Source organism: Cucumis sativus, chromosome 2 (assembly GCF_000004075.3).
Source record: "Cucumis sativus cultivar 9930 chromosome 2, Cucumber_9930_V3, whole genome shotgun sequence".
In the NCBI taxonomy this organism is placed as follows: domain Eukaryota; kingdom Viridiplantae; phylum Streptophyta; class Magnoliopsida; order Cucurbitales; family Cucurbitaceae; genus Cucumis; species Cucumis sativus.
In genome coordinates this window covers 24,752,249-24,824,337 of record NC_026656.2, presented here as the reverse complement: position 1 = coordinate 24,824,337, position 72,089 = coordinate 24,752,249, and the positions used below count along the sequence as shown (strand labels likewise).

General features: G+C 34.0%; 4 protein-coding genes and 1 long non-coding RNA gene across 7 annotated transcripts in view; 4 read left to right on the top strand and 1 right to left on the bottom strand.

Moving 5' to 3' along the window:
- Positions 1 to 12,597: 12,597 nt before the first annotated feature.
- On the bottom strand, positions 12,598 to 19,023 carry LOC101222662 (hypothetical protein). Its single transcript, XM_011651788.2, has 5 exons — positions 18,863 to 19,023; positions 18,217 to 18,340; positions 13,666 to 13,765; positions 13,172 to 13,261; positions 12,598 to 12,925 (listed from the first exon to the last, which is right to left on the bottom strand). Exons 1-5 carry the CDS (start codon positions 18,897 to 18,899, stop codon positions 12,788 to 12,790), a joined length of 489 nt encoding a protein of 162 aa, XP_011650090.1. The 5' UTR covers positions 18,900 to 19,023; the 3' UTR covers positions 12,598 to 12,787.
- A 13,212-nt stretch (positions 19,024 to 32,235) lies between these two features.
- On the top strand, positions 32,236 to 36,240 carry LOC101216747. Its single transcript, XM_004148030.3, has 4 exons — positions 32,236 to 32,432; positions 32,547 to 32,774; positions 33,663 to 33,878; positions 35,693 to 36,240. The coding sequence occupies exons 1-4, from the start codon at positions 32,430 to 32,432 to the stop codon at positions 35,927 to 35,929; spliced, it is 684 nt and encodes a 227-aa protein (XP_004148078.1). The 5' UTR covers positions 32,236 to 32,429; the 3' UTR covers positions 35,930 to 36,240.
- Positions 36,241 to 43,315: 7,075 nt separating this feature from the next.
- Positions 43,316 to 43,871, top strand: LOC116402181. The gene is made up of 3 exons (XR_004214632.1): positions 43,316 to 43,424; positions 43,600 to 43,695; positions 43,815 to 43,871. It is a non-coding gene; the product is annotated as an uncharacterized LOC116402181 (long non-coding RNA).
- Positions 43,872 to 48,475: 4,604 nt separating this feature from the next.
- Positions 48,476 to 54,784, top strand: LOC101216981. Of its 3 annotated transcripts, none has more exons than XR_004214574.1 (3): positions 48,476 to 48,710; positions 54,047 to 54,234; positions 54,457 to 54,784. XR_004214574.1 is itself a non-coding variant. In XM_004148032.3 (3 exons), exons 1-2 carry the CDS (start codon positions 48,559 to 48,561, stop codon positions 54,193 to 54,195), a joined length of 273 nt encoding a protein of 90 aa, XP_004148080.1. In that variant the 5' UTR covers positions 48,479 to 48,558; the 3' UTR covers positions 54,196 to 54,234; positions 54,357 to 54,784. The 3 variants fall into 3 exon arrangements, 2 of the variants coding, with proteins under 2 accessions (XP_004148080.1, XP_004148079.1); XM_004148032.3 differs by having other exon boundaries at positions 48,479 to 48,710; positions 54,075 to 54,234; positions 54,357 to 54,784; XM_004148031.3 differs by having other exon boundaries at positions 48,482 to 48,710; positions 54,075 to 54,234.
- Positions 54,785 to 69,527: 14,743 nt separating this feature from the next.
- The window catches only part of LOC101216508 (WEB family protein At3g02930, chloroplastic), a 4,128-nt gene continuing 1,566 nt past the window's right edge, over positions 69,528 to 72,089 (top strand). Inside the window, exons 1-3 of the mRNA XM_004148029.3 lie at positions 69,528 to 69,924; positions 70,528 to 70,729; positions 70,905 to 72,089. The exon at positions 70,905 to 72,089 is cut by the window's right edge and continues 1,566 nt beyond it. Coding sequence (XP_004148077.1) covers positions 69,908 to 69,924; positions 70,528 to 70,729; positions 70,905 to 72,089 — 1,404 coding nt within the window. The 5' untranslated portion in view covers positions 69,528 to 69,907. The remainder of the gene's footprint in view (positions 69,925 to 70,527; positions 70,730 to 70,904) is intronic.

Genomic DNA, 72,089 nt, shown 5'->3' with positions numbered 1-72,089 from the left:
AAAGTGTGGGGACGAAAATAAAAACTGAGTCTGGGCATCTCCGAGCGGTTTTTGTGGGAAAAAACTTTAATATTACTCAAAGTGAGGCCGTCTAGTAGTTATCTGTGAATTTTCGGGTCGTTTTTCTCATGGCTAAAAATCGGACGATTTTTCGTATGGTAAAGCCTTGGCCATTTTTGGACCGTTTTTGGCGCAAACCGTTGTGCACCCCGAACGAGCCCCACCCGACCCCTAGGCCCTGTGCTTTTTTTCTGTGTCATACAGGGTGCAATGTAGATGGGTTTCCACACCTATCCGCGGCCTATCATCGGTCTAAATAGGTTGCACAAGATCAAAGAAACACAACTCAACCATTGGAAGAAAAGTGTGGGGACGAAAATAAAAACTGAGTCTGGGCATCTCCGAGCGGTTTTTGTGGGAAAAAACTTTAATATTACTCAAAGTGAGGCCGTCTAGTAGTTATCTGTGAATTTTCGGGTCGTTTTTCTCATGGCTAAAAATCGGACGATTTTTCGTATGGTAAAGCCTTGGCCATTTTTGGACCGTTTTTGGCGCAACCGTTGTGCACCCCGAACGAGCCCCACCCGACCCCTAGGCCCTGTGCTTTTTTTCTGTGTCATACAGGGTGCAATGTAGATGGGTTTCCACACCTATCCGCGGCCTATCATCGGTCTAAATAGGTTGCACAAGATCAAAGAAACACAACTCAACCATTGGAAGAAAAGTGTGGGGACGAAAATAAAAACTGAGTCTGGGCATCTCCGAGCGGTTTTTGTGGGAAAAAACTTTAATATTACTCAAAGTGAGGCCGTCTAGTAGTTATCTGTGAATTTTCGGGTCGTTTTTCTCATGGCTAAAAATCGGACGATTTTTCGTATGGTAAAGCCTTGGCCATTTTTGGACCGTTTTTGGCGCAAACGTTGTGCACCCCGAACGAGCCCCACCCGACCCCTAGGCCCTGTGCTTTTTTTCTGTGTCATACAGGGTGCAATGTAGATGGGTTTCCACACCTATCCGCGGCCTATCATCGGTCTAAATAGGTTGCACAAGATCAAAGAAACACAACTCAACCATTGGAAGAAAAGTGTGGGGACGAAAATAAAAACTGAGTCTGGGCATCTCCGAGCGGTTTTTGTGGGAAAAAACTTTAATATTACTCAAAGTGAGGCCGTCTAGTAGTTATCTGTGAATTTTCGGGTCGTTTTTCTCATGGCTAAAAATCGGACGATTTTTCGTATGGTAAAGCCTTGGCCATTTTTGGACCGTTTTTGGCGCAACCGTTGTGCACCCCGAACGAGCCCCACCCGACCCCTAGGCCCTGTGCTTTTTTTCTGTGTCATACAGGGTGCAATGTAGATGGGTTTCCACACCTATCCGCGGCCTATCATCGGTCTAAATAGGTTGCACAAGATCAAAGAAACACAACTCAACCATTGGAAGAAAAGTGTGGGGACGAAAATAAAAACTGAGTCTGGGCATCTCCGAGCGGTTTTTGTGGGAAAAAACTTTAATATTACTCAAAGTGAGGCCGTCTAGTAGTTATCTGTGAATTTTCGGGTCGTTTTTCTCATGGCTAAAAATCGGACGATTTTTCGTATGGTAAAGCCTTGGCCATTTTTGGACCGTTTTTGGCGCAACCGTTGTGCACCCCGAACGAGCCCCACCCGACCCCTAGGCCCTGTGCTTTTTTTCTGTGTCATACAGGGTGCAATGTAGATGGGTTTCCACACCTATCCGCGGCCTATCATCGGTCTAAATAGGTTGCACAAGATCAAAGAAACACAACTCAACCATTGGAAGAAAAGTGTGGGGACGAAAATAAAAACTGAGTCTGGGCATCTCCGAGCGGTTTTTGTGGGAAAAAACTTTAATATTACTCAAAGTGAGGCCGTCTAGTAGTTATCTGTGAATTTTCGGGTCGTTTTTCTCATGGCTAAAAATCGGACGATTTTTCGTATGGTAAAGCCTTGGCCATTTTTGGACCGTTTTTGGCGCAAACGTTGTGCACCCCGAACGAGCCCCACCCGACCCCTAGGCCCTGTGCTTTTTTTCTGTGTCATACAGGGTGCAATGTAGATGGGTTTCCACACCTATCCGCGGCCTATCATCGGTCTAAATAGGTTGCACAAGATCAAAGAAACACAACTCAACCATTGGAAGAAAAGTGTGGGGACGAAAATAAAAACTGAGTCTGGGCATCTCCGAGCGGTTTTTGTGGGAAAAAACTTTAATATTACTCAAAGTGAGGCCGTCTAGTAGTTATCTGTGAATTTTCGGGTCGTTTTTCTCATGGCTAAAAATCGGACGATTTTTCGTATGGTAAAGCCTTGGCCATTTTTGGACCGTTTTTGGCGCAACCGTTGTGCACCCCGAACGAGCCCCACCCGACCCCTAGGCCCTGTGCTTTTTTTCTGTGTCATACAGGGTGCAATGTAGATGGGTTTCCACACCTATCCGCGGCCTATCATCGGTCTAAATAGGTTGCACAAGATCAAAGAAACACAACTCAACCATTGGAAGAAAAGTGTGGGGACGAAAATAAAAACTGAGTCTGGGCATCTCCGAGCGGTTTTTGTGGGAAAAAACTTTAATATTACTCAAAGTGAGGCCGTCTAGTAGTTATCTGTGAATTTTCGGGTCGTTTTTCTCATGGCTAAAAATCGGACGATTTTTCGTATGGTAAAGCCTTGGCCATTTTTGGACCGTTTTTGGCGCAACCGTTGTGCACCCCGAACGAGCCCCACCCGACCCCTAGGCCCTGTGCTTTTTTTCTGTGTCATACAGGGTGCAATGTAGATGGGTTTCCACACCTATCCGCGGCCTATCATCGGTCTAAATAGGTTGCACAAGATCAAAGAAACACAAACTCAACCATTGGAAGAAAAAGTGTGGGGACGAAAATAAAAACTGAGTCTGGGCATCTCCGAGCGGTTTTTGTGGGAAAAAACTTTAATATTACTCAAAGTGAGGCCGTCTAGTAGTTATCTGTGAATTTTCGGGTCGTTTTTCTCATGGCTAAAAAATCGGACGATTTTTTCGTATGGTAAAGCCTTGGCCATTTTTGGACCGTTTTTGGCGCAACGTTGTGCACCCCGAACGAGCCCCACCCGACCCCTAGGCCCTGGGCTTTTTTTCTGTGTCATACAGGGGTGCAATGTAGATGGGTTTCCACACCTATCCGCGGCCTATCATCGGTCTAAATAGGTTGCACAAGATCAAAGAAACACAACTCAACCATTGGAAGAAAAGTGTGGGGACGAAAATAAAAACTGAGTCTGGGCATCTCCGAGCGGTTTTTGTGGGAAAAAACTTTAATATTACTCAAAGTGAGGCCGTCTAGTAGTTATCTGTGAATTTTCGGGTCGTTTTTCTCATGGCTAAAAATCGGACGATTTTTCGTATGGTAAAGCCTTGGCCATTTTTGGACCGTTTTTTTGGCGCAACCGTTGTGCACCCCGAACGAGCCCCACCCGACCCCTAGGCCCTGTGCTTTTTTTCTGTGTCATACAGGGTGCAATGTAGATGGGTTTCCACACCTATCCGCGGCCTATCATCGGTCTAAATAGGTTGCACAAGATCAAAGAAACACAACTCAACCATTGGAAGAAAAGTGTGGGGACGAAAATAAAAACTGAGTCTGGGCATCTCCGAGCGGTTTTTGTGGGAAAAAACTTTAATATTACTCAAAGTGAGGCCGTCTAGTAGTTATCTGTGAATTTTCGGGTCGTTTTTCTCATGGCTAAAAATCGGACGATTTTTCGTATGGTAAAGCCTTGGCCATTTTTGGACCGTTTTTGGCGCAACCGTTGTGCCACCCCGAACGAGCCCCACCCGACCCCTAGGCCCTGTGCTTTTTTTCTGTGTCATACAGGGTGCAATGTAGATGGGTTTCCACACCTATCCGCGGCCTATCATCGGTCTAAATAGGTTGCACAAGATCAAAGAAACACAAACTCAACCATTGGAAGAAAAGTGTGGGGACGAAAATAAAAACTGAGTCTGGGCATCTCCCGAGCGGTTTTTGTGGGAAAAAACTTTAATATTACTCAAAGTGAGGCCGTCTAGTAGTTATCTGTGAATTTTCGGGTCGTTTTTCTCATGGCTAAAAATCGGACGATTTTTCGTATGGTAAAGCCTTGGCCATTTTTGGACCGTTTTTGGCGCAACCGTTGTGCACCCCGAACGAGCCCCACCCGACCCCTAGGCCCTGGGCTTTTTTTTCTGTGTCATACAGGGTGCAATGTAGATGGGTTTCCACACCTATCCGCGGCCTATCATCGGTCTAAATAGGTTGCACAAGATCAAAGAAACACAACTCAACCATTGGAAGAAAAGTTTTGGGGACGAAAATAAAAACTGAGTCTGGGCATCTCCGAGCGGTTTTTGTGGGAAAAAACTTTAATATTACTCAAAGTGAGGCCGTCTAGTAGTTATCTGTGAATTTTCGGGTCGTTTTTCTCATGGCTAAAAATCGGACGATTTTTCGTATGGTAAAGCCTTGGCCATTTTTGGACCGTTTTTGGCGCAACCGTTGTGCACCCCGAACGAGCCCCACCCGACCCCTAGGCCCTGGTGCTTTTTTTCTGTGTCATACAGGGTGCAATGTAGATGGGTTTTCCACACCTATCCGCGGCCTATCATCGGGTCTAAATAGGTTGCACAAGATCAAAGAAACACAACTCAACCATTGGAAGAAAAGTGTGGGGACGAAAATAAAAACTGAGTCTGGGCATCTCCGAGCGGTTTTTGTGGGAAAAAACTTTAATATTACTCAAAGTGAGGCCGTCTAGTAGTTATCTGTGAATTTTCGGGTCGTTTTTCTCATGGCTAAAAATCGGACGATTTTTCGTATGGTAAAGCCTTGGCCATTTTTTGGACCGTTTTTGGCGCAACCGTTGTGCACCCCGAACGAGCCCCACCCGACCCCTAGGCCCTGTGCTTTTTTTCTGTGTCATACAGGGTGCAATGTAGATGGGTTTCCACACCTATCCGCGGCCTATCATCGGGTCTAAATAGGTTGCACAAGATCAAAGAAACACAACTCAACCATTGGAAGAAAAGTGTGGGGACGAAAATAAAAACTGAGTCTGGGCATCTCCGAGCGGTTTTTGTGGGAAAAAACTTTAATATTACTCAAAGTGAGGCCGTCTAGTAGTTATCTGTGAATTTTCGGGTCGTTTTTCTCATGGCTAAAAATCGGACGATTTTTCGTATGGTAAAGCCTTGGCCATTTTTGGACCGTTTTTGGCGCAACCGTTGTGCACCCCGAACGAGCCCCACCCGACCCCTAGGCCCTGGGCTTTTTTTTCTGTGTCATACAGGGTGCAATGTAGATGGGTTTCCACACCTATCCGCGGCCTATCATCGGTCTAAATAGGTTGCACAAGATCAAAGAAACACAACTCAACCATTGGAAGAAAAGTGTGGGGACGAAAATAAAAACTGAGTCTGGGCATCTCCGAGCGGTTTTTGTGGGAAAAAAACTTTAATATTACTCAAAGTGAGGCCGTCTAGTAGTTATCTGTGAATTTTCGGGTCGTTTTTCTCATGGCTAAAAATCGGACGATTTTTCGTATGGTAAAGCCTTGGCCATTTTTGGACCGTTTTTGGCGCAACCGTTGTGCACCCCGAACGAGCCCCACCCGACCCCTAGGCCCTGGGCTTTTTTTCTGTGTCATACAGGGTGCAATGTAGATGGGTTTCCACACCTATCCGCGGCCTATCATCGGTCTAAATAGGTTGCACAAGATCAAAGAAACACAACTCAACCATTGGAAGAAAAGTGTGGGGACGAAAATAAAAACTGAGTCTGGGCATCTCCGAGCGGTTTTTGTGGGAAAAAACTTTAATATTACTCAAAGTGATGCCACCTAGTAGTTATCTGTGAATTTTCGGACGATTTTTCGTATGGTAAAGCCTTGGCCATTTTTGGACCGTTTTTGGCGCAACCGTTGTGCACCACGCACGAGCCCCACCCGACCCTTCTGGCTTTGGGATTTTTTTCTTTGTCATACCGGGTGCAATATAGACGGGTTTCCTCACCTATCCGCCGACTATCATCGGTCTAAATACCACGAGATCAAAGAAACACAACTAAAACATTGGAAGAAAAGTATTGGGAGGAAAATAAAAACTCAGTCTGGGCATCTCTGAGCGATTTTTGTGGGAAAAAACTTTAATATTACTCAAAGTGTGGTCAACTAGTAGTTATCTGTGAATTTTTGGGACATTTTTCACAAGGTTAAAAATCGGCCGATTTTTCGTAGGCTAAAGCCTTGGCCATTTTTGGACCGTTTTTGGCGCAACCGTTGTGCACCACGAACGACCCCCACCTGACCCCTAGGCCCTGTGATTTTTTTCTGTGTCATACAGGGTGCAATATAGATGGGTTTCCACACCTATCCGTCGACTACCATCGGTCTAAATACGTTCCACAAGATCAAAGAAACACAACTAAACCATTCGAAGAAAAGTATTGGGACGAAAATAAAAAGTGAGTCTGGGGCATCTCCGAGCAGTTTTTGTGGGAAGAAACTTTAATATTACTCAAACTGATGCCACCTAGTAGTTATCTGTGAATTTTCGGGACTTTTTTCACAAGGGTAAAAATCGGCCGAGTTTTCGTAGGCTAAGGACTTGGCCATTTTTGGACCGTTTTTGGCGCAACCGTTGTGCACCACGAACGAGCCCCACCCGACCCTTCTGGCTTTGGGATTTTTTTCTTTGTCATACCGGGTGCAATATAGACGGGTTTCCTCACCTATCCGCCGACTATCATCGGTCTAAATAGGTTCCACGAGATCAAAGAAACACAACTAAAACATTGGAAGAAAAGTATTGGGAGGAAAATAAATCTCAGTCTGGGCATCTCTGAGCGATTTTTGTGGGAACAAACTTTAATATTACTCAAAGTGTGGCCAACTAGTAGTTATCTGTGAATTTTTGGGACATTTTTCACAAGGTTAAAAATCGGCCGATTTTTCGTAGGCTAAAGCCTTGCACATTTTTGGACAGTTTTTGGCGCAACCGTTGTGCACCACGAACGAGCCCCACCCTACCTCTAGGCCCTGGGATTTTTTTCTGTGTCATACAGGGTGCAATGTAGACGTGTTTCCATACCTATCCGCCGACTACCATCGGTCTAAATAGGTTCCACAAGATCAAGGAAACACAACTAAACCATTGGAAGAAAAGTATTGGGACGAAAATAAAAAACTGTGTCGGGGGCATCTCCGAGCGGTTTTTGTGTGAAGAAACTTTAATAGTACTCAAACTGAGGCCACCTAGTAGTTATCTGTGAATTTTCGGGACTTTTTTCACAAGGGTAAAAATCGACCGATTTTTCGTAGGCTAAGGAGTTGGACATTTTTTGACCGTTTTTGGCGCAACCGTTGTGCACCACGAACGAGCCCCACCCGACCCTTCTGGCTTTGGGATTTTTTTCTGTGTCATACCAGGTGCAATATAGACGGGTTTCCTCACCTATCCGCCGACTATCATCGGTCTAAATAGGTTCCACGAGATCAAAGAAACACAACTAAAACATTGGAAGAAAAGTATTAGGAGGAAAATAAATCTCAGTGTGGGCATCTCCGAGCGGTTTTTGTGAGAAAAAACTTTAATATTACTCAAAGTGAGGCCACCTAGTAGGTATTTGTAAATTTTTGGGACTTTTTTCACAAGGTTAAAAATGGGCCGATTTTTCGTAGGCCAATGCCTTGACCATTTTTGGACCGTTATTGGCGCAATTGTTGTGCACCACGAACGAGCCCCACCCGACCCTTCTGGCCTTGTGATTTTTTTCTATGTCATACAGGATGCAATATAGATGGGTTTCCACACCTATCCGCCGACTACCATCGGTCTAAATAGGTTCAAGAAGATCAAAGAAACACGACTAAACCATTGGAAGAAAAGTATTGGGACGAAAATAAAAAGTGAGTCTGGGCATCTCCGAGCGGTTTTTGTGGGAAGAAACTTTAATATTACTCAATGTGAGGCCACCTAGTAGTTATCTTTGAATATTTGGGACTTTTTTCACAAGGGTAAAAATCGGCCGATTTTTCGTCGGCTAAGGACTTGGCCATTTTTGGACCGTTTTTGGCGCAACCGTTGTGCACCACGAACGAGCCCCACCCGACCCTTCTGGCCTTGGGATTTTTTTCTGTGTCATACCAGGTGCAATATAGACGGGTTTCCTCACCTATCCGCCGACTATCATCGGTCTAAATAGGTTCCACGAGATCAAAGAAACACAACTAAAACATTGGAAGAAAAGTATTGGGAGGAAAATAAATCTCAGTTTGGGCATCTCCGAGCGGTTTTTGTGGGTAGAAACTTTAATATTACTCAAAGTGAGGCCACCTAGTAGTTATCTGTGAATTTTCGGGACTTTTTTCACAAAGGTAAAAATCGGCCGATTTTTCATAGGCTAAGGACTTGGCCATTTTTGGACCGTTTTTGGCGCAACCGTTGTGCACCACGAACGAGCCCCACCCGACCCGTCTGGCCTTGGGATTTTTTTTCTGTGTCATACAGGGTGCAATATAGATGGGTTTCCACACCTATCCGTCGACTACCATCGGTCTATATAGGTTCCACAAGATCAAAGAAACACAACTAAACCATTCGAAGAAAAGTATTGGGACGAAAATAAAAAGTGAGTCTGGGGCATCTCCGAGCGGTTTTTGTGGGAAGAAACTTTAATATTACTCAAAGTGATGCCACCTAGTAGTTATCTGTGAATTTTCGGGACTTTTTTCACAACGTTAAAAATCGGCCGATTTTTCGTAGGCTAAAGCCTTGGCCATTTTTGGATAGTTTTTGGCGCAACCATTGTGCACCACGAACGAGCCCCACCCTACCCCTAGGCCCTGGGATTTTTTTCTGTGTCATACAGGGTGCAATATAGACGGGTTTCCATACCTATCCGCCGACTACCATCGGTCTAAATAGGTTCCACAAGATCAAAGAAACACAACTAAAGCATTGGAAGAAAAGTATTGGGACGAAAATAAAAACTGAGTCGGGGGCATCTCCAAGCGGTTTTTGTGTGAAGAAACTTTAATAGTACTCAAAGTGAGGCCACCTAGTAGTTATCTGTGAATTTTCGGGACTGTTTTCACAAGGTTAAAAATGGGTTGATTTTTCGTATGCTAAAGCCTTGGCCCTTTTTGGACCGTTTTTGACGCAACCGTTGTGCACCACGAACGAGCCCCACCCGACCCCTAGGCCTTGGGATTTTTTTCTGTGTCATACAGGGTGCAATATAGACGGGTTTTCACACCTATCCGCCAACTATCATCGGTCTAAATAGGTTCCACAATATCAAAGAAACACAACTAAACCATTGGAAGAAAAGTATTGGGACGAAAATAAAAAGTGAGTCGGGGGCATCTCCGAGCGGTTTTTGTGGGAAGAAACTTTAATATTACTCAAAGTGAGGCCACCTAGTAGTTATCTGTGAATTTTCGGGACTTTTTTCACAACGTTAAAAATCGGCCGATTTTTCGTAGGTAAAGCCTTGGCCATTTTTGGACCGTTTTTGGCGCAAGCGTTGTGCACCACGAACGAGCCCCACCCGACCCCTAGGCCCTGGGATTTTTTTCTGTGTCAAAGAAAAAAATCTACTAAACAAAAACTCATTACATTTGATTTTGTGATGAAGTGTAAATATTTTGTCCATTTTATCATGTTTGACAAGTTTTCGGACATTTTCATATATAGCAAAATGAACAAAAACACTTACAGAATATATCACTACTAAAAACTGATAGAATTTTATCAATGTCTATAAAATTGTTATTGATAGACACTAATAATGTTTATTAGTTTCAATCATAATGGTTAATAGAACTTGAAATTCTTGAGAATGTAAGCAATACGGCATACAAAAAAGAAAGTTGGAAAGTCAATAAAAGCAGCTGCTTATTATACTAATAAAAGAATATGCCTACCTAATTAAAATAATGTTTCATATTATTAATTAATGCTAACTTTTAATTCCAAACATATTATTGGTGTAAACATCGATGTTGTTGGAGTTACACTGTATTTACATGCTAGACGATGACAACTAGTATTATTTTCATATTAGTTTCACGATATTTAACGGAATGCATAATATATATTGTTGGTGAAATTATACTGTATTTTATACTTTTAAACAATATGACATTCTATATCATGATCACATATTTAAATATTAATATGTCTTTACTCATATATTCATATACTTTGATGGGTAATCCATATAAACATAAATTTGTTATTATGTATTTGGTTTGGTGTATACTTTTTCACTTTCAAACTGATAATAAACCTTTTGCTCTCGTCTTATTCAGTAGGTAGAGATTGATCCTTTATCCTCTTTTCTTGCTTCTTTTTGGAATCTCTAACACTCAAAAAACTCCTTCTTCGTGATTGAGAAATAGCTTCACTTTTTTGGTACAAAGTCAATGAACAAAGGAGCAAACTCATGATTTAGTTGGTGGAGGACTAGTGAGAAAGACATTATTTCATAGAATGTATGAAGAAAAAGAGGATGAAGTATCCCCACCTGAAAGTGAGTGAGAGGATACCTTCTAGCCCTAGGATTTGACTCATCCCCTCCTTCCACGGCGAAGGATCGAGACCATGAAAAGGCCATATAGGTGAGACCGGGTGCGGGTAGAACGAGAGAAAGCTAATTTGTTATATAATTAACTATAAGAACTATTTCCTAAACAATGTCATTCAATAGTAATCAAAGTTGTTGAACTAATTAAATTTTATAATAACTAAATGAGAGATATTTGAGGAGAAAGTTTATAAAGAGATTTATAAAAAGATTTATGAGCAAAATTGGAAATTACTCATTTTTCTATCAAAATCATTCAGTATTTGATCGGGAATGAGAGATTTTCTTTTTGAAAAAACGTAGAATTCAAGTCTTGGATCTTTGAATGGAATTAATTTCAAATCTATCATCATTAAAATCCTCCCAAATGTATAGGACTTTATTGCCGGTAAAATAAAGAAAAGTTTTTAATGCATACCTTGAAACTCATAGCTCTCTATGAGCCGATGTAGTCAATGACTCGTTTTCTCTTTCGTTACCTTTTATTTGTCAGCTCCATTATACTTATGGTATGCATGGTGCTGTAAAAGTGATTCATGAACTCTCTTTCTCATTATTTCCAACTGTCAATCACTTCGAGCTCAAAATCAGTGTACTACTCGAAAATGTTCTCTTTCAACTTTGAACGAACGATTGTCTGACCAATTGGTCTTCTCTACTTCTTTCATTTTTACGTATTTTAATAAAATGAGCAATGTGTTAGCTTTGAATTGTCTCTTCCATCGAACTGTTAGAACATTGGAGGTTAGTACCCAACCATCATTTTTAAGTTATTGATCTTCTTAGTAAACAACCTGGAATACATAACAGATCTCAGTACCAATCCTCCATACTAAGCCCTTATGGAGCTTTTGATCATATTCGGTAGTTGCTCGATCGACAAGGAGGCAAAAAAGGTGATGTGTTATAGTTAGCCTTTTAACACAATTTTTTATTTTATCGTTTGCTTTGATAATAGAGGTTTGACTTGACTTGGCAATTTCTCGATCCTGCCTTTAATCTCTCAAGAAGACAGATTTCATTATCTCGCTTTTTGACACTTCTATTAGGAGATTTATTTTTCTCTCCATTTTCGTTATGATTGCCTAAGCTGTTACATTTGTCATCAAAGTGTGATTTTCTTCGATCCATTAGAAGCAGAGTTGTCAAACAAAAGATTACGATGATTTTGTTTTTAGGAGATTCTGTTAGATGTTCCTCACTTTTCTTCTAAGGACAAAGCCTTATTCTTGTTCCTACATGATCCTCTTTGGGTGACTCTAGGTGACAGGTCCAATGCAACAATAGCTTTCTATGCGACTTTCTTTGGTGCCATTTGTTGATTAGAATAACAAGAGAGATGAGAGGTAAAGATGTCTTGACATGCCAAGTTGATGTTAATTTTGTTATGGTTCGATCTCTAAACTTGACAGAATGTTTTTGAAGTCAAAAATCTAACTTGTCAGTTTTGAAGATTGATCAAGTTCACGAATTAGAAAGTCTTCTAATTATTGAGAGTATTCTCTCTGAATCTATCTGGTCTGGAGTGTAAATTTTTCCGATCACTACAAATGAAGAGAACTTTATCTATAGAAATTTTGTAGATGTGAACTTGATTTGTCCATGGATCTAGCTCACATGCCCAACTACACTAGACTTGGCCCTTTTAGACTAAATTAAAGCCTATTTTTTTTAACTCAATTAGACTTTAACCCAAATTTAACATTTAACTTGACCAAATTAATACAATGGTTAATACGAGGACACATGGCATTATCGAGATTTTTCAATTTGGGCACATTGTCATTAATTTAGTAAATGAAATCACAATTGTGATCGAACCAAAATCTCTCATTCACACCTGTTCATTAATCCCGACGATAAGAAGCAAATTTGTAATTTGACCCTACTTGAAAAATCGTGATCGTCTTCTTTGAAATCTTTATACCATTTTTTCAATTATTTAAACTTCTGAATGCACTACTAATTTCCAAAAAAAAAAAATTGAATTCAAATATATATAACAAATTCTAATTTATCTGTAAGTAACAATCGATTTGAACCTTGATGAATCCAGAAAAGAAGTTGCAATTAAGAGTTGTGGCATATTGCGACATGAATTCAACATATATGGTCTTTAAGGTGGAGTTTTAAAACAAGGCTTTGTGGAACAATGTTGAAATTGAATTTTTACACACCTTGAGCCCACCGATCAGGTTCTTCAACTGGGAGAGGTGGTTTCTTTTTTCCACCTTTCAAACGTGATGATACATTATCAATCGCTGAACCCAATTGTTTTATTTTTGCATTCAATGTCTCTCTCGTTGCCTGCATTTCACAACAAATCATCAACTTTTACTCTCTTTACAGATATCATTTTCAATTCTTTTTCTATTTGACAAACATGGGATGATTGGTCGCCCTTTAACAAACAATCCATTCAACAAAATAAAATATCACTCCATACTACTCATATCCACTCAGCGATGTATACATGCAACCGAATCCCTTGGATAGTTAAGAGACTAAATAAACACCTCTATCAGAGTTCGAGGACTTATAATTTATAGTTACCTCAAGACCATCTTGACCTTCGTCGTAGTATACTGGACGCTTAGCCCTCCTAAAACCATGCTCGTTTTCATTTAGTAAAAATCTCCTCATCTGCATTATGTCCATACAAACAGAAACGAGAAAGCTTATATATAAAATTTGAACCTATGAGAAACCATAGAACTCAGTCTAAAACGATTAAGAAAAAAACAGAGTATAGCACATCGAGGAGTTGTAATTTTCCTATAACTAACAAACAGCAGCTAATGACGCATGCCATTTCTGAAATTCATATAAAGTTATGCAACCAAATGCTACAACAAAACATATGATGGGCAAAGAAATAATTAGCCTTCTGATTTTGCATATAAAGTTGAAAATGACTCTTCACAGGAAATTGTTGACTTCATCAAATCATCTAAACAGACATGTTCCAGCGAACATTTAAATATACCCTAGCTTAATCAGAATGGTCACATTCCCGGAGAAAGAACTTTAGACAAACATTTAATCACCTGGGGAGCAAAAACAAAAGCTAAGGTTCCAAATACAGCACCCCCAAGAAAAAAACCGGCAACAAAATCACCACCTCCACTTCCACTTCTACCACCATCACTGTAACAGAAAAAACAAACCCGTAACTATTAGTCCAACTATCCTTTAGGAAGAAAATAAAGGAACAATTTCTTCACAGGGAACAAATCTCTGGAGTAAATAGAATTGGGCTGCTTTCAAAACTTAGAAGAGGTTACATAACTTTCCAAACAGGTCACTACAAGGCTAAGCTGAACTTACCTTTCTAATAATCTAGAACCGTAGGAAGAAACAAGAAGATTTACAAAGAAGTTTGTTACTATTAAAATGACTAAGTGAAATCAAGAAATTAGGGGGTGTTTGGTGACCCATAATGGGATGGGTTTGTAATATAATGTAATCTAAAACTCATGTTTAGATCAAATGTTTTGGACCTGATTTGTAATACAAAACTCATTTCGTTTTGACGATTCTCAATCCAACCCTCTTAATGTTTTTGGCCTTGCGTTGTCAAAGTCAAAATATACAAAACTAACCCATGGGCACCACTTGATCCTGAAATGTTTGGATTTGACATCTATTCTCATTTCTCCTTTTATCACAATATACAGTCCTTGCTTCTTGCAATTAATTTCTGTCTTGAGGATGCCTTGTTGGGTTCTTGTTTTAATGAATCCTCATCAATGAAATTTTGTTATCCATATTGAAGTTTGAACAGTAAGGAATTAGTAGCAAACGCATCCAAAAAACATCCAATACTTTCTTTCAAGTACCCAGATGGAAGAGCTACTTCAGGAGTAAACAAATGTATATAATGAACTATCATTTTATGAGTAGTAGACAATCATAATTACTAAAATTCATTTGTAAAATTGAAAACCTACAATATATACACAATATATACATGTATAAAGAGCTATAAGAAAATCTTGGAATTTAATACTACTTGTGTATAAATATTTATTGTCAAATATTTTCATTATTGCCTATCAGTCTTTCCCATATTTGTAAAAGATTTTTCTCTCATATAAGAAGACCTAAATTGCAAATACTCAATAAGAAAAATAGTTTTATTAAACTTAACATGGTAACTGAGCCGATAACCCAAAAAATCCTGTGTTCAAACCCCACATGCTATTTCCTTCCCAACTAATATTGATTTTCACTTATTGGGTCATCTACGTATTTCAATCCTACAAGTGAATGGAGAAATAGATGATAAAATATTAAATTTACCTCGGTCCACTAACTTAATTTTTTGGGTCAATCGGTATTTTAACACTATCTCTTAATTATATGGTCTCTTCCCTTGTACAAAATAAAAAAGAAATAAATACGAGCTTGCTTCTATTCTATTTTATTTTTTCCATTTAAAGCCATGCACGCTTGAAAGGAAATGTTATTATGTAGGGTTAAAAAAGAATATTATTCCAATTTACTCCTTGTTCTAAAACCCATGGAACCGTAGAAAATTATTTGGACTTCTAGTAGGGGAAAGGAGGATGGAATTCACCTTATCATCTGCAATAGAATTTCTTTAAATTTAAAAGTAGAACCAAAAAAAGGTTGTCTTGAGCTTGAAAATCTAAGAAAAGTATGGCTCTTGCCTCAAAAATAAATGAGGCATGCTTCACTATACCTGAATCCCTCAAGTTATATACAGCAGAATTCGTTTTGGGATTGTTTTCTCAATAAACTATTAAAAAGGAGACAACAGCCTAAAGGCAAGGGGTTGGGTAAACACACAAAAAACACTACTAGGATATTCATTACAGTAAAAAGTAAAATACCTTATCTAGGAAGGTAAAACCTATTTAAGTTTTAAGATTTGAGTACACTACTTTCCTTTTCAGTTTTCACTATCCATTCACAATCATCAGTCTTCCCTTTTAGTGAATCTACGGGATGCTCGGTTGATAGTCTTCCCTTTAAATATTTGGGCTTTTCTATTGGAGGGGGTCATAATAGAAAAGAGGTGTGGAACACTCTTGAAGAGCGATTCAGATATAAATTTGATAGGTGGAGGAATGTATCCCTCTCCAAAGGGGGTAGACTAACTCTGGTGCAATCAGTTCTCAATAGCCTCCCTTGTTATCTTTTCTCCCTTGCTCAAGCTCCAGTTGGTGTTATTAATAGATTGGAACAGATGATCAGGAAGTTTGTTTGGACAAGAGGGTCTACGAATCCAATTGCTCACCTCGTCAAATGGGACTGCACTTCCACCCCAACTTGTTATGGTGGTCTTGGGATTGGCTCTTTTAGGCAAAAGAATATTGCTCTTCTGACTAAATGGTTTTGGAGGTTTAGTAAGGAAGAAACCTCATTATGGAGGCGATTAATTGTGGCCATCTATGGTCTAGAGGAGAATGGGTGGTCTACCAAAGATCCAAACAGGGGAAAATCTTACAGATTATGGGCTGGTATGTTAAAGCACAAGGAGATATTCTTTAATTTTTCTGCTTTTGTTTTGGGAGAAGGAACAAAAATCAGATTTTGGAAGGATAACTGGTGTGTCGCGGAAACACTTGCAGAAAAATTCCCTAACTTATTCTCTTTGGCGCTGAATAAGGACGTTTATGTGGCTGAATGCTGGTGTACTGCTACTCATTCTTGGAATTTGGCCCTTAGAAGAAATATGCTCGATAACGAGATTGCCAATGCGGCCTCAGCTTTAGAAATTCTTCATTCTTGGGCCCCCACTGAAAGGAATGATAGTCTTAAATGGATTCCTAACATGAATGGCAACTTCACTACGAAGAATACTTTTCTTAACTTAACTAAGAGATCTCCCTCCATTGCTGTTCCTTTGATTCGTCATATTTGGAAGAATAAAACTCCGAATAAGGTGAAGTTTTTCTTATGGTCGCTTGCTTACAAAAGCCTCAACACCCATGAGAAGCTACAAAAAAAAGTTCAGAACACATTGCTTAGCCCCTCGATGTGTTGCCTATGTTCTAAAGATGAGGAAACCTTGGATCATTTATTTCTACATTGTCTCTTCACAAAAAAAGCTTGGAACACTCTGTTTGGTATTTTTGACTTGGAGCTTTGTCTTCCTAGCAAGATTGATAGTTGGATGATTGAAGGTCTTAACATTAGAGGTTATAGCCCTAAAGGAAACATCCTATGGAAATGCGCGACTCGCTTCCTTTTGTGGTGCATTTGGAAAGAAAGGAATAGCAGAATTTTTGAAGATAGATTTAATTCTTTTGATTCTTTTTGGATTGTGGTTCAACAAACAGCTTCTTGGTGGAGTACGAATTACACCAAACACTTTTGTAATTATAGCCTTTCTATGATTTTCAATAATTGGAAGGCTATCATTTCTTAGTTACTTAGCTTCTTCCGGGGAGGGCCCTCTTGTCCCTCGCCCTTAGGCTGTTCTGTTTTGTTATATGAATATACTTGTCTCTTATCAAAAAAAAAAGAAAGAGGCATTTTTTTTATTGCCTCATTATGTTGTATTCTTTACCTGAAGGCCTGGAAGACCTCGACCATTTCCTTTAGAGATGCGACTTCGCACCCTCTTGTGAAGTTATTTTTTTGAGACATTCAACTTTCAGTTGGTCTGCCATAAAGACCTGAACAAGATGATTAAGCAGGTCCTTATTTTTACACCTTCAAGGAAAAATGGTCTTTTCTTGTGGCTTGTCAGGATGTGTGCTTTACAATGGGACCTTTCCAGTAGGAGGAAACAATGGTGTTTAGAGGTTTGGAAAGAGACCCAAGTTACAAAGTATCCATTTCCTCAAATTCAAATTTGATCTCCTTCCATACTTCACAAGCAGCAGCTAGTTCATAATTCCATTTACTAGCCTCATGGATAATTTCATTACCCTCACGAGCAAGACCACGTCCCTCATTACAAGCTTGTACACATGCTTCTAGAGCTACTCAGTTAGCTACGGCACCAGGTGCATTACCCCAAGGGTGCCCCAAAGTTCTTCTGCCAAGTTGTTGTACAGAATCATCTCCAAAAATCTGAATTGTACTACAGAATCATGTTCCTTTTTAGACTCAAATTACGAAGGTTCTTTTTTAATTACTCGATAGGTGTTATTTTACAGAAGTGGAAGCCCTTTCTCTTGTGGTCTTTATTTTCTCTGGGCTTGCTTTTTAGCTGTCTGTGTATTCTTTCATTTTCTTCTCAGCGAAAGGTTGATTCTCATTATATACGTGTGTGTGTGTGTTACTAGAAAGGAACAAAAAGAAACGATATATTTTTTCTTAGAAAAGAACAGCAGCTTCTTTCCTCATAAGAATGTTCGATTGTATTGCAGCTGAGCAATACGATCCATCCTTCCACTAACTTGAATTTTTAGAAACTAAAATCGCTCAAAAAGCCAGCTGTCTGAAATAATTGCAGATTCATGAAACTTTAGAAGCCCAACACGAAATGATTGATCACTATATCCACCCCAGTTATCATTCATGCCAAAAATACAGCCTATGTGACTTTACTAAGAACACAATACTTCAACCATTAAAAAATTAAATTTAATAAGCTTTCTTCAATGAACTACATCACGTACTTGTACTCAGCAAGGACTGATAACTTGTGGTTGGTTTTCGAACACTTCCTCCGGATGGCGAGTTTTGGTATTTGCCCAAAGGAAATTGACTTTGAAGAGAGATCCGAGGCCTTGATCAATCCCCCTAGACACATAAGAAATGATTGAGAAAGGAAAATTGAATTACCTTGTTGAAAACAAATAAGCTACGAAAGAGAAATAGAACTAAAACTTTAAACGACCCAAGTTCCAAAAGGCAATCAAGATTACCACCTTCAATTTTCATCCAGAAATTCAATTTCTAGAGTACTTTCCAAGAAAATATTTCGTTAAAAACGAGGGACAAAGAAAAAAAAACCCAACAATCTATCATCCAACAGTAAAAAAAGAACTTCTACAATAGCTATAACTACATCGAAATCAACATTAATTAAAAATCCAAAATTCATCATCGCGGGGGCATACATAATAAACTTCCACAGAGAATTGAATACAAAACTCTTGTCCATTTAAACCCATCCGTTTCCATAGATTATCACAGAAGCCTAAGAATAGGCGATAATTACTTCCAAGCTGATCAGTGGAAAGAAACGCAGAATCAAATGAATATGCATATGAAAATGAAAACCTAAAAGTGGTATGCGAAGAGAGGAAAGATTGGATATACCAGATACGGAGAGCGACGGAGCAAGGCAGGCGGCCATGTGAAAGGAGAGGATTCAGAGAAGAGATCTGGAGAGAAAGTGGAGAAGAGACGGGAAGAACGAAGTAGAGAATGTTGTACTGAAGATAGCCGGTTTTTATTCACCTCTATTACGAATCTTTGCAATATATAAACTGCACTATTGATTCTACATTTAATTTATGAAAAATGGTAAAAACTACAACGACAAAAATATTTACCCATTGTTTTTTTTTTTTTTTTTTTGGTTTGTTTAATCAAATTTAAATGATATTTTCAATTTTTCTATTTTTGAAAAAATCTCTTCTGCTGGTTTGGGGGGTTTATGAGGTTTAGAAGTGGACTAATTTACCATAAGAGGGGGATAAGGTGGTTCCCATTTCAACCTCTCATAACCCCTCTCCATAACACGTTCCTCCACATACTAGCGTACGACATGAAGAATCGTGTGGTTCAAAGGGAGTTCCTGCGGTCCGGTGAAACTATTTCATGGTATTTCGACATAGTTTTGTTGGCAGTTTTATGCCTTCATGACGAGTTATTGAAGAAACCACAACTAATAATGACAAATAGTTGCACAGATCCCCGATGAAGGTGGTTCGAGGTATGCTTTCTATAAAACAAGTCGATAATTCAATGGCTCCCAATTATGTTCAGCTAATTCACAGTTCTTTGTACATTGTAGAAATGTCTTGGTGCATTAGATGACACATACATCAAGGTGAATAATGGGACCAAAACGCATGGTAAGTATGCCAAAGTGTGTAATTTATGTTGTAAATACATAATTATTTAGAAACATATTTTACATAAGCTTTATGTCTGCTTTTATCCCGTTTTTAGTGTCTAAACGCAGGATTATTTACAAAATAACAAGTCGGCAAATCATGGAGGAACTCACACAGAAACAAGGCAAGAAGGCCAAATAATCATCACGCTGGAAGAGGTTTGCTAGAAGACAAAAGTGGTAGTTGGAGAGATGTGACTTGACGAAAAGGATAACTTTAATTTTGGCACTAACATGGTCAGAATGATAGATTTCCCGCTGAAAGAGGCCTAAATAAGAAGCTCCATCATCATTGAGATAAAAGAGACATGTATGGATCATTAAGGCCAGACGTCTACATTGACCAACCATTATCTATCCGCTTGTTCAAAAAGTTGGACAGAACCTTAGAGAGTTGGTGGCAAGGATTAGTCTTACCACCATCTGTAAAGTCATCTTCATCTTCCCCGGTCAGTTTGTAGAATGAAAACTTTTAGATTGAGTGAAGAAGATTATATCCCCGTCTCCCCCTAACTTGTTATTCTTTTCTTCTCTTTCCATTTTATTATTTTTTTACATTGTATGTTTTTTATATTGTATAGTTGGCTTAAGGCCATCATTCTTTAATACAATGTGTATTTATACACTTGTCAATCTATTCATCTTTGTAACGTTCATCTGTCTTTATGCTATTTGTAGTTTAGGTTTGTGATGCATGTTTCATAAGAAGTTTTACTTATAATGCTTATCACATTTGTCGAGCTATATTCATCACTTGACTAGTGTTTGTCACCAACTGCTCGAGAGGGTAAGTAGAAAGGATGTGGCTAACACGAGCAAGGAAGAGTTTTCTCGATCTTGTGAGATGATTTTCCTCATTTGTATCCCGAAAGGTGAATAAGTATGAATGTTAGGCTCTGAGAGGTTGTTGTCCTTAAACGCATAGCACTCTAAGGTAGTATAAGTAATTACTTCTAGATATACCTCACACAACTAGGTTTAGTCATTTGGATCCTAAAAGAAGACCAAGTGTGGTGTTTAATGACTTTGAGAGGAGCACGTCTTAACCATAAACTAGTTTAGCAAGTTATATCGCATTGAGGTGGTCATATACCTTATTCACCCGGTAGCATTACGTTCCTTCATCCCTTTTCGCCAAACAAGTTGGTGCACACCCATTCTACACCTCTTTCATTCTTTCAACCATCTTAAGTCACCTTTATAGTATCTCTAGGATATACTTAGGTAGTTATGATTCTTTTTATATTCTTTTAATTCATTTGTCATAATATCTAGTTGATAAGTATACCCTAGAACTAAACTTTGATATCAATTCTCTGTGTTCGACTTTGGATCTCCCAGGTAAGCCTACTGTTTTGCTTACACTTGGATAAGTAATAGGAAAAATTGCACTTTGTGGACTTAGAAGTAGGTGGTGGAGACATTGGGAGCATTTTCCATGCAATGTTCATGTCAACTCGCATGATGATGAGAATATTGGAAAGCATTTTGCATGCAATGATTTGTATTCAATGACACGTCATCATACCACAAACCACACATACACATTACAATTAGTTCATATGTCTTGTCTATTGGCAAATTTTTTAGAATAATGTTCTCATTACAAAAGGCATGTGCAAAGAAAACACTTGCAAACCAACAAGCAAGGTTTTTGTGTCTCTGCTGGAGAATTGATCTTTCAAACACTAGAGTATGATTTTAATTTTGATTTTAGGAAAAACATTTGATTTTTGTGAATTGTGCGTTCACCGGAGATCTCGTAAGAAGATTCAAGCTACCAAATTAATCTACACTTGCTTGAACTCATCCTAGGATCAAGTGCATCTTTCGGCCAACTACTGCGAGGAACCTCAATGGATGCGTTTAACTGCAAATGAAGCTTAGAACCTCAAAGCGCATGAATTTACAAATGCCTAATCTGATTAAAGGTGTCAAAGAAAGTGTCTTCACGTTTAGCTTAGCAAGATATGTATTTTGACTAACTACATAACAATGACCAAAAACGATCATTTGGACATTGCAATGAATGATTGGGAGCAGATACTTATTACGAGGAACAATCAAGACGCAAAAAGTCATGTCACAAACAATCAAGAAAGTTTAGGAGAAATGATGTGGTTAGGAAAGCTATTCGAAGCAGAATGCATGTGGCCACAACTTTTCCTTACTAAGATACTTGAACAGTGTAGATGATTTTCCATCTTTATTACAACTGCATTTTTAAAGGCCAGATGTGCGATAGAGGGCGTGCGGAGACATTCGCCGATGTGAGGTCCAATGTGCCTAAAGGGTACAAGGGATTTCCTGTTGACGATGGAAACGATATGGAGATCCCTATGATGTATAGTCAGAAACTAGACATGTCGCCTAAAGACATCATGAGCACATGATCTGGTCGTTCAAGTGAGGGTAGGACTGGTTCAAGTGGGTTGAAGAGGAAGCGGGGAGGTCAAGCAGTAGAAACTGTAGAAATCAATCACAATGCAATGGATTATGTGAATGACCAGTCAAAGGCCATTGCAGAATGATTGAATGTACAACGCCAAGATGCAAGGGCAACATGTGCAGAAGTCGTTAGACAGTTGTTGGGAATCCCTAAACTTAAGTAGATTCAGCAGGGTTTGCCATATGCGGATATTGATGTGCAATGTGGACAACATGAAAGCATTCTTCGGCATACCTGATGAGCTTAAATTGGACTATTACACGGTCATTCTCCAAGAACGCTTGAGTGCTTCTCCATTTACTTCCTTTGTCCTTTTTGTATGTTGCATCATCTGCTTCATTATATTTTTCTACTTTCGATATATATTGTAATTCTATTGTATGAATGATTTTTTTAGCAATGAAGTTATGTTCTGCGAAATTCGTATTTCAAATTTTCTTTGCATTGCTTTACAGGTTTACGAGTTACGTGTGAACGTCAAAAGAAAAAAAAAACAGGATGAAGTATAACGATTTAAAAACTAATTTATGGAATAAGTGGGGTACGTAAGAGAAACAGGACAAAAGATATTTATGAAAAGTAATATAGTTTATTAAAATAAATATATTTTGTTTATTGGATATACATTGAAAAATTATCATTACACTACTATCATAATCTTTCTCCCAAACGCATACAATCAAAACACTACCTATCATAACTCTTCCCTCAAACGGATATTATCAAAACACTGCCTATAATAATCATTCCCTCAAACACATACTACTATCGTAAAACTAGTTTTATTATAATACTAAGATTATCTAATCCTCCATAAATCAACCTTTCCTCCAAACGTCCGTGTAAATATCTATTTGATAATATTTATAACAAATTCTATAATAATATAATGTAATTTTCTCAAGAAAAAAGAGAAAAAAGAATATATATATATATATATATATATATATATATAATTAATTAAAATAGAATTGATCTAGAACATCTCTCTACTAATGAGGCCACATTTACTTGATCTACTAATGAAGCCACATTTACATGATCTATCAATGGCAGTGTAAAATTGAATCCAACTTAATTACTCGTGTTGTTTACTTAGGTTCCGTAGTTAATTGTAATGAATCCATCTCAAAATTTGTAATAATTCACACCTCAAAATTTTTAATAATCAAATTTTACAAACTAATTGAGGAATAGGGGTATTCAATCTAATTGTATCTCAAAATTTTTAATAATCAAATCTTACCATCTAATTGAGGAATAGGGGTATTCAATCTAATTGTGGTTGAGAATTATACGTGTCCAATTACCTTTACCATTACTATTATCTTTACTAATATAGATATTGTTACTATAATTATATCTATGAAAATTTATGAATCTATTATATTTATTTTTACTTTTACCGTTATTATTAGATTTAAGTTGTAACAATAGAGTGCTCCAAATTCATAGTTCAGTAAGTGTGTTAAAAAAAACAATTCAATTATGTTTGCAATTCAAGGCTATCACGATTCATCCATAAACGAAGTCTTATTTCGTTTATATCGATTTTCGTAACTATTTGGTAAATGGTTGTGTTAGTGGGACCATGCTTGAATGGCAATCACAAATTGAGTGTACTAGAAGTGGGTTTTCTTTTCCTTAGAGTTTGCAACTTCCAATTGATATGCATTGCCAATAATAACAATGTTTGAAAAACGTGTCCTTCATAAGAGAATTAAGTGGGGGAAGCAATTAGTAACATCATGTTAAGTGTAATGTCCACTTCAACCTATTATTTGCTTTCTATATATCTTACATATATTGCAGTTCATTTTTAAATTTACTAGCTTCTTTTTCAAAAAGAAAAACTACAAATAAAAAAGAAAAATGTGGAGGTAAATGGATTTAAATCATATTTTGGTTAATCAACTTGGATTTAAAATTTAAAATTAAAATAATATTTTTGAAAGTTTGAAGACACAAATCAAACACTATTTGAAGATTAAGAATTAAAATAGAATTTAAATTTGGTAAATAATATTAACCTTAAACTTTGAAAGAAGTTAAAAAAAATGCTCACGATATTATTAATATATGAACGAAAATCATTATCTATATCCGAAATTATGTACCTTACGTTTCAATACTTAATAAAGATGTTCAAAATATCCCAATAACTTGACCTAAATTGCAAAGTTTTGAGTTAGTTTAAAAAGAATCAATTTGGGTAGGGATGGTTTTTTCAAAAATCGACAAATAACAACTAAAATAGCCATCACCAATAGTGACCCACAATAATGAAGAGAAGCACTCCAACAAATTGGACGTACCTCCATCATATAAGAGACTATTAGCCAAATTGATGGTAAAACTAGAAAAAATGACATAAATGTCCAAAAATAGCAAGACTAGTGGAAGACTTTTGAATTCTTTACATTTTAAACTTTTTATTTATTTACAATTTCTAATCCATAACCTTTTGATCTTCAAAAATAAACTTGTTGGATGATCAATATTTAAATTTGTTGTTCTTTTTGGAGGATCGACCTTTAAACTTGTTGATCTTGTCAATTAACTTTGATTGGCCTCCAACTTGTGGGGTTTAAAAGTTTCTTCATTATCCTTTCACAAGAGTTATATTGTTGTTGCACTTCGTCTTGTGTCTCGTGCAAAGGTACGATATCTTGCCTATTGATTATCTCATAGATCAAACAGAACACTAAGTAGTCAAACCGCCAAGAACCAAATCGCATAGATATCTCGTCTGGTCAAATTGCAAGTTGTAAAACATAAACAAATTAGAATGGCTCTGAGTCATAAATCAAGCTCTCTTTAAAACGTTTTGCGGCTTTGCTCTCTTTGTGCAAATAGTTTGATTGTCTCGTTGTCTCCAAGATAAAACAACATTGTTCTTCAATTAGTGGGAGAGTATAAAGTCTAATATTTTTTTAACCAAAGTAAAAAACCGATTGCCATTTATTTCGATAACATTTTTGGTTTTGAAAATGTTAATAATAAGGAAAACGTTTTAGCACAAATATATTTATTATTATATCTCTCCTTGCCTTGTCATGATGGTGTTTGGAGATATGAACATATCTACATTTGTCTATCTCCCCCGTCCTTCCAAAACTTGGGTGCTCTTAGGGTCCAAACCCATGAATGGATCTCTCATCAATACAAAAGGAGACTTCCTTAAATGCAAGTTTTTGAATAAAATAATAATAAATATTTTCTTTCTCAAATTTTTCATGAAATAAATATTTTTCAAAATTTTTAGGCATTATGTATTGTACAGTTGCACGAAACAAATTTAAGTAACCCAATAAAACTCGCTTCAAACTTCGGTTTAGGTTAGGTCGAACATTTTTTTGTACTGAACCAAATTGTATCAGTTATGCAGAAAATTTGATTATTGTCCCGTTTAGACCCCTACTTTTCACAAAGGATTTGGACTTCCTTTATGATGAGGTAGCAAATTTTAATCAATTTTTCTCATTCAAAAACCCTATTCACTTTTTTTTTTTAACAATGTTAAAGCTTTGTTTTTTATTTTTCAAAATAGACTATATAGTTTTAGGTTTTTTAAAAAAATATTACAAAATATGAAAATATTTACATCGTATAAAACAATTTTGAAAAAAGAAAAAACTCAAAAGTCTACAACCTGAAATAACAAAATATACCTTGTCATTAATCGCTCATACACACGTGCAAAAAAATGATCTTGTACCCAATCTAAACGATCTTGTACCTAATCTAAATGATCTTGGTACATGATCTTTTATCAAATCTAAACGATATTGGTACACAATTTTGTACGAAATTTAAACAATTATGTGGTAAAAAAAGAAGACGAAGAAGGATACAATATTTTATAGTAAAAAAAGAATAAAGAAAAAAATATTTCTTTTTTTAAAAAGATGAAACTGAAGATGAGAGATGACAAATAAAGAATAAATTTTGGAAGAAGAGATGAAGAAATTTTAAAAAGACAAATATGAAATTTATAAAAACAATTAACTCAAATTATACGTACTTCATATGTTTTATTTTATTTCATTACACGAACCCTAAACTTTTTAAATTTTATTATATATATGTATGTATATGTATGTGTATGTAAATTAACTGTAATTAATTTTTACCCATTTATTACATATATCTTTTTCTTTTATGTTTTTTTCTAAGGAGAAGTTACATTTGCATATTAAATTACTATTTTCACAGTTTTCCCTACTAAATACATTTTGCCCGTTCTTACGTTTTTGATAGACTTTGGACTCTAATTAAAGGGGGAAAAAATGAAAATTAGTTTTTAATTGTTTTTTTATTCCACATTTTACCCAAACAATTAATTGATAAAGAGAGAGAAGTGGTGATAATATGTGTGGCAGTTGGCGGGAGGTCGAGCAGTGGCCAGAGCCATATGGAATGATGGTGTGGTGCACAACCGAAGATGGAGATTTTTATTTGTTTTTTATTTCACATTTGCCTTAAACAATCAAACTGAGAGAGAAAAAGAGGAGTGAAAGTGTGAAATATTCTATCCATTTTTGTTTTAACCATTTTTATTTAATTGTGTTATAGGTTTTGAGCAATTCAAACATAAAATTTGATTTTACAAGTAATTATATGGTCATGAGGCGTCAATTAGAGCAAATGGTGATCAAAAGAAGCTCATTGACTTCTCCCTTGCAACGCCTCAATGTCGATGTTACCTACTTATGTATCTCTTTCTGGGCTCACTTGTTATTGGTATTTCCTTGTTACAGTTGTTATCTATGTTTTTCATTCGACATCTACGATTGTGTAATGAGTCACTTCAGTTCTTTTTCAAACACATTTTAGTTTTAGGTAATATAGTTGGTATATATTGTCCTTATGTTTGGTCTATAGTTTATTTACCGAAGTTTAGATTTTTCAGTTATACACATTCACGTTGTTTAATTAACTGCTACATTGAATTATGTAGAGCTCAACTCACTAAACACCTAGGCTCCCCTAGATGTGAAGCTCCATCTCAAATGAACTTAGTCTCCTCCCAAGTGTGAGATCCCTTCACTTTTCAAGGGCTTAGGGTTCCCCTAATTAAGAGTGGTAACATTAGTGGGGAACACTTTAGCTTCCAGCAGTGTGTGTAAGACTCTTATCAACAAAGTTATCTTTCATTCATGTTAGTGAACTTTCTTCACTAATAAATCTTGGGATCCCCTAAGATAGAGAACTTCTTCTTTATATTTGAGTTTTATAGGATCTTCCTAAGACTAAGAGTCATTTCTTGATAGTAATGGCTTAGGCTTCCCCTAAGTTTGTGATAATCTTCAACATGTTGTACTCAACGAATGAAGAACTTGAAGGACATGATATAATGAGCAAAGAGCAAAACATAATGATGAACAGTTTGACCGTAGTACAAAAAACATCTTGCTTAATAAACAAAAATGGAAACCCTATATATAAAGGTCGTGTACTAAACATAAAGATATATTTTTTCTTTCAAACTGTTATTTGATTGTTTAAAATCGTGTGCCAAATATAAAAGATTGTGAAAAAATCATTGGGATATTAGTCAAATCTAAATGGTTGTCTACAAAAAATAGCTAAATTCTAAACGATCGTGTACCAAAGAAACTTTAAAAAAATCATTTAGATTTGAGTAACCAAATTTAAACGATCGTATACCAAAAAATCTCATAATGTACCAAAGAATATTAAAAAAAAATCGATTAGATTTGGGTAACCAAAACTAAACGATCAAATGTAAACGGTCATGTAGGAAAGAATAATCAAATCTAAAAGATTATTTATCAAATATATTACGCTCACTAGGTGCCAATTAATCACGAAACATTTTTTATATTTCAACAGCGTGTGAACTTTTTTAGTTTTCAAAATTGTTCTATAGAGTAAATATTTTACCGTTTTGTTATATATATTTTTTAAAAGAGACCCCAACCAATCGCACTTAAAAAAAGAAGGAAAATATTGGATGGAGTATTGCAAACTAGATATTTTTCGGCTAAGGAAAGTACTCCAATGTCTGAACAGATGCTAAAACTTTCTGAACAGATGCTAAAACTTTCTTTAAGATAGCTGCATAAACAATGCCTTTGGATAAAAAAATACAAAACCAACTAATCAAAATCTTCAACCATATTATATATCTAAATATCTTTTAAATTAATTTTTGAAACCAAACCACAAGATATCACTATCATGAGCCATATGCTGTATGCAGATATGTAAACCTAGTGAAGACAAACATTGTTATAAAAAAATATATATATATGGGGAAATTAAAAACACAAAATCTACACACGAACTGCCACACAAAGAGAGTGTTAGGGAGTGCAAACATATATATCATACTAAAGGAGAAGAGAATGGGTTGGGACTTCAACTCATGCACCATAGAGAGAGAGAGAGACAATACCTCATGCAAAGTTAAAACAAATAATTAATATTTCTTAAATGATCACTAGTAACCTAATCAAATCATTTTCCTCTATTTATTCTTTTATTTTATAATTAAGAGCATAACTTTCTTGTTGACATTTTTATTTGAGTTCCTTGCTTTATTCTCATTTTTTTGTTACACAACTACTAGTTCTTTAATTTTTAAAAAAATCAGATTTTTTAGAAATACTAGATATCTAGTTAAAATTAAGTTTTAAAATCTACTTTTGTAGTTCTTAAAACTCATTTGAGAAGTTAAAAATAAATTTAGAAGTTGATAACAAAACATTCATAAATGTAACATTTATAAATTTAATTCAAGCAAAAGAAAGAAAACAAAAACGAAAAGGGGCTAAATTTCTTAATCTTCAATTTTACCCACTTTCTTTTGGTATATAACCCCTAATTAACAACAATTATATCCATAGCTGAGGACCAAGGCCAAAGCACAAAGCACAAAGCAGAGTGCACAACGGAGACAAACCATCTAAGAGAAGCGCCCCAACTAAAAAAATCATGCAAAACAAGCAAAGAAAAGAAAGAAAGAAATTACAAACAAAAAGGCAAAACAAGAACAGAGAATAGGGCAAAAACAAAGCCCACTAAAAGAATGTCAATAATATCCTCATATCATAAAGTAGCACGAGTATGAACAGTAAAAACAAGAAGCCTCACAAACTATAAAAGCATTATGGATGAGCCACAATGCAACCGACAAATTATAATCCTGTCATATTAAAATAAATAGCAGCAGACCATACGATAGCGTATGTCAAAACCTAGGACTTTACACCCTTACTCAACACATCCACTATAACTCAACCCTGCACCAAATCATCTGATAAGTACCCCATCAAACTCAGAGTTTCACCCCACATTCGATAACCTAAACCAACACATTCAAAAAACAAATGATTTGAGACTCCAACCCCAACGTATATAATAGACACCTCCAACCATACTACCCCACCACCACTACAAAATCGGCCAATCCCCTCATCCGAGTCTATCTCACATAGTCAACTAAGAATAAAATGAATGGTGAGAAATATTACTCCCAAACTAAAGAAGTCTTGACTAGAAAACTCTAGGATGCAAAGCTTCTCACGCACTCTTCACCATAAACCGATTAGACCCACTGGCCTAAAAAACCCACATATCCTCATGCCGTTATGTTCCTATCATGCCTAAAAATTACCGCGATATGGGCAATAGTTATCGATAGTTACACTTTTTAAAGCCAATGACCAACATGGTATTTTTTGAAATCCAAATAACCAACATGGGCACCTATAGAAAGATGAACACTGATAATGGGTTGGTAACGTTTGGAAGAGAGAAAATAGTTTCTACTTTGATTAGTCTACTTTCAGCTTGGATGCTTTGTAATTTTAATTTTTTTATTTTTTTGCTTGTCTTACAAATATTTAGGTACATGGAATTATACCATTTTTTTAAAACATAGCTTTCAAAATGACTTCTACCAATTTTATATACAAACTAGTTTATTACCATATGGATGCACATGTTATAAAAGTTTATTATATAACCTATTTTATAGAAGTTGATCGGTGATTTTTACATATATAATTTAAATAAATATACTTAATTATATATGTATATATATTAAAAAGAAGCATGTATGTGAAGTTTATTTGATATATATACAACAATATATAAATACACACTAGCATTATCCCTTAAAACGAAGGAAACACTAAATTTAAACAAAGAAAGGAAAAGAGAGACCATTTAAAAGGATAACCTAATAATAATAATTTAGAAAAATTCTCAAAAGGAAAAATAAATTATAAAGTGTATTCTAAAAAATATTATTATAATTAATTAAAAGAGTGTATTTGGAATGAGTTAGAAAAAAATTCAAAAATTCTTTTTGATTCAAATACTTTTGATAAAAACTTTTTAAAATAAAAACATAAATGTATTTTAGAACTTTTTAAAAACATATTTGTACATATATATAAGGTCTTTTTGGTTTGTTATATACACTAATTAAAAATAATTTTATTAAAAAAATTTACGATTGATCAGTGGCACCGACCGATGGTTGGTTAGCGACGGTCACTAGAGTTGAGTTGTTGAAATTTTACAGTAAAGTTACTAGAGGTGGCGGTCGGAGATTAGCAAGTGATGGTCATCAAAGGTGATGTCTAAAAGCCGGTCAACAAATTAAACTTCCTAACCCTTGAAACAAATACTCTCAAGTTGAAGAATAGTAAGAGCATGTAATTTATTTTAAATTTAATCCTAATCCCGAACTAAAACTAAACATATCGTCCCAAACAAGGAGTTAGTCCACTCTCTCAAACATGCTTAGATGTTTATTTTTATTCCTATTATAAAACATTAACATTAATTTTTTATACAACCAAGAGAAGAAGTTATTGCTAGTTACGGTTGAATTTTCCATTCGTTTTCTTTTAAAGTTATAATTGTGATTTTACTCTCATTGACAGTATAAATTTGAGATAAAATATAAGGTGAAACTGAAAATTAAGGCAAAGTCAAGAGCACTTATACTCAAAGTGAATAATAATCGTACCATACATTATGAAGATTTTTGGAAGATCTTTATCATTAATAAGTGGTATCACACATTCATGCCATTATCTGGTCATGTCGAATAGAATTCTCAAATGTCTTATAAGATACAAACTATAGTGTCAAGATATCCATACACTTAGCACTCAAGTTGACATTGAGTTAACTCCAAAGACTCAATGGTTCCTTAATTCTAACGGAGGATAATTAAAAATGTAAACAAAGTTTTACGTTGACTAAATAAGATAAAAAGCATACATAAGTAGTATACAAGTGAGAGGTTAATATCTTCACGGAGAGATGTATAAAATTTAAAATAAAAGAAGAGGCTCGTATCATACCATAATAGAGTTAATTACGTGTTGCAATATGAACGGTAAAGATTTCACGCACTTGGAGCTATGTACAATCATATTATAGTGGATAGTTGTTTTCAACTTATTAGGAGTTATTTCTAGTTTTCTTCTTCAAAATATAGTTGTTTGTTGTCGAGATTCAATATATTTGTGTATGTCTTTAGTTGTGATTAAAGAGAACCCTCATTCTACCTATTATTTAGTATAATGGAGATTTGACTTTGATGTGTGGTTTTTTACTTCTCACATTAGAATGGTTTTTGACGTTAAAATTTCTAGTGTCCGTACTTGATTACTTTTATTGTTTCTATTTAATTAGTATTTTCTTTAGAATCACACAGAAGTGAGATAATTGATCCATATATAAAGTATGACATTTGATCCTAAGAAATAGAATTCTCAAATGTCTCACAAGATAGAAACTATAGTACTGAAAGATATGAGCTCTCTCAAATTGATCGACATCGTGGTCTAGGAATTAAACCAAGGGAGGATAATAAGAAATGTAAACAAAGTTTAAGTTTGCATTGGCTAAATAGAATAAAGATCAAGTGAAAGAGAGAAGATAGTTAATGGATGCGAAACTATGTATAAAATCAAAATCAAAGTCTCCTATCATATCATACCATTACCATTATAAAGGTACGTGTCCCAACGGAAATGGGAAGTTGCTTGAAGTAAACGTAACCCGTTTTGGTTCGGGTTAGGAGTGAGGTTCGGGTTTTAGACTTGTAAGCGAAAAGATATGATAGAAGCAGATACCGCAGCACCAACCAAAGCAGAAACCGCATTTTTCTCCACAGTCCTACCTTTTTCTCCCCCTTCTCTATATTCTCTCCGTCACTTTCCTGAGAAATTTCCACTCATCGGAGACGCAAATAATTCATCCTCTTATAGCTATCCTCCTTGTAGGTATGATCGATTAGACAAATCCAAGCCCTAATCCTCAAAATCATGGTGAGCATTCGATTGAAATCGAAACCTCCATTGCCGTAATGATCGATCTGTTTCCAAATTCCTCAATTATTCTCACTCTTCTTTCTCATTTTTTGTGATTTTTTGTGGAACTAGGAGAAAATCGGTGAAATCGATAAGAATGAAGAGGAAGAAGGGGAAGGAGAAGGTGAAATTGAATGGCCGCCATGGCTGGAACCTCTTTTAAGTACGAGCTTCTTCGTTCAATGTAAGAACCATGCCGATTCGCACAAATCTGAATGCAATATGTATTGTTTGGATTGTATGAACGGAGCTCTCTGTTCTCTCTGTCTTAATTCTCATAAAGATCATAGAGCAATTCAGGTACCGCTCTGTTCTTCTTCTCTTGTTCTTTTAAATTCTTTGATCGGATTGTTTTTTTTTTTTTTTTTTTTTTTTTGCGATTTCTTCAATTATTGGATAATATATATATTTTTTCTTTTTTGAATTGGGAAATATTTGATTGTTTTGAATGAAGGGAATGTGGAAATTACTGTTTGTTACCTACTAACAGCAACAAAATGCCAAATCATAACTATATAAACTGTGAAGTGAAGTCTATCTCTCTCTTTTTTTATTTTGCTATTTTTTTTATTCTCTTCTTTTATTTCCCTTCTAATGTTAAAGACTAAAGTGCAAGTTTGGTGTGGTTTGTTTTGTTATATTTTATAAAGTTACTTTTCATTCTTAATGTAAAAAGTAAAAATGTTAAAATATAAAATGTAAAAAAATTTTAATTAATATACTCAGTTAATATTACTATTTGAAAGTGAATGATACTGATTATTTCTTTCTTCTTTTTAAAAAGTAGAAGGCTTTCAATATTGATAGATAACTAAAAGATTTTTTTAAAAAGATTGAAATTATAGTTACATTTTTATACATAATTTTTACTTTATATCACATAAATCCACTAGATATCTTTATTACATAAATATTTATTGTTTAGTTGAGACATGCGGGTAGCGTATTTAGCAACCATAAAATTCAATTACATATCAAATCGATTAATATTTTGTGAATGATATTTTATGGAATACTTTTTTTGAGTTTATTTAGTACAAAATATAGTTACTGTATCCTAATACAATAACTATATTGTATTTATGTATGAAAAAACTAATACAATATGTTATTGTATTTATGTATGAAAAAAGAAATGAAAGGATGAATAATTATTATATATGTGTTTGTTAATGTTATTATTTATAGATAAGGAGATCGTCATACCATGATGTGATAAGGGTATGTGAGATACAGAAATTTGTGGACATAACAGGAGTTCAAACTTACATCATTAACAGTGCAAGGATTGTGTTCTTGAACGAACGCCCTCAGCCTCGTCCTTCTAAAGCTCTCACTAATATCTGCCTCGTCTGTCATCGTTCTCTTCTTGATTCCTTCCATTTCTGCTCTCTTGGTTGCAAGGTTTTTCTTTTTCCCTTCCTTTTAATTTTCATCTCTTCTTTACTTTTACACAATCATTATCAACCAACACACATCATAAATTCCACGCTTTTTCCTCTCTTCTTTTCATTTCTAAATTATTTTTTTCTAACCCTTTTTAAAAATGGTATATATAACAAAATATATCAACATGATAGACTCCAATATACTCTATCGCTGATAAAACTCTATCAACGATATAGTTGAATTAAAGTTTGTTATATCTGCAAATATTTTGGGTTTATTTTTCTTAGAATTTCAAATTCATTTTTTTTTTAAAAATCTAGTATAATGAAATTAAACTATATTTACAAAATCTAGCAAAATTTTAAATTCTATCGGTGTTAGTTATTGATAAATGTTAATACACTCCTATTAGTGCTATCATTATTAAAATCTAGATTTTTTTTAGTATATTTTACCAATATTTTCAATAGTTTTACTATTTACAACAATTCTTTATTTAAATATGTTTTCAGAACTAAATATACATTCGTATATTAATACCAGAGTATGAAAGAAATTACAATATATAGATAAATATTCCAATTATCTATTGCAAAAAGTACTATGGTTACAAAGTTTGTATTTGACTTGGAACTCATTGCTTTTAGAATAGCTAAAAGGTATCTACTCTTTTGAAAATGAATTAAACAATTTGAATTAATTAATAGACAATTAACCTTATAGAGATTGAAGCTTTGATATATATTTGGTGAAAAATTAATGACTAAAAGTGTTAATCTTAAAATCTAATGATCAAAATAAAAACAAATTTCAAATATCAACTATAAAAACTAACTAAAACCATAGCAACATGTAACTAAAGTTAAATTAAATACAAAAAATTAAGGAAAAAAAAGGTTCTCATTTTCCTAAAGTTTTTTATATATGTTCTTATAAAAGAAGATAATTTCATTTCAGAAGCTTTTTCTTTTTTCAAATTTGTTCTCAGCATACTGTTACTTAGGTTTAGTTTGTTAACTATTTTTAGAGTGGCTGAAGTATAAGCTTAAAATGATCAAATGAGTAATGGAAAACAAATTAAAACTATAGGAATATAGTTGAAATTCTGAGGTTACTTTGTGTATTTTAACCAAGTATAAATGATGAACTATTATAGAAGTACAAATGGAATCTAATTAATTGAAAACCCCCAAATATATATTTACTTATAGAAAAATTATATTGAAAGTATCCCAAAAAAAATTATCCTCCGGCGGTTGAGACCCCACCCCCACCTCATTACAACATAATAATATATATATAAAAGAGAAAAAGTAAAAATAAAGTCCAAATTACAAAAAGCTACCCTTACTTTTTCAATAATTTAAAATCAATCATGTTCTTTCAAAATGGATGTCATTTAGCGACGTGTGATAAATATTTTGAATTTGGAATGAAAATTCTTCAAACTTTATAAAGAGTTAAAAGAATAATATTACAATTTTAAAAGAAAATAACAAAGATAAGGGTAGTTTTTGTAGTTTTGCGAAAAGAAAATGTTAGAGACCTATTTTGCAAAAAATAGCAAAAAAAAAAAAACAACGAATGAAATGTAAAAAAAAAAAATATAGATACACTAATATACTATTGATATAATATCCCAATACACAAGGTGTTGTATCTAAAAAATGGAAAAAGGTGTGTAACACAGTTTAAATATTATAGTATTAAATTCTCCAGCTGCAATTTTCTTTTTGCAATAAATAGTTTTATGATTATTATTTGGCAAAAATTGAATTTTCTGGACTGGATCGACAAATTTAAAGTGAATTTAATTGTGAAAAATACAGCTAATTGGGACCTCAAAGAATAATGGAAAAAAGATAATAAAAGTAGTGGAAAATGAAAGCTCGGACACCGAGAAATCGAAGACCTCCGGCAGCAACAGAGGAAGAATACTTAGAAGCAAAATCCAAAGCTTCTCGCCGTCGACGCCACCGCCCACGGCGGCGACTCACCGAACCGCCAAAAGAAGGAAGGGAACGCCGCACCGGTCCCCGATGGGAGGACTTCTCTTAGAATTTTAAAATATTTTTATTTATAATTATTCATAAAAAGACGAAAATACCCCTTCCTTACAACCATCCACCGACACATAAAACACATATAATTTGAGACTATCACTATTTTTTGCAGCATCCGAGCCTTTGACCAACGGTCAACGGAGGCCGTTGCTGTAATCAAATTAAAAAGTTACCATACACCTTTTACTATGTATAGTTGTATTATAAAAAATGTATTTCTTTATGTAATTTAATAATAATTGTAAAAAAACATTAAATTAAGTGAGAGGGAAAAAAAATAATAACAATGACGTGTAGCACATGAGTTTTAATTATATTTTCTCTCTCTCTCATTTTCTTTTTCTTTTTCTTTTATCAGTTGCCTCTTTATTATGTATTATTTAGTTTAGTTTTCTTTTTCTTCACATTTTTGTAGTTAGATTATAAATTTAGTCCTCTAAATGTGGTATGGGTTTGAGTTTTTATATTTTAACATGTTTTTTAAATTTATTTGTTATGGTTTTATGTTGTCATCCATGACATATTAGAAAAATGTTAGTTGATTTGAAATGATTTGACATAGTTCAATTTTTCTTTTTTGAAAATGACATGTCAATTTGAATGAACTAAAGTGGGATTGAATACCTTTTATAAATACACTGTAGCTTTAATTTCTGTTTTTTTTTTCTTTAGCAGTTTGTGTTGCATTGTGCCAAGTTAATTATCTAAACTAATTCAACCTCTCTCTCTCATATATATATATATATATATATATATATATATATATATATATATAAATCATGGCCATTCTTAGGTGGCTTTTGTTTTCAAATCAATGACAAATTATAAATGGTTAAACTTGGGAAATAATTATTTCAGCTCTAAACGCCCTAAGCCCTAAAACCTAAAAGCCCTAAGCGTCCTAAAAGCCCTAAAACCCGTAAAAGCCCAAAGCCCACGCCCTAAAAGCCCTAAACCCAAAACCATAAACCTTAAACCCTAAACCCTAAACCCTAAAGCCATAAGTCCTAAAAGCCCTAAGCCCTAAAACCTAAAAGCCCAAAGCCCAAGCCCAAAGCCAAAGCCCTAAAAGTCCAAGCCATAAAAGCCCAAGCCCTAAGCCCTAAGCGCCCTAAAAGCCCTAAGCGGTAAGCTCTAAAAGCCCTAAGACCTAAAACCTAAAAGCTCTAAAAGCCCAAAGCCAAAGCCCTAAAAGCCCTAACCCCTAAAACCCCTGAAACCCCTCAAAGCCCTAAGCCCAAAAAGCCCTAAGCACTAAGCCCTAAAAGCCCTAAGCCCTAAAAGCCCTAAAAGCCCTAAGCCCTAAGCCCTAAGCCCTAAAAGCCCTAAGCCCTAATCCCTAAGCGCTACGCCCTAAAAGCCATAAGCCCTAAACGCCCTAAGCCCTCAAACCTAAAAGCCCTAAGCGCCCTAAAAGCCGTAAAAGTCCAAAGCCCAAGCCCTAAAAGCCCTAAGCCCTAAGCCCTAAGACCTAAGCCCCAAGCCCTAAGCCCTAAGCCCTAAAACCTCAAAAAGCCCTAAGCTCTAAAAGCCTTATGCCCTAAAAGCCCTAAGCCGTTAGCCCTAAACGGTAAGCCCTAAGCCCTAAAAGCCCTAAGACCTAAACCACAAGCCCTAAGCCCTAAAAGCCCTAAAAGCCCCAAAAGCCCTAAAAGCCCTAAGCCCTAAAACCTAAAAGCCCTAAGCGCCCTAAAAGCACTAAAAGCCCTAGGCCCTAAAAGCCCAAAGCCCTAAAAGCCCTAGGCCCTAAAAGCCGTAAGCCCTAAAAGCCGTAAGCCCTAAAAACCATAAGCCTTCAGTTGTATGCCCTAAGCGGTAAGCCCTAAGCCCGAAAACCTAAAAGCCCTAAGAGCCCTAAAATCCCTAAAAGTCCTATAAGCCCTAAGAGCCCAAAGTCCGAGCCCTGAAATCCCAAGCCCTAAACGAAAAGCCTGAAACGAAGTAAGCCCCAAGCCCTAAGCCCTAAAAGCCATAAGCCTTAAAAGCCACAAGCCCTAAGCGCCCTAAAAGCCACAAGCCCTAAGCGCCCTAAAAGCCCTAAACGCCTTAAGCGCCCTAGGCGCACTAAAAGCCCAAAGCCCAATCCCTAAAAGCCCTAGGCCTAAAAGCCCAAGCCCGAAGCCCTAAGCCCTAAAAGCCCAAAGCCCAACCCTAAAAGCCCAAACCCTAAGCCCTAAGCCATAAGCCCTAATCCCTAAAACCTAAAAGCCTTAAGCGCCTTAAAAGCCCTAAAAGCCCTAAGCCCAAGCCCTAAAAGCCCTAAAAGCCCAAAGCCCAAGCCCTAAAAGCCCAAGCCCTAAGCCCTAAACTCCCAAGCCCTAAGCCCTAAGCCAAAACCCCTAAGCCCTAAAAGCCCTAAAAGCCCTAAGCCCTAAGCCCTAAACGCCATAAGCCCTAAAAGCCCTAAGCCCTAAACGCCCTAAAAGCCATAAACGCCTTAAGCGCCCTAAAGCCCTAAATGCCCTAAAAGGCCAAAGCCCAAGCCCTAAAAAGCCCAAGCCCTAAAAGCCTGATCCCTAAAAGCTCAAGGCCTAAGCCCTAGAAGCCCAAAACTCAAGCCCTAAAAGCCCAAGCCCTAAACCATAAGCCCTAAGCCCTAAAAGCCCTAAGCCTGAAGCAATAAAAGCCCAAGACCTAAGCCCTAAGCCCTAAGCCCTAAGCCCTAAGCCCTAAACCCTAAGCCCTAAGCTTTAAGCCCTAAAAGTGCTAAAAGCTCTAAAAGCCCTAAAAGCCCTAAGCCCTAAGCCCTAAAACCTAAAAGCCCTAAGCGCCTTAAAAGACCTAAAAGCCCTAAAAGCCCAAAGCCCAAGCCCTAAAAGCTTTAAGCCCTAAGCACTAAACCCTAAAAGCCCTAATCCCAATAAGCCCTAAGCCCTAAAAGCCCTAAGCCCTAAGCCTTATGCCCTAAGCCCTAAAAGCCCTATGCCCTAAGCACTAAGCCCTAAAAGCTAAAAGCCCTAAACGCCCTAAAAGACCTAAAAGCCCAAGCCCTAAAAGCCCTAAGCCCTAAGACCTAAACCCCAAGCCCTAAGCCCTAAAAGCCCTAAAAGCTCTAAAAGCCCTAAAAGTCTTAAGCCTTAAAAGCCGTAAGCCGTAAGCCTTAAGCTCTACGACCTAAACAGTACACCCTAAGCAGTAAGCCCTAAAAGCCCTAAGCCCAATGCGCCCTAAAAGCACTAAAAGCCCAAAGCCCTAAAAGCCCTAAGACCCCAAAGCCCAAGCCCTGAAATCCCAAGCCCTAAACGATAAGCCTGAAAAGAAGTAAGCCCCAAGCCCTAAACCCTAAAAGCCATAAGCCCTAAAAGCCACAAGCCCTAAGCGCCCTAAAAGCCATAAACGCCTTAAGCGCCATAAAAGCCCAAAGCCCAAGCCCTAAAAGCCCAAGCCCTAAGCCCTAAGCCCTAAAAGCCCTAAAAACCCAAGGCCCAAGCCCTAAGCCTTAAAACCTAAAAGCCCTAAGCCCTAAGCCCCAAAGCCCAAATCCCAAGTCCTAAAAGCCCAAGCCATAAAAGCCCAAGCCCTAAGCCCTAAGCGACCAAAAGCCCTAAAAGCCCTAAAAGCCCTAAGCCCTAAGCCCTAAGCGGTAAGCCCTAAAAGCCCTAAGCCCCAAAACCTGAAAGCCCTAAGCGCCTTAAAGGCCCTAAAAGACTTAAAAGCCCTAAGCCCTAAAGCCCAAAGCCCAAGCCCTAAAAGCCCAAGCCGAAGCCCTAAGTGCCCAAAAAGCCCTAAAAGCCCTAAAAGCCCGAAAAGCCCTTAGCCCTAAGCCCTAAGCGGTGAGCCCTAAAAGCCCTAAGCGGTAAGCCCTAAAAGCCATAAACCTTAAACCCTAACCCCAAACCCTAAGCCCTAAGCCCTAAGCCCTAAGCCCTAAGCCCTAACCAATATGCCCTAAGCCCTAAGCCCAAATAGCCCTAGGCCCTAAGCCCTAAGCACTGAGCCCTAAAAGCCCTATAAGCCCTAAGCTTTATAAGCCCTAAGCCCTAAAAGCCCTAAGCCTTAAGCCCTAAGCCCTAAGCTCTATAAGCCCTAAGCCCTAAAAGCCCTAAGCCTTAAGCCCTAAGCCCTAATCCCTAAGTGCTAAGCCCTAAAAGCCATAAGCCCTAAATGCCCTAAAAGCCCTAAAAGCCCTAAGCCCTATAAGCCCTAAGCTCTATAAGCCCTAAGCCCTAAAAGCCCTAAGCCTTAAGCCTTAAGCCCTAAGCCCTAATCCCTAAGTGCTAAGCCCTAAAAGCCATAAGCCCTAAATGCCCTAAGCCCTATAACCTAAAAGCCCTAAGCGCCCTAAAAGCCCTAAAAGTCGTAAAATCCTTAAAAGCCCTAAGCCCTAAAAGCCCTAAAAGCCTTAAGCCCTAAAAGCCCTAAGCCGTATGCCCTAAACGGTAAGCCCTAATCCCTAAGCCCTGAGCCCTTAGACCTAAACGGTATGCCCTAAAAGTCTTGGGCTTTTAGGGCTTGAGCTTTTGGCTCTTAGGGCTTTTAGGGCTTGGGCTTTGGGCTCTTAGGGCTTTTAGGACTTTTAGGGCTTTTAGGGCTTTTAGGGCTTTTAGGGCGCTTACGGCTTTTAAGTTTTAGGGCTTAGGGCTTACCACTTAGGGCTTAGGGCTTTTAGGGCTTTTAGGGCTTTTAGGGCTTAGGGCTTAGGGCTTTTAGGGCTTTTAGGGCTTAGGGCTTAGGGCTTTTAGGGCTTTTAGGCCGCTTATGGCTTTTAGGTTTTAGGGCTGAGGGCTTTTAGGGCTTACCGCTTAGGACGTACCGTTTAGGTAACAAAGTGTAGATTTGTATTGTATAGATAGATGGAAACCTTATAATGATATAGGTAACAAACCTTTTCAATTGAGGTTTAGATGCAAAACATGTAATATTGTTCAACAGTATTTCATCAAAGTTAGTCATTAAAATCAAGCAAATCATAAAACAGAAAAAGAATGTAGATTTAAGAGGACTATATAATATATCAACTAGGAATGAAATAGGCAAAGATAAAAGCAAGTATTAAGAACAAAACAAAGCATAACAAAAGAGGAAGGCCAACTTACTATTCAAAACAGCAAAGGAGTTCCACATCACTTGCAAGATAGCCTGTGGAATCACTTTCATTTCATTGCTATAGAACTATCTTGGGAACTTTGGCAGAGTTGTGTTTCGAAATTACAATGATGTTTAGCAAAGATGTTTACAATAATAAAACTATAACATAAATGTTTCATAATGTTGGAAGAAATTATAGCAATTCATTGCAAATAAGATGCAGTATCTTGATTTTATGGTTAAAGGTTCCAATTGTTTTTTCTTTTTAAGCTCTTATTTAGAAGGGATTCACCTGTTACAAGTTGAAATGTGAGTTGGAAAAATTGGATAAGAAGTTATAATCTTACAAGCAAATGATCCTTATAGAAAGAACTAACTTTATTAAAGCAAAATATCTTCAAGAACAAAACTGCAATTACACGAACACTTATTAACACAAATAAACAAATGAGAAAACAAATTCTTATTAGTAAAACACATGTGACCAATAACAAATGTAAATCAGACCAATGAGTACAATGAAATACAACATGATAACAAGATAGAGATGTAACATATACTTAAAATACACATCATAAAAGAAGTTGATTCTTGGCAACAAAGATTTTCTCTTCGAAGTGTTGCTCACAACAGTCAATAAGTCTGACAATTTCAATGACTTGTAAGAATTATGCACAAAGAGCAAGGATTACAAATCCAGATGTACGGGTGCTCGTGTGTGTTCAATAAAGTAAATAATAGAAAATTTTTCAAACAAAAACCAAGCATAATAAATTTCTATGACCATTAAGACATCCATATTCTTATCGCTTCTCTCCCACGTTTCACGAAGGCCCTCAGCCATCTGCCAATTCCATTTGAATTATTTTTTATAAAGCCTATTAAAAAAAAAGTTCAAAATGCGTGAAAAATGAACTTTGAGACCTAAAATGACAACCAAGTATGCAAGTGAAACAAACTTAGTCTTAAACAAGTCCCAAAGTGGCAATCAAGTGGGTAAGGTCAACAAACTTAGTATCTCTTGATTTGAAAGTTGAAAAATATTTTTTAAGGTGTGATAAATTCAAAATCAAATCATTTTATGTTTATGTTGTTGAATTTAAAGAAATCAAATGATTATAAATCAACTTTTAAAAAATTAAAAATTTGTTTCTAGACATCCATATTCTTACCGATTAAAATTCAACTTACATATTCTATTTTTTACTTAATATCTAAAATTTACATATACTTTAAAATTTATTTCTTCTCTTTTCATTTTTTTTCTCATATTTCATTTTTCAAGATTTAAATAGTTTTTTTTTGTTTTATCTGTACTTTTTTTTGATAGGTTATAAGTAGATTATAGTTTAGCATTGTTTGTTTGGTCGTTTTGAAAATTCAAGTGATACTCCAAGGTTATTCTTGAAATATTCTTTTACATTATATTTGTTAAATCACTATTTAATTTATTAAGAGCTTGATAAATAACCACTAAACTAAAACCATAGAGGATAATTGATAGACCACTAGTACATGTTCTATCACTAACTAACAGACGGTAAAACTTTGTTATATTTGTGAATATCTTCAGCAATTTTATCATTTAAGACAATTTTTCGTATAATATCGACATGAACATCGTAAGAAAACTCAAATTAAGTAAGTTAAATTTTATAAAAATTGTATGAATGTTTCGAGAACCATTAATTATAAATTTAACATTTTTGAATGAAAAATTGGATTGGTTTGTGGTGACGGCTAATATGCATGTCTAACAATTATTTTCAATTTCTAATACTTTCATCCATTGACAAATTTGGAAACTAATGTTCACAATTTTTTTTTATCTTATTAAATGAAATTTCACAATTCTTAAAATTATGGATTATAATTATTTGAAAAACAAAATATATATTTTTTTGCTTTATCATTACTGACAATTTTATCCAGTAAAATTTGATTTTTTTAGTCTAAATTTTAAAAACAAAATATTTGTTTTAGTTATAAACAAATTGTTTTGGGTTTTAAATGGGCTTTATGACAAATAATTCAAATATATTTTAAATGGGTTTTTCTTCACTTCCTTTATAGTTTTTCCCTCATCTCCCCTTCTCTCTCACTCACGTTTCAAATTTCTTCCCCTACTTCTTCCCTAACGGCTCTCTCTCTCTACTTTCTCGTCCTCTCCCATTCTCTTATCTTCTTCGTCTTCCTCAAAATCGCCCATTCACGGCCATCTTCTTCTCCTAGCCCTAACAGCGCCAGATTTCTCAACTGTCGATCGAGTGACAATAATGTTTGCCTGCTTGACAAAGCCTTTTCTGTTTACCAATAAAGGAAAAACGATTGCTGGTGACACGAAAGTTGTGCTCGACGCTCTTTTTCCTATTCCACTGCGCGTCGTGGTCTTTCCCTTGCTGGTTGGATGACTACTATGGACGAAGAGCACAACTACTTCCAGTCTCTGGTCGATAAGTACCCAAGGAAGGTAAATTCCAGCGGAGAAAGTCGAGAGCTCCTTAGTTGATCACAAATCCTTCCAAATTCTTTGTTCGTAGACTAATTTGAAATCCTTCCAATATGGATCCATGCTGTCTTTTATATCCATAAGATACCAATTAGATTGTGTTAATTATTGTTTATAAGAAAATATTTGTGTGCAGAGTTGCAGTGGGTAAATCTTAATGGCTGGCAGAAAATTGGTTCGGGATATATTACTCTCAACACAAAGTATTTTTTATCAGTTTACTTCCCATCGGGTATTTGCTCTTCCTATGCTTTATCCTTATCCCATCTTTCTCCGCTCTAGTCTTCATAGGATGGATTTCTGTGGTGTAAATTTATTCATCTAGTTTGTTTGATTTATGGTTGCATTTAGGGAGAAGGTAAATTACATAAGCCAAAGTAGTTATGGAAAACATCTCCAATTTACAGCAAGTTAAAGAAAAAAAAAAAAAAAAAGAAAAACAGCAGTTAAAAAAAACTGGGCATCTTGCTTCTTTCTTATTGAAAGTTCTGTCGTTTCTTTCAAGTCAAATTGACCACAAAATGCTCAAATGAGATTCTTCAAAAGGAATATGTAAAAAAAATATAATATGTAAAAGAATTTTTGTGAAACGTGGGAGAGAAGCGATATATAACATTATCCTTCAAAAGATTCAGGAGTAAATATTTATGTGAAAGGACATATTATTTGGCCATTTGACCTTATTTTTTATTGAATTATTTGGTTGGAAATGATAAACTACACATTATTGTTTGCTTCAGTTGTGATCTTGATTATGGGCTATTTGGTATTTTGCCTACAAACTGTATAGTTAATTATCTGTTAGCTTTTGTTTTCCTGTCACAACTTTATGTTTATGTGGCTAATTGTAGCCGAAAGTTTTATTTATCAATCTTATTTTTCACAGCATAAATGAAACTGTGTTTCAAGAACAAGGTGACGCTACATCATTCAAGGAAATTCGTCGTAGAGGTCCGTAAGTTTTTTCCTTTGGAGATGTGATACTAACCTGTTTGAATAAAGGAAGCTGACTTAGTCTTTTCCTCTTTAACATTATGGATTAGGTCTTTCTCTTTACCAGATTTTGCAGCTGAAGTTTATGAAGTAATCAAACCGATGTTAACTTCTTATATAAAGGTTAGTGCTAACTGCTAAGCTTATTTCTAAGATGAAAGATTCTTTTATCCCCTCCCCAAAGAATATCATTACTATTTATGTTGTGTTTCTGCTAACTAATTCTTGCATAGCATCTGGTTTGATAATTAAAGTAAAGTTTCTGACATGGAGGTTTTCAAGTTGTAATATATACTTTTATGTTTTAGGTAGATTCCCAAACTTTGAAGAAACACTACACAGTACTGAGGTAATTGAACGTTGTAAGGCAGAGCATCGGGCTTACCAGAGCCAAGGTATCTTCTTCGATAACAAGGTAAGGATAGTCCTGATACTACCTTTCTTTTGTTATTGAAGTTTATTGTTCCTTTTGTTGGGGGCTTGGTGGTTGTGCACCTATATTGATTTGTACTTCTGTTAATTAATTATAGTCATTCTCTCTTGTCTGAGTAATTATTGTCAACCATTTTGTTAGCAAAGGCTTCCCATGGAAATTCAGTTTGTTGTGCTGCATGTCCACGATGATTTTCGTGATTTTAGTTTTAGATACATAAAAAGAGCCTTTGCATCACGACATGAATGACTATTTTTTAATATGAACCTACAATACCCCAAATGAATGCTGGATTAAATTGGATACAGGGCAGATAAAGAGTGAGATGGAGAGTGTTTGTGTGCTTTAGAGCCATCTGTCTCTAAAACATAGTTTCTTCCTTAGATCTATCTTAGTTCGGCCTCTTTAAAATGTTACTCCATACAAGGAAGATCGAAAGTTGTGATTACAAAGTGTAGATCTGTATTGTATAGTTGCTAAGGTTTGGGGTTTGGGGTTTAGGGTTTAGGGTTTAGGTGAGTCTTTCTTGAAGAAACTATATACAAATGTTGTTTTGAATTTGTATATAGTTTCCTTGAAGAAACCTTGCAGTAAGGGTCAAATATACTTTGTTATGGAGTATCAATGAAGTCTTGTCATTTTCAGTTGAGTTCTCATTTCACTCATTTCACATTAAGCTTGTTGGTTGTGTTTATTCTACTTACTAGGTGTTCTGTATATTATCTCACAAAAAGACTCACGTCGAATGTCTAGACAGTCACATCTCCACTTAGTCGCATATGGTGACTTTTAGGGCGAGGTGTGACAAAAAATCAAGTATTAGAGTTCAAATCATACTCACATAAATTACATTAACTCAAGTTCAACTTTACAAAACAACTTCTTTGAAAACCTGGTGGGAGCTAATGTGACCAAATTTATCATTGCTATAATTTCTCAAAACCAAAGTAGATAAAATGTTCTATATGGCTAAAAGTGGAGGCAAAACTTTAAAATACCTAATTTCAAAATGTACTAAAAACTTGCTATCGTCGGAGCAAGGTAGGACCCAACAATGATAGATCTCTCACAATGTATAACTATACTCAATCAAAATAGCTTAAGGTAAAGATACTAATTATCATATTTTTCTATTCTCCAATTAAAACTAAACATTATCCCAAACAAGTAGTCCATTCCACTCCATTTCTAGCCCAACACATATCTTGGTTTGATTATTCTTATTATTTAAAAAATAATTTTAAATGACAAAAATTCTGAAAATATCCACAAATATGTCAAAATATTACAATCTATCTGTCATAGATCACAATAGACACAAATAGTATATGAATCTATCATGATACAGATAGATAGGTAGTAGTTGATCATATTCTATCTCAATTCATAGTAGATACTGTAATATTCTTCTCCTTCTCCTTCTCCGTCTTCTTCATTATTTTTTGTTAGAATATCATTTTAATTCCTAATAATAATAATAATAATTTTTATATATACTATTTATAAAGCACCGAGAAAAAGTCGAGAAACTTTTTCTTTCTATTTTACCATTCCTTTATAACCATTTTTAAAATTAATTTGATGGATAGTTTTGTCATTTATTAAATCAAATGAAATATTATTAATTAATAAAAATAATTTCTAATTATTAATTATCATTAAATGTAGAATATGGAATGTCTTTATTTATTTATTTCTAAAAAAATTACACCAGAATTTATGACTTTACCTTTAATTATAATTACATTGATTTTAAAACTTTTGAAATTTTACTTGTTTTGCAATATCATTTTTGTTACTATAAAATGAGTCTTCTTCACTACATTTTCTAAAACTTGTCTTCTCTTGGTTTGGAGATTTAGTAGCTTAAATATGGAATTTTATTAATTGTGGTTTTAAGATGAAAATGGAGATGTTGGGGTTTGCTATCCGTTCAAAAATAAAGGAATAAATTTTTTTGTTATATGAGTTTGTGAAGAATGACGGTATATTGAGCTTAAAGATGGAAGATGGAAGGTTAGAGATTGGGAGCTTGAAGATAGAAGACGAAGGCTTGGAGATCACGTGTTTGAAGATGAAGGGTCTATGTGGGTCGTTAATGTTTTGTGATATTTTTATTATTGACTTTTTTATTTACTAAAAGAAGTAACTGCAAATATGTTTTTCATTTTCTTTTAATTGACATAATCTTATTCTTTTCTACAGTAAGTTCTTTATTTTATTATGTATTTTAAAGTCAAAGAAACCAACTTTTAAAGAATTTTTTTTGTTATAATTTAAGAAATTTTATAATAATTACAACCTCTCTTTTCTTAAATATTTTATTTTACATAACTCATTAAACTTAAATATCTTAACTTTCAAATTTAACTTTTTTAAATTCATATTATACTATTTATACAAATTTCACTTTTTTTATATACTAAAATAAAAATGACAAATTATACTAAAATAAAATGACAAATTTCATGTGCAATGTATATGTTACTAACTAGTATAATAAAATAACTACTACAAATTTGGTATTTCATGTCGCACCCAAATTTTGATTTTTTGATGGTCATGACAAATGACTATCAAGAAAAATATTTTTCTTGGTACAATGTTTATCTTAATAGTCACGTACGTCAAGAAAAATTTCCTTATTTTGTTGAAGAAATACAAAAAAATGTAAAAAACGTGGGTTATTGATTTTCTTGATGGACAAAGTTTCGTTAGTTTTGTTGATGGTCCACAAACGTAAAAAAAAAAAAAAAAAAAAAAAACTATTTCTTGATGGACGATAATATATTAGTTGACTAACAATGCTCATCAAGTTAATTAGGATTTCTTGATGGACGAAGCTTATCAAGGGATGAATTTTCTTGATTTGCAATGACCATCATCAAAAAAGATTAATGTATATGTTTTAGATTTCTTGATGAGTTTATAATTTTATTGATAGACATACCAAAAAAAGATCATGGGCAAGGTCCATCAAGAAAAATGACATCGCCAATTAAGAATTTTTTATATATATATATAATTTTGGGTTTATGATAAGATCATGAGGAAGGTCCTCAGGAAAAATGATATCTCGATGAGCATTGCCCATCAAGAAAAAACTATTTTCAACGAAGTTCAAAATTCAGACCCTCCTTAACAGGCTCAGAAAACATAATATTGATATCAATAATATTCTTAAATCTCTACTATTTTTTTTCTTCCAATTATTACTTTATATTCATAAAAAATACAATACTACTTTTTTAAAAAGTTAAATGTTGTAATTATAATTAGATTAAAATAAGTGACTTTATCAAAATTAAACTAGATATGGTGTTCAACTTTTTTTTATGAGTTGAATTGAAAGTTTGTAATTTAAGATTTTTAAAACTTTAAGTTAATTAACCTGAGTTTAGTTCAATTGACATGTATGTATTGGACAAACTGACTATTAAATATTTATTATGATCGTCTGTATCAATAAAATAATATATATCTATTTGGTATATTTCAAAATATGTCACATGTGATGTGTCTAACTTATTTCTAAAATGATATTTAAAATTATTGTTTTTCTTCCTAATTAAAGAAAAAACCAAAAAATCGCATCCATAGTTTCACTCTTTACCATTTCATAGGAAAGAAACGAATGCCTGAACTGAATTTGAAGGAATTAGTGTAAGAATGACGAAACAGAGCGAGAGTGGTAAATGTGAAGAAATGGAGAAGCTTTGCCGAATATGTAATCGCCCCTATCTTCCATCCTCCAATTCATCCTCTTCATGCCGTTTCCATCCTTCTTTTTTCGTCTGTCGTCGCCACGACGACCAAAAGAGGTAATCTATAATCCTCCCTTTTCTTCAATTTCCATCATTCATCCAATATCCAACACATACTTGTTCTTGCCTTTGCTTTATTTTAGTGAATTTTGTTTCTTGTGTTCTTGGACTAGGGTGCACTCTGTCTATTGATTTGGTTGTTATTCGTGTTTTCGAGCCATTCTCATTGTTTGGTGTTATAATAAGTCTCTTTGAAGCCAGTGGACTTTAACTTCAATCACTTTTTTTTAGCATCGATTGTGCTTGATCCCCTTGTTCTATTATTACTGTTATTTCTGAATGAGGGAAAACGCAACTGTATTAAAAATTTCATGTTTGTGACAAGAGGTTTGGTTATTGGAAGGCTTAGTAGGTTTGATAGTTCTGCCTCAGAATAATTCCGCTGGATATGATGGCAGGTTATCTAGCCAGCTACTAACAGAGTTCTCTTTTTTTTTTTCTTTTCATTTTTTTTATTCAAAGAAAAATGAGTAACACACAAAAACATTGGCCAAACTAATCAAAAAGTAAGTTACCAAGTAGATATGGGGCTTCTTAGTTATTAGCAGCAGGAGTTGAGACTATTTTCTCTGCAGCCTGTAATGTAATCAATAGTCATTTGTAGTTTGCACTTTGAACTACTGGTGTTAGCACTTTTGCTTTAGCGAATTTATAGTACTGAGTGAATTTTAGGGTTTAAGTTTGCTGTTAATGATTTGCAAAGAGAAATTGATTTTTAGCACTACGATTAACAGGATATATGGTTTTAAGTTTGTAGTCTGTGACACTATATATAAAGATCTTATTGATGTTGTAGGTCCCGACAGAACAAGATAAGATAATATATTTTTGCAGCATAATTTTCATTTCAGCTTCTCTATTTTATGAATAGTTTATGATATTTTTATCCTTTTCTCTCTCTTTCTTCTGGATATAGAGTGGAATGATTTCAGTAACTGCCTTATTTGATGGGATGTGATCTTCAATTTTAAACCTGTATCACTATCTTTCGGTAGCCGCTGATTAGTAATTGGCTATGTGATTGAAATGCTGCTTTATTTTGTTTTGTCCCATAATTTAAGAGCTTACCACATGATCATCTAGTTCTCAAGTATTTCAGATGGTACAAAACATAAGCTTTTATTAGTTAAATCATAAAACTTTCCCTGTGGTGTTTCTAAACTTGAAGCCATTGGCATTCATTAATGTAAAACGTGTTATGATAAGCAGGGAGGATAAAGGGCCCTCCAGAAACCTCATAGGTGCTCACGGCTCCAACTAGCATGATAAATAGTTGGGGAGTATTTGCAAAAGATTTTAGAATGCAAACCAGGGTGGAATCTGTTTAACAAATCCCTTCTGAAGACCATTTTACCTGCCAAAAGTTTCGACTTGGGCCTGTTTAAATGTTCTTTCACAAGGGGTTTGTTTTACCAACTCCACTTGGGTTCAGCTTTCTAAGTTATGTTGCTAATGCTAGTACTCCCCTCACGATTGTGCAAATACTCCCGCCTATAATCTTGCTATTTGGCTTTGTACAATCTTTGAGTATCTGAATATTATTGAAGTTCTTCTGTTTAGTAAATCAAGGGTGGGTGGGCTGGTTCTATGTTCCTAACAATCTTTGAGTTATGTGAAATTGCTACTTGCCCCTCTATTATGGAGCTGGTTTTGGGAAAAAACTATGAAACCGAAGATCTCTTAGTTTAGGGTCTATCCAGGATATCTTAGATTCTCCTTGCACTTCCACTTGGCCTACCATATTAGGGGCTCCTAGTAGAAAGATGATCTGGCCTCATACAATTCATAGCCAGGAAAACGAACAAATACATCTCTCTTTAAATTTTTTGGTTTTGCTTCACATTTTTCACGTCTGCTTCACTGCTTCATTTCCCATCCTAACATGGAAATCTGCATAAATTTGACCGATAATTCTGAGCATCAACTATGATTAGTAAATTAATTTACACCCCTAAACTTTGGAGGTTGTATCACTAACCCTTAACTAGTAATGTATCAGTTAAAACCTTGGCTAATCAATTTAGACCCTGTGTTAGGATTTCATTCTAAAACATTAGTGCATAATTTTAACACGTGTAAGACTTCTTTAAATGCCGGAATTAACATAATATAAGAAAGAAGTGATGGAATCAAATGGATATCAGTCGTTTATGGGAGATTTTTCATTTTATCTTCTATTTTTCTGGACTCACTTAAAGAAGACTTTTTTCCTAAATTTTATTTTGTATTTTCTTAAAACTTCGGGTGAAAAGTCATTTTATTAGTTGATTTTAAATGGAATCAAGTGAAAATAGCTATCAATCACCAGCAGATGATTTGAATTCATTCACAAATGAAAATTGGGAGTTAAATTGATACATTCTTTACTTTGGGGTTTTTAACTTCTAAAGTTTAGGAGTATAATTGTCACCACCATGGGCGCTCAAATTAATCTCAAAACGTTATGCTTTGATCCATTTAAACTCAAAATCACCTAGAATCGACTCAAGCCCTCCCAAGCTTGATTTTTTGCAATTAAGCACATTTATCCATAAAATTTCCTAGAACTAACCTGATTTAGGTCAGAAAAGATGGCCTATCAGATACCTTGAGAACCTCATTTCCAAAATGACTATAAGTACTCTAATTGCCGAAATAGAATTGTATTTTTTTTGTGCAATCCATGCCTGCTTTGAATGGTTGGCTTTAGTTGTTGAAAGGACAAGTTTTGTTTCCCATGTATGCAACTTTGTTTATCATTTTGAATATTTCAACCAACCGGCTAGCTCAGAAGTGGGGGAAGTTCCTCAATGGCAACAACTCTAAGTATGAGGTACTTAGACGAATCATCCACAACTCGAGGAACGCAGTAAGAATGGGGAAGGGTTGTTGCATTATATGCTTTAATTTCAAATTGTTTATGTTTTCATTCAAAATCTATACAAATTGATGTTAATAGCTATTCTCATTTTGGATCGCTACATGGTTGATTACAATGTGATGTGTTGGTGGGTTAGTCACTTTTTTATTTTCTTTGAGTTCAACAATGGTTGGGGTTGGAGGAATTAAACCTTTGACTTCTTGATTGAGGGTATATGACTAAACCGATTGATCCATGCTCAATGGGTCTCTTGATTTGTAAAAGAGACTATCATACTCCAAGTTTGTAACAAATTATTCTATTGTCATCAACGTGCTTTTTGTTTCAGGAGAAATATGAATATTTTGATAAACTACAGTGTAATTATCAGATTATCAATCAGTGCTTCAGATTTTCCAGATCCATTTAGTTGAGAAGGAGTTATCAAAGGTTCAAAAACCATCTGTTCTTTTCCCATCAAAGGTCGTAGGTTCTCGACCATAGTTTACAACTTTTAATCTAGTGAGCGTATTGAGATTGGATTATTTCTGGACATTAGATTGATTGATGAAAGATATCAGCTATGCAACCAACCACAATCCACGAATTGATTAGGACTTATGCTTAAAGAGGTAAATAGTGAACCAAGCGAACTTAAGTATCTCTATGGCCTGAAGGTTTTTAATTTTGTGAGTTTCTTAGTGCTGAATAATGTGGAATTTTGCACATAAACTTGTTTATACCCTTGAAAAAAAAAATCCAAATTATGTCTTCCATTGTGGATGATGTGATGCATAGATAAAGGCATTCAAATGTCGGTTGAAACACCGCATTAAACCTCTCTAGGCTAAGTTTACAAATATGTCAAGAATAGATAGATCGAAATGTGCATCTCTTAGCGTTATTGAAATTTGAAAACTGTTCCTATGAATTGCTTGTATTAATATGGTGGAGTTTAGATGTACTAGTAAATAGTGAGCTTTGAAGTAGAGTTTCAGAGTTGTAGTGTAATTGCTCCTAAGTTATTTCTTCTCATTAGTTCACACTTGTCAAACTTGATTTTTCAGAAAGAGATGAATGATCTGTTTAAAGTCTATCTTTTCTCTATACACCATGATTTGTAAACTGACTGCTTGTAAGAGGCGCTGTTGACAATTTAGAAATGACGAGGAACAATTTGCTTATAGTTTATTAATTTGTTGAACATCCAAATAAACAGTTTAGTTATTTTATGCTTCCATTATTAAAGTATAGGTGGGTGAGTTGTGTGAGCTGGTTTTCCCCTAGAATACCAAGTCAGCAAGGTGCATTAAAATTGGCATGACATGATTGCATGAGTTGCTTCTCATTTCCTGGTTGAAAGATGTCACTAAGCTTAATCACACTTGTGTGACAATAAGGAGTGGTGGGGATGGAAATCGCCACATGATTGAGCTTGCATTGGCTTATAGTCATAGAATAACGCTGAATTTGATGATGGAATGGTGGATGTGAAGTCTTCTGAAAATTCATGTCTGGTGTGAAAATTAATTTCTATTTAGTCAAAAGTCAACTTGTTTGAAAGACACATTGAACTAATTATAGTTGAAATAGATAGATGATTCTGCTTGATGAGATTTAGTATTATAATCGTTTTAGGAAACAATTAGACAAATGTGATTAGATCTAGTTCAAATTCTGGAAAACTATCCCCCAAGTTCAATTCATTTGGGTTCCTTTTTTATTATTGTTAGAAATAGTGGCCTTGTTAAATGTTGAAAGTCCAAGGCTATGTAATTTATTTTACCCTATTTTTTATTCTTTTAGGCTCGTTTGGCCTATAAAGTCTTCCTCTCTTGTTTAATTATCTTCATAAGAAAATAATAAGAAAAATGTGCACCATGGTTTTTCTCCCTGTACTAGGGTTTCCATCGTAAAACTTATGTTTGTTCTTGTCTCTACTTCCAATAATTTTTATTATATATATTTTTTTCTGGATTTAACTTAAGGAACTAACTTAAGGAACGTATCAATTTTATGATTCATTCCAGTTTGTAAAGGGATCAGAGTCCTCACTCAAAAAGATAGAATGAAAAAGAAAAAGCTTTGTGTGAAGTAGTGGACTGGAACAGTGTGGGATGCCTCCCCAAGTGACGTTTCTGTCTCATTTGTCTTTTACTCCTCGTCTCATCTCTCTTTTTAAAGTTGGTAGGAATTTCTTGGTTGGCATATTTCTCATGGAAGTTCCAAATCCCATCTTATAATATTTATATTTATAGGTAGATCTTTTTAACTAGTAAGTTAGAGGTTCTAATCTCTCACCTCCGTATGTTGTTTGTTCAAATATATATTTTATATATTAAAAAAAGCAGTATTTAGTTCAATTAGCATCGGAGTGTACTAATAACCATAAGATCTGTGGTTTAAATTCCTTGATTCCCTGACATTGTTACTGTTGAATGAATGAATACTTCTTTTTCTTTTTAATATTGAATTTACTCTTTCATTTTTGCAGTCTGAGTTTTTTAGTTGATTGATTCAAGGTACTATGAATTGGGACCCGATGACCCGCCGTATGCTGCCAAGTTCTACGACTGTTGTGGGGCTGAGGACGTTGAGGCGTCAGGCTGCACCACCGGTTTCCATGTTTCTTATGATGAATGATGATCATGATGACAATATCTGAAGCTCATTTTTACTCAGGTCTGGTGAAGTTACACTCTGTAGATATAATAATCTCACCACACTATCTGCAAACAAGTTTCATCTTTATATGATCATTAAAGGTTCTTCTGAACCACTTTGGTTTTGTGTTTTGTTTGTAGAGAAGAGTTAATGAAGAATGGGTTCAGACAAAGTTATACTGTAAAATTTTCTTTTAGGAAACTAAAAGTTGTTTTTGGTTTCTTTTATTTTGTCTTACAGATGGTGTAAAGTATGTTCTGAATCTGGGACAGAGAAGATTATATGTCCATTTCTCTTGGGACATTAGAGAGAGAGAGTAAAAACAAATGAGTGGTGAGGGATTCACATGTAGGATTAAACATTATGGAAATGAACTGCAGAAAGATATGGTGGTTACAGACTACAGAGTGTTTTGTATTCTTTTTTTTTTTTAGTTTATTTCTTCAAATGTTCTTGGAAAGAGAGAGAGAGAGAGGTTTTTAAAGTATGTAATGTTTGGCTGACACTAGAATATGAATAACAGTGAACAAATTAAATAAGAAAAGAAACACATGTTCTGTTCCCACAACCTTTGCCCATTCGAATAAATGCTTTGCCTCTTGAGGGTCCTTTCCAAACAATTTGCGAAATTTGGACTTTTGTTAATGTTCTTTCAAAATGTTTAGTTTTTTAGTCCAAATCTTAAATTTAGTAGTAACGATTTGATAATATTTGTACATACTGTATTTTCTTGTATGAAAATGATTACTATTTTTTAGCCAATAAAAAAAAGTTAATGTTGAGAGATTAAATTTTAGATTTATGAAAATATCGAAACTAAAAATGGACATTTAAAAACCTAGGATTCACAATAATATTTTAACCATATTTTACATTTTATTTCACTCGTATATATGTCTACATAAAATACGCATTCTAGTTTACCAAAAAATTCTAGTGATGAACAATGTCTTCACATTACTTTCGTTTTTGTTTTGTTTGAGACTTGTTTGACTCCTTACTTATTTTTTTCACACGTGTTAAAGGTCTCACAACCTGCTAAACAAGTAGGTTTCTTTTTCTTCCTTCAAAGGAATTTGTTTAAATCATGCCATTGCCCTTCATTGACTCACCTTTTCTATGCTAACTATAGTCTCATTTTCTAAGGCCTGTAAAAAAGATTGCAAGATTAGAAAAAAAGTTATGTGAGATTATGAAGCCGACTCAAGCCAAACAATCAACATGAATATATCAATTTTCATGATTAGAAAAAACGTTAAAACGTTTGCGCATCAAAAGTGAAACCCTAAACCTTAAACCATATCATGTTATGCCTTTGTTGGAGCTATCATAATTCTATTGACATCAATGGAATTAAAGCGTCCCTCGAGTAGTTTCAAGATAAGTTTCACATATATCTTGACAAGTGTTCTTGTTCTTTTCTTTATCAAAAAATGTGATTGCTACCTATGGAGAGCCTAGTGAGTCATGTTCTTTTGGTGCTCCCTTGGATGAATAAATGGAAAGCCTAATGTAGTACTTCGTGGAACTATCGAAAGTGTTGCAATGAAGTGAGATGAGTGGTTTAAAACTTTCTTGGATCTTTTATGTGTGTGGATTATTGAAAGATCTCTAAAGAGTGACATGTCAAATAATTGGAAATTCAAGTTGTCGTGGTTTTAAACATCTCAGTTCTTATGTCTTCTCTCTTTCCTAGGCCATTATGGTTGAATTTGATTCTTTGAATGTGGTGAACTTGATTACAAAAAAATGTTCGTTAGACTATACCGAGGTGAAAAATTCAATTGATTAGATCAATGTTTTAACCAGACCCTTGGAAATTGTCTCTTTATTTTTCAGTCGTCGTGCTAAAAAAAGCTACTAATTGTGTAGCCTGCTTTGCCATTGATTTTTCTAATACGTTTGGTTTTTTGTTTTTTCCATTTTAGATGATGTTGGAAGTTGTTGGGGCTATTCTTATCATTGATAGTTCTCCTCTTTGTTCCCTTGATTTTAAGGTTGAATGAAGTTCCTTTGAAAACAAAAAAAAACCTCCAGTTAACTTGCACACACCACTTAGCCGATACTTGCATAATCACTTTCAAATAAATTCAGGTAGAGGTAAAACAATTGACTTTCACGTGACATCATTAGTGAATTTATTTGAAAGAGAAAAAAGTGTGATATGCAAAAAAGAAAACCTTGCATATCAATGAGGTATTTGCCAAAATACACACTAATGTTTAAGTCAGAAAGTGAGAGTGAAAGTTTACAAGTAGAACTCAAGGAGATATATAATTATTTATATGAAAATGATTGACTTCGGTTATTTCAATAGGGTTTCGGAGTTACTTTTAGGATTATCGTATAATTTATCAAGCCAAGAGGCATACCTTGTTTTGCATTTGACTAGGGTCAATCTCAACCTTGTTTAAAGTAGAGCATCTTTCTCCCAAACTCATTTTAGTATTAGGATGGTTCTTTAGGTTATGACATACAACGAATATCTCTCAATAGTTATTTCACCAATCTCGTTCTAGGCTAAACACATTAATTTGGACTCTGACACGAACTTAACCACCCTCTTCTCTAGGTCGAAAATGGGTTGAACCTAGGGTGCTACTTTTTTGCTAAATCCTTGTTGCTATCGGAGGATATTCCAATATTGCCAATCACTGGAATTGCTCCATAATCTTTTCTTTAAATTATGATCTTCAATCATGCCTTAATTGTATATTTGATTGTATTGTAATTTTTAGGAAAATTGAAAAAATTAGCACCCTCTTAGTTTTATAATCAAAAGTAGCACAATTTTTTAAAACTTTTAATTTTGTTATTTTCGGGGTCAATCTCGACCAAGATCTACCTTGATTCTTTCCAAATTGTAAAAAGCTCTTTGAAGAAAATTTCTTGATCTCTCTCAGCCGAGTGCATCACTGAGAAGTATTAAAAAAATTGAAAATAAAGGAATATATAAACTTACCAAAATACCATTGGTATTCCAAACATTACATATTCTCCGAAAATACTAAACTTCAAGCATTTTGCTCATTCCGGCTGAGAAGTGAATTATTTCACTCCTACAATTTGAACGAATTTCAATGTGGTGTGCTTAAATAACTTCTAATAAGATTGACAAAAATCATTTATATATTGAAATCATGTAACTTAAATAATTTAGAAATTGAGGTTAACTGTCTTCCTGAGCCAAATTTGCCACGAGAATTCCAGAGTTGAAAACAAAAGTATTTAAGTTGATTGTTCTCGGGCCATCGCGGCCCCGAGATGCACCGAGCTGAAAAACAAAAGTAATTTGTCATTGATCCTACACCAAAGTTGCATCGAGATGACCTTGAGCTAAAGAACAGAAGCATTTATGTAATATGATCTCGAGCTAAGGTTGTCCTGAGATGTTTTCGAGTTTAAAAATAGAAGCAATTATGTCATTGATCTCAAGCCAAAGTTTCCCAAATGACCTCGAACTAAAGAACAGAAGTATTATGTAATATGATCTTGGACTAAGATTTCCCCGAGATGTCTCCAAGTTTAAAAATAGAAGCAATTATATCATTAATTGTCCCAAGCTAAAGTTGCCCTGAGATCGTCCTGAGCTAAAGAACAAAAGCATTATGTAATATAATCTTGGACTAAGATTACCCTGAGATGTCCCCTAGTTTAAAAATAGAATCTGAAATGAAAACTAAAAAGTAAGACTCATACATTTTTTAGTCATTTTTAGGAAAATATCTTAGCCATAAATTAAAGAAATGACCAATATGAAAGTTCCTCCATCACTCACTCCACCAACTCATTTTTTATTGGAGGTTAGTCATTTTTAGGCCAATTAGTTTTATTTAAAGTTTAATTTTTAGTCATAGAAGGAAAAATATTGTGAAATTTCCTAAACAAGAGCTCCCCTTCATGGCTTCCTCCCGTCACAGGCAAAATAACATCGTCAAACGACCTTGTAAAGCGTCAGATAATGTTCATTCTTTAAGGTTGTTCTTCCTGATGCTCTCAAGAAACAAATGTTTGTAAGAAAAAATTATTCTAATATCCAAAGTATCTTGTTACGTTGTTTGGCTTCTTTGTCTTTATTTTCAAATTTGTAATAAAAAAAACACACTACCTCGATGAGGCACTCGATCGAGAGAGATCGAGATAAATCCTTCAAAGGATTTTTGAAAAGAATCTCGGGGTCGATCTCGACCGAGATTGATCCCGAGAAAAATAAAATTACGAGTTTTTCAAAACTATACTACTTTTGAAATATAAAACCATAAGGCGCTATTTCTCAAAATTTCCCTAATTTTTACCATACTTATTCTCATGTAATGTGTATAAATACCATCAATATATCATGGAATAAAACAAGCAAATTCATTTCTCAATTATTGTCTTACTAGTTATTTGATGGTATTATAACATTTAAAAAAAAAAAAAAAAAAAAAAAACTATAGCAAAGTTCTTACCTCTCACATGACCTCTCCCACCCTCACTTATGAACCTACCCCTTCCATCACCATTTCAACGGATCCTTGGACATCCAACAATGCCCTATCACTATTTCTACTATTTTCTTGTTATCCAATATTTGCAACCTTGTCCCCATCCGTTCACAAACTATGTATTCTAGAACTATCAAGTCTCATCCATTTTAAAGGCTTACTCTTGGTTTAGCCACCTTGATGACTTTATCCCATGTCCACTCAAAACCATCTGCTCATCAACAGATACAGACAACATTGAGGTAAATTCTGAGTATCTTCAATGGGTATCTCATGACCAAGATCTTATTACTCTAATCAATGCTACCTTGTTGCCCAATCTAATATTCTTGATTTATGCTCTGTTCTCTATACCACAAAAAAAAAAAAAAAAAAAAAAAAAAAAAAAAAACTTCTAAAACTATTGAAAAATATACTTATCATATGAAAGAACTTGTTGTCCTAGATAAGTCGCCGTTATGGATTGAACCCATGACCTCTTTGTTAGTTATTGACTTTTTTCATACCTTAAATGGTCCTCCAATTCAATTCAACCCTTTTCAAACCTCCATTTAAACTTGCAGTGGCAAAATTTCTCTTGAAGAACTCCACACCTTGTTGATAGCTGAAGAAATTATCCTCCTCAAGCATTCCATGGTAGATCCGAAGTGCACTGTACAATAGCAAAATTCCATCCTTCTCCAAACTCTAGCACACGTGGCAGAGGAAAACAAAATGACTCGAGCAGTTTTTCCAATTCATATATGTTTTTTAACTCACGTGGATTGAGCCAAGGTGGATCAGATTCTTTTTACAGATTGGGTCAGTCATTCTTAGTGGTTTAGGTTGGTACACAATTACCTATAATATGGGTTAGGTAGTCTAGGTTGTTGGGATACTAGGGTTATTCTTACACCCCTAGTTATAGTCCCTTAACAAAAAAAACTATTGTTCCCATCATGCTATTTTTCACGAAACCATATTTCTTTTTGGCACCCTAAAATCTCCTACTCCCATCTCCCAAAGCATCTTCTCCCGACCCTAGCTTATTGCTCACTTTACTAAACTTTTCCTTAACTACTCCTTCTCATTCAATACCTATACCAATCTCTCCTACCTCCTCACCGATCCCTTCCCCGGGCACTCCCACTATTGACATTAATTCCTCTACGTTTATAGATACTAACGCTCATTGTGAGTCTTTGAATGTTTTACCTTTTGTCAATTAAAAATCAGGAAATGAATTAGGTTGCCTCGTATGTCTAACTAGCTCATAATTCTCTCAAAACTCATGCAATGCAAACACAAGCAATGTCTAGAATTTTTAAACCCACGGCCTTTCTCATTACACATTCATCAATCATTCCAACTACTCCTACAACTTACCTTGAAGCTTTCAAATACTCTGAATGGAGATCTGCCATGAATGAAGAATTTCATACTCTCCAAGAACAAGAACAAGGTAAATGGTCCTTAGTACCTTGTCTTCCTTCCATGAATTTTGTTGGTTGTAAATAGGTTTGTTGCATCAAATTAAATCCTGATAGTTTAGTTGCTTGTTACAAAGCTCGCTTGATTAAAAAGATATCATTAGGTGAGAGGTTTTTATTTTGACCAAACATTCAACCTAGTCATTAAAAGACTAACTAATGGATAATTTTTTATCTTGTTGCTCAATATAATTGGTCCTTAATACCCAAATAGATGTCAAAAATTATTTTCTCCATGGCCTTCTCAACTAGCTTTCAAGATAAATCATACCCCACTCATGTTTGTCTCCTTCACAGAAGCCTATATGGTCTCGAGATGACCCATTGTGCCTGATTTGATCGATTCCTATTTATTTCCTTTGGGATTTGTTGCTTCGACCGCTAACTCCTCTCTGTTCATTCGTTCAGTTGGATATTCCCTTACTTACTTATTACTTTATGTAGATGATATTATTGTTACTGGCTCTAACTTCTCTTACATTGTCTCTGTACTCAAGAAACAGTTGGGTCTTGAATTTTAGTTATCCGATATTGGACACTCTTGAAGTATTTTATGAGCCTCAAAATTCACTCGTTCACCATAGTTCATAGTTCTCCTTACCACATTAGGTACGACCTCTGCAAAATCTTGTTCACACTCATGTCTACTATAGTTGATTTACATACCACCGCTCCAACATTTCATGATCCATCTCTTTACCGTCAGATTGTTGGCTCACTACAATATCTCACTTTCACTTAGCCTAAAATTGCCTTATCTGTAAACTGTGTAAGTCAATTTATGTATAGCTCCACTTTTTTGCAGCCACACGCATACTTCAGTATCCATGTGGCACTATATCTCTTGTTTTTTTTGCCAAAGCAATTTTTCCTTAAAAGTCTGATGTGACTCTGATTGGGCCGAAGACACTCTTGATCGATGCTCCACATCTTGATTCATTGCCTTTTTTGGTGATAGTTCCATATCTTGGTCCTCCAAAAAGTAGCCCATTGTATCTTGCTTCTTCTGCTGATGCAAAATATCTTTCTTTTGCCACTACGACTGCAGATCTTTACTAAATCTAGCAACTCTTTTATGATCTTCATGTTCCTCTTCATACTCCAACCTTATGAAGTGATAATGTTTGTGCAATATTGCTAACTAATAATCTAGTTTTCCATACTCGCACAAAACACATTGAAATTTATTATCATTTTGTTCGTGAGAAGGTGGTTCGTAAAAATATCTCAGTTTGCTTTATTTCTTCTAAATATCATTTGGTCAATCTCCTCACAAAACTCTTGTCTTCTCCAACATTTTCACATCTTCCGGACAAACTTTTGACTTCTCTACCATCTTTAGTTTGTGGGAGGATATTCCATTATTCACAATCATCACAATAATCATGCCTTAATTGTATACTTGATTGTATTGTAATTTTCACCACATGTATATTCTCATGTAATGTGTGTATATACATAAGAATACACCTATCTTATTAGTATATCATGGAATAATCAAGCAAATTAATTTATCAATTACTATCTTATTCGTCATTTTAATTGCTCACCTCTTTATTTCACATGGATTATATAGGTCATAACAAAACCTATATTGTTTCTTTTCAAGATAAAACATTCTCAAGCAAACTTACCAATCACATTTTCCTCAATGAACCAAAAAATGTAGAGTGACATTATGGCCTAATAGCCTCAAGACTTTGTTGTGAAATCATCTGAGTATGAACTCAACTTTATTTCCATTGTATTACTTATTTAATCTTTTCCTTGGTATTCAAATACGTATATGTTGTAAGGAAGTGATAAAATTAACAACACTTTTGTTCTACCTAACACACACACTTGGTTTTATTTGCTTTTGATAATTTATTTGACACACAAATAGAAAGTTTTAAAGATTTTAATACACAAAACCTTATAATTATATGTACAAGTTATATACCTTTTAAATTTAAAAAATCTACTTGATACAACCTTAAAGTTAGGATTGATTAATCAATAATGTAATTTATGGTAATTTCTCATTACATATGCTTACAACTTATTTGAGAATATACATATGTTTTTCTTTCTTGAAATAATTATTCCAATTTGTTGCTACCATATAGAACACTCAAAAAGAGAAAACTTAATTATTAACCAAATTCATGTGCTTTGATTCTCAATAAAGTTATATATTATAGTCTTGTATTATTAGGTGTAATATTTGTACATGAGATTATCCATATGATCATAATAAGTGATAGGTTATTTAGTGGTTTTATTATATAGTGGATTAATGCCAAAACCATCATTGTTTTTATTCTTATTCTTCTTAGTATAATTATTAAAAAAAAGAATAAATTAAACTTGAGACAAAACGTGTAAAAAATTTACGTTAAGAAACTTTTTAAAGAGATAATATCAATAGTTTCTACATTAACATGTTAATTAGTGAAAAGCTAAAAAAGAAAAAGAAAAAGAAAAAGAGTTTATAAAATGGTTAATGAATGATGAACAAAAGAAATAAAATAAGATGAATATGGTAGAGATGCAACTACCCAAAGCTTATGATAACTTTTGATTGCAACATTTGAATGATAAAAAAGTTTCTTTTTTCTTTTTGTACAATTCCAATCAATTTGCCAACACTATAAGAAACACCCATTTTTCTTTCTTTCTCTTTTATTTATTTATTTTTGTTTGTTACCACTTCCCACTCACCTTCCTACCAATTTTTATTTTATTTTTATAAAATAATAATAATAAAAAAAAGCCCTTTTCTATTGTCTTCTTCAATCATTCAACATTCTTTCCTTAACTCACAATACCACATGGTTCCCATTTCTTCCATTCCTAATCTTAGATTCTTCTTATCTATCCTTCTTTTCTTTTCTTTTCTTTTTTTCTTTTTTAAAAATATTTGGTGATTTGTAACAATCCAATTTATATTTATAGTAATACTTTCATTTTCAATGCCATAATTTCTTCTCTTACTTCTCTTTTGGAATTATTCATTCAGCATCATTTTTTGGGCTTTTGTATATTTACTTCTTTTTTAAAATGCTGCCTTATTAGTGTGGATCCAAACAATAAGTTTTCCGATAAATATCACTCTATCATTGCTTTTTAAAAGCAGCGTGTCTATCGATTTTACTATAACGACTTTCTTTAATTATAATAATCTATTATTATTTAATCCTTTGAGATTGAAAAAATAGAATGAATATCTTTATTTTTAAATGATCATTTCATTAAAAGAACAAAAAAAGAAAAAGGAGATTTGATCTTTTTCATTAAAAAAAAAAATTATCGGTTTCATTTATTTCAATAAGAATTTAAGGTGTCAATTTATTTTCATTTAATAATAGTTTTATTTTCTACAATTTTGCAAACCAATTTCATCATGTATTCGACCCAATATTTATATCCATCAATAGTTAATTCTATTTAAAATCTTTAGAAACTATTTTAGATACATAGATGAATTCAAAGTGCATGAAAGATTAAAAGAATATAATTCTCACGATAATTAATAAAATAAAATAACAATAACAATAAAAAAACAATGAATCAAAATATTTATAAAATATAGCAAAATTTAAAAGAATAAACAGTTTTACTTATTTTATAAATATTTTAACATATTTATCAATTTACCATAATTTACCCTAAACTAAACAACCTTATCTTTACAAATATTTTTCCTTAACAATTTTTTATACATTTTTTTTTAAATCACACAATTTAATTTCCAAACCTTACTATATAAAAATTGAGTAATTGTTATAATAGAAAAAAAAAATCGAAACTTGAAAAGTTTTAAATGGAATATTAGATGAATATAATAATAAAAAGAAAAGTTATTTTAAATTACAAAACACATGAAAATATTTATAAATATAACGAAATATCAAAATTTATATATATGATAGATCACAATAAACTATTATATTTGTTTGTCATGACATATATATATAAACACATATAGTAGTCTATCTTGATTTATCGTGATCTATCCATAGATACATAGACCTACTATATTTCGTAAATAGTTTAGTTATTTTAGTAGATTTAAAAATAGTCAAAATAAAAATGTATATATTATTTGGTATTGGAACATTATAAAAATAAAACAAAATAGAAGCAACATCAAACAAAGATTTGATCTATATCTAGACGTTAATGAAGTGGGTGGGTTTGAGGTTTTGAAAAATTAGAGGCTAATTAATAAATCCAACAATAAAAAAAAATATAATAAAAATCATTAGAAAAATCTTCTTTAAATCATCTTTAAATCATAAATCATCTCCATTTAAAATTAGGCTAATTAATAAATGGCAATAAAACATTCAAAACCATCTTCTAAAAACGTAGCTATACATGAAAAAAGAAATTAGGTTAAAAAGAATGTTCAAACTTAGGTTAAAAATATATTAGATTTTTCACACTTAAAAAAGTTAACACCTATGAGTATATAGAGTCTCATCTAATCATAGGATTGTAATGTTTATAGCACTCTGTTTCATAAAATAAAAATAAATCCAAAACTTTAATCAACATTTTCATTTTATTGTTTGTTTAACATGCAAGCCTACTTTATTATATTTTAATCATAAACTAAGTACTACTTATTAAAGTGGTTAAAAGAGAACTAAGCTTAAGAATAGTTGACAAAAAAAAATCTCTCATTCTCGAATATTTTAAAATATATATTTCAATACAAATCATACAATGTTAGAGTTTATTTTTGTACGTATTTGGTTGAATCAATCATTCTTCTCTAATTTGTAATTTAAATACAAATTATAGTGCAAAAATATATTTACACATGCTAGCTAATATTTCTTAATTTCTCCTCCAAAATTTTAAATACAAATTGAGTCATTCTCATTTAACTTAACATATAATTATAATTTTGATACAAGATTATAAGAAAATAAGAAGAAAAAAAAAGATGTATTGATTTGAGATGTTAAATTTGATTAAACTTGTATCAAATTATAATGAAACACGTTGACATGCACCAACACCATCATTATTCTTAAATAAACGGGCAAATATGTAAAACATTGAAAAAGAAAGGGCATCTGACACAAATATAAACCAAAAAAAGAAGAGAGAGAAAAAGTTTCTACTTATTACAAAATTGACCCAATGAACTGTTTTCTTCATATATTTCCAAAAGAGTTGTTTTTTCTTTTTTTTCTGTGAAGGACCTTAAGTTAAGACAAATTGAACTCTGTGACTTGTAAGTACTAACTAGGTTTAGTTGATTTGTATATGAACTAGAATTTGTTTGTGTCACTCTTTTAAGTGTTTTTTTTAGTTTCTATCGATGCTAGACTTTTACGTCATTAATTTTGTTTCTTATATGCTTAGTTGACTTCTCATGACTGTTGTTTTTTTGTTCTTTTGCATTATGCATCTTCTAAAACATTTGACTTTGTTTGGTTGTTGTAAGATTAACATTGTGATTAAATGATAGATTTCAATCAATAATAGAAATTTGTTGGTAACAATGACTTTCATACTAGTTAATCAATAATAGAAGTATCATTGATACACTTCTATCTTCGATAGAGAAGTGATTTACTTTTATCACTAATAGAAGTCTATCACTAATACTTTTAGTAAGGGAAAAAGTAGATTAATTAAAACGAAAATAAAATTAATCATGAATCGATGTCTCAATTTCAGACGATCTTTTCAATTTTAGTTGGTAAAGAAGGGCGAATTAAGTGCATCCAAACCGTCTAGTGACGAATACGAGGAAAACAACACGTCATTTACATTAAACTAAGGTGGCTATGGAAATGAATCCTAAACTCAAAGGTGCTTTGAAGTGAAGAATGGAAAACGGGTGCTATCATCTTTTGTTATATGTTTAGATTATATGCTATAATTGCAAAATATTTTTTCTAGTTTTGTCGTTAATACAATTTCTCATAATTCTAATGAGATAGACTTGAGCTCGACCAACATATTCATCCAATTAGCCTATAGATAAATACTCTATTAAAGGTTAGATCGATCCTATCCAGATCCAAATAGTGTCTCAAGCCTATTGAATTTCATCTTAAGCAAAACTTAGGCGGCCAACATGAATTTTAGCTCAACTAATACCTATATGTATCTGAGGAGATTTTAGGTTCAAATCCCTACCCCAAGTTGTACTACAATATTCTTTTAAAAAAAAGTTTAGGCCTTCAGATGGTTGGGTCGAAGTTGACCTAATTATAAGGTTGACTCTATAACATATAAAAACCCTAGTGAATTGGGAATAAAAATGTCCCTTTTGTATGAGAACCCCCAACCCCCAATTCTGAATAAGTAAGAACCTCAAAATCAAAATGATTTCAACTTTAAAAATGGATTATAAAAGGATTGTCTGTCACATAAATATCTCGAAACAAGTTCTTTATCTCAAGATTCGAACACTCCATGATTAGAAGGATCAATTTCACTTAAATGTATGTTCTTACATAAAGTTCAAGAAGCACCTCCAAATAAAAAGTGTAATGAATCAGCGTATAAAAAACTAAATTATTCGATCTTAAATATTGTTGAAAAGAATAAAATGAGAAAATGTTGAAACTATAATAAAATTATTAAATAAAATATAAATAATAGTTTGACATCGTATAAAAGAAAACTTTCAATTATGACATTTTCACCTTTATTTTTAAAATAGTTTGAATTCTTAATCCCATTCTAAAATTATATATACACATTTACCTTTTGGTTTTCACTCATTTTCAATTTGTATTAATTTAGTTTTGATTAAATTTATTTTCATTAAAATTAGAATCACTCACGTCATTCGATCATAATTTATTTTAAATTAATTTAGGATAAATTAACACTAAGAACCATGAACGAATCTACTAAGGGGCTAGGAGCACGTGTCCTCACATTCTCAATTTTTTGTATTTTATTATTAATTTTAAAGTGTTAAATTACAATATATCTTAAATAATGCTTTATTTTTATCATATTTTATCTTTGGTATTGTGGTTGTGTCTCTTTAAAACCCTCGAAGGTCTTAATTCAAATCTCATCTACTCAAAATGAAAAAATTCATTAATATAATAAACAATTAAAATATTTATATTTTCAATATAATTAACGTTAAAATATTTCAGATCGTCTTCAACAATTTTTCTTTTATTTATTTTTCAAACTGTTATTTGATTCAAGATCGTATACCAAATATAAAATATCTATTTTTTTTCAAATGGTTGATTGTTCAAAATCCTCTACCAAATTTGGAAGGAAAAAATAGCAAAATCTAAACAATCATCGTGTACAAAAAAATTCAAAAATCATTTAGATTTGGTAACCAAATTTAAGCGATCAATCTTATACCAAATATAAATGATCGTGTATCAAAAATATTAAAAAAAATAATTTAGATTTGACTATCCAAAATTAAATGATTAAATATAAATGATCATGTACAAAAAAATATTTAAATTTAAACGATAGTTTAACACTGATGTTAAATAATGACAATATATTTTTGGTACTTTTCATTGTAGGTCTGTTAAAGTTTTCTGTTTTTGAAATTGAAACTTTATGAAATTGTTGGGTAGTTTGTTATATTTTTTTAAAAAATCAATAAAAAGTGACATTTTAAAACTTAATGATTAGAAAAATGATCCATTTTCTTATAACTCATGGATAAATAATAATTTTTAGAATATAATTATGTGAAATTTTGCTTTTGAAAAAAGAAAAGAGAAAGGAATTAAGATAGCAAAAGAGGATATTTAGAAGTAAAATTAAATTAAAGTAAGTTTAGATTATTACATAACAGCTTGGCAGTTGACCAAATTATACATAAAACTTATTTTTATAATAATAACAATTATTATAATGGTTAGTTGGCTTTGAAAGTTCATTAACTTTCACACCAAATGATTTATGGTTTTAGACTTAAATAAGTACACTAAATTCTCATCTTTTTATTTTATCCCAAATTAATTCACTTCATAAATTTACTTAGAATTGCCAAATCATTCATTTCAAATTAAAGGAGAGAGAGATAATTATGTACATCTTTCTATGCTTGGATTTCTATTCTTTTTTAATTATATTCTCTTCTACCTATTAATCACTTTAATTATGATTTATTTATATACATATACAAATGCATGCCATATAAATAAATAAATGAATGGGTTAAATTATAAGTTGAGCTCATGCATATGTTTTTCCTTATATATTTAACATTTTTTAATATTAAATATTTATTAAACATAAAATTCAATTTCTATATTAGTTAATGTGTTTTTGTATAACATTATTTTTCTAAAGTTTTATACAATTTTGAAAGTTCATATAAATCAGAGTGAAAATATCCAAAAAAAGAATTGGATTTAAGTAAAATTAAATTCTCCAATGTTTATATCTAAATAGTATAAAGAGTTTTTTCTTTTTTTTTTCTTTTCTCTCAATTCAATTTCAAAGAATAATTATTAGTTAGGTTGAGATTGTTTTTCAATGTTATTTTTAAAATTTTGGCTTGGAGATCAAATCATTGCATTACAAAGTATGTGATTTAAAAAAATGAATTATTATTTAAAACTCAACTGTCACAAGATCTCAAATAAGAACACTAAAAAACATATTTAAAACAAAATAGGATACTAATCATCATTCTAAACTTAAATACTACTACTAATAATAAAAGAATAAAATTCATATATGATTTTTGTCTTCTCAAGCTCAAAACTAACACTTTGCAAAAAAATTAATGAAACAAAAATTGTAATATAATCTAAAACTACCATTTGAATTCAATGTTTTAAACCTAATTTATAAATCAAATTCATTTTGTTTTCATTCTCAATGTTTCATGCTTCACAATCTTATCTCTTTTGTTATAGATTTTTCACGCATTTCAACATTCTCTCAAATTTCTAATAATTTTAATTACATAATTAACAAATAACAATTAAGTATGGTATATAGAGATAAGGGTTTAATAATTTAAAAAAAAAGAAAAGAAAACATTAATATAAGCAAGAAAAGATAAATCCTTTCATCAAAAATCAAATTCTTCCTTTAATTAAAAAAGAAAACACACACTTCAAAAAGAAAAGAAGAAGAAGAACATTGAAAAAAAAAGTGCTTTTTCTTCCCTTTTTTTTTTTTTTTTTACAGTTTCCAACAAGAAAAAAGCTCCCTACTCCCTAAAAGAAATTACAATTGTCCCAAAAGAGGGAAGAAAAAAGAGAGTAAAAATAAGGAAATTGAAAATCCCATGGGTAAGGCTAAGATATTGGGGTTTGGTCAGCTTGGTCTTCCATTGGTCATTTGCTCTCTGAAAAAAGCAGCCATTGTTGAAGCTTTAACTGATGAAGAAGAGACCATCAGGGGTATTTTGGTCATTCTGAATGTTGAGTTGTATCTTCTTGTGGGTTTTGGCAATTTTAGGGACAGCAAAACCAACCCAAATTATTTCAAGTTTCTCCCTTTTTTTTCTTTTCTTTTCCTTTCTTTTCCTCTTTCTTTCTTTTTATCAAACCCATCTTTTCCTCCATTTTTCCTTTACCTTCTTCTTCCTCTTCCTCTTCCTCTCCTTCCTTCTGGGGTTTCCTTCTTTGTCACTATACAACAACACAGAAGTTCAAGAAACTTCTTTCAACAATTCATAATGCTGCCATTTTAGCACCTTCTTACTGGGTTTTGTTTTTCTGTTTTGCTTCTCTGTTACCCAACACTTCTGTTACTTCATCTTACACTGCCGCCATGTCCACTAAATCCAAGTATGTTTTTCTGCAGCGATCTGATTTGGGTTTTGTTTTTTTTCCAGTTTTTGAGTGACCGATCAGTTCTTCTGGGTGTAATTTTAATTCCCATTCCCAATTTTCTTGGATCTTTTGTTTTGTTTATGGCTGTTGCTTTGTTTTGCTTTCTCTTTTTTTTTGTTTGTTCTGTTTTGTACTGATTCTGTTTTTTTTTTTTTTTTTTTGTGTGTGGGTGTGTTTTGGGTTCTCTGTTTTTTTTTTTTCACTATCTGTTGCACTATAGGCTGTTTCTGGATTTCTTTGTATTAACCTTTTGGTAGTTGATTTGACGGTGGTTTTTTCAAGATCTCATCCTTTGTTGGTTAGATCTACTTGGAAGTAATTTTAGGCTTTTTTTTTTTTCTCTTTTAGAGTGTTAGTGTTTGTGCTGTTTTTTTCTTGATGGAACTTCCATTTCTATTAATTTTTTTATTGGAATTGTTCTTGAAGATGCTGAAATGTTGCTAAAATTCAACTTTCTTTGGATGTTCTTTGGGAATTTGAGATGGGTTTGTTTGATTATTTGGCTTCTGCTTCATTTTGTGTGGTTTTGATTAGTACATTTTGATTGCATCTTAACAGATCTTCTACACCTGAAACTCCCAACAAAACATCACCTGCAACTCCTAGGGTGAGCAAACTGAATAGGGGGATTGCTAAATCAGAGTCTGATTCTCATTCTCCTTTGCAAAGGTCTCGGCTCTCAATTGACCGTTCCCCTCGACCTGCAACTTCGAAGCCTGCTGTTGATCGTCAATTGCCAAAAGTCGCTACCCCACCTGATGTAAGTTGTGGCTCATGTGCTCATTACTCCACAATTCTGTGATCAGAATTGCTAATGTTATTGTGTTGGATGTTTTTGCATTCATACGATGTCTTGTCTTTTTTAGATTGAAGTAAATATGTGAATGCAAATCATTACATGCTGTTTGATTTCTTTCTGTTTTCTTGTTATTCAGAAAGCACAGCCACGGAGTACCAAAGGATCGGAGATACAGGCTCAATTAAATGTAGCTCAGGAAGATCTGAAGAAGGCAAAGGAGCAAATAGTTTTGGTTGAAAAAGAGAGAGAAAAGCTAAGCAATGAATTGAAAGAAGCACAGAAATCAGCAGAGGAAGCAAATGAGAAACTCAGAGAGGCTTTGGTGGCACAAAAGCGAGCTGAAGAGAGTTCTGAGATCGAAAAGTTCCGGGCTGTTGAGATGGAGCAAGCGGGACTTGAGGAAGCTCATAAGAAAGAAGAGGAATGGGAGAAAGAAATAGAAGCTGTAAGAAGCCAACATGCATTAGATGTTGCTGCTCTCCTCTCTACCAGTCAAGAGCTTCAAAGAGTGAAGATGGAGTTGGCAATGACTACGGATGCCAAGAACCAGGCACTGAGCCATGCTGATGATGCTACAAAGATTGCCGAGATTCATGTCGAGAAGGTGGAGATTCTCTCAGGTGAGTTAACCAGATTGAAAGCATTGTTAGACTCAAAGCTTGAAATGCAGTCAAATGAGAATGGGCAATTGATAATGAAGCTTAAGTCAGAGATTGATTCTCTGAATTTGGAGCTTGAGAAAGCAAAATCTTATGCAGAGATGGTGAAGGAGAAAGAGGTTTCAATTGAGCGGCTTAATAGTGAACTAAAAGCTGCAAAGATGGCAGAAACGTGCTATGAGGAGACAATCATGGACAAAGATGCTTCCATTGAACAGCTTAATATTGATCTAGAAGCTGCAAAGATGGCTGAGACATATGCACATGGTTTAGTTGAAGAATGGAAAAACAGAGCCGAAGAGATGGAAACAAAGTTGGACAGTGCGAATAAACTGGAACGATCGGCATCGGAATCCCTGGATTCAGTGATGAAACAACTGGAACACAACAATGATCTATTGCATAATGCAGAGCTTGAAATTGCTGCTCTAAAAGAGAAGGTAGGTTTGCTCGAGATGACTGTTAAAAGACAGAAAGAAGACTTAAAAGAGTCGGAACACCATCTTCATCGGGCCAAGGAAGAAGCATCTGAAATGGAGAAGTTGGTTGCGTCACTGAGGGCACAGTTGGAAACTGTGAACGAAGAGAAAACTCAAGCTTTGAATAATGAGAAGCTTGCAGCTTCCAGTGTACAAAGCCTATTAGAAGAGAAAAACCAACTC

What these genes read in the sequence shown, in the direction of transcription:
- LOC101222662 (XM_011651788.2), bottom strand. Translation starts at nt 18,899, where the DNA reads ATGGCCGCCTGCCTTGCTCCGTCGCTCTCCGTATCTG. An exon ending in TCAGTCCTTGCTGAGTACAA is followed by an intron (nt 13,766 to 18,216) that starts GTACGTGATGTA and finishes TTTCTGTTACAG; the next exon opens with TGATGGTGGTAGAAGTGGAA. An exon ending in CTTTTGTTTTTGCTCCCCAG is followed by an intron (nt 13,262 to 13,665) that starts GTGATTAAATGT and finishes GACATAATGCAG; the next exon opens with ATGAGGAGATTTTTACTAAA.
- LOC101216747 (XM_004148030.3), top strand. An exon ending in AAGATCATAGAGCAATTCAG is followed by an intron (nt 32,775 to 33,662) that starts GTACCGCTCTGT and finishes TATTATTTATAG; the next exon opens with ATAAGGAGATCGTCATACCA. An exon ending in TCTGCTCTCTTGGTTGCAAG is followed by an intron (nt 33,879 to 35,692) that starts GTTTTTCTTTTT and finishes TGAAAAATACAG; the next exon opens with CTAATTGGGACCTCAAAGAA.
- LOC101216981 (XM_004148032.3), top strand. Translation starts at nt 48,559, where the DNA reads ATGACGAAACAGAGCGAGAGTGGTAAATGTGAAGAAATGGAGAAGCTT. An exon ending in CGCCACGACGACCAAAAGAG is followed by an intron (nt 48,711 to 54,074) that starts GTAATCTATAAT and finishes GATTGATTCAAG; the next exon opens with GTACTATGAATTGGGACCCG.